The following is a 72,089-nucleotide window of genomic DNA, read 5'->3' as shown; positions in this document are numbered from 1 at the left end:
TTTGACATAATCACCTACTAAATGTTCCGCCTTCTAATACCATCACAGCAGGGGTTAGGATTTCAACACAGGAATTTGCTATGTGTGGTGGGGAGACACAAAACATTCAGTCTTTAATAAGAAAGGAAAGGAAGAGTGCCTGAGTGGCTCAGTCAGTTAAGTGTCCGACTTACGGTTTCTGCTCAGGGCATGACTTCACATTCATGGGTTTGAGCCCCACATCGGGCTCTATGCTGACAGCACAGAGGCCTGCCTGGGATTCTTTGTCTCCTCTCTCTGCCCTTCCCCTGCTCATATGTGGTCTCTCTCAAAATAAAAAAATAAACATTTTTTTTTAAACAAAAGAAACGTAAGGAAAATTGGTGTCTGGGAGGATGGTGTTTCCATCAACCAAGATGGAGACTCTTTGCCAGTAGATGCCTGGAACACTATTCAATGTCTGCACCTCATTTTAAGAGAGACAATGACGCAACTGGGCCTCAGTTAGACAAACGATCAGGCTGATGAAGGCAGCCTGATGAAGGATGATTTCAGGCTGATGAAATTATCTGCCCTGTGCATCTACTAAGGGAAATGGAGCCATTAAACAAGGAGCTGCAAACCCATGAACGGCTGCTACAGGAAAGGAGGGGTGGAGCTGTGTGAATATGGGAAAGACTACCTGATTTTTCTTCTTTAGGTCAAAATGAACAGTAGGTTGGCAGTAGCATGGAAGAGAGTGTTGTAAGACGGTGAGCTGCTTGTTCCATGGGTGGTACAAGAAGAGGCTGGGGTACCTGTCACAACTTTTCTAGAGGAAATTCTGGTCAGGATGGAGGTGAGAGGGGCTCGTGGACTCACATGCCATGAGGGCCCCGTTCAGAGCTGCAACTGAACGGATCTGTGAATCCCTGATTGCACTAATTAATCAATCATTTGGACCTCTCTTGCAAGGAATGGCTCCCTTGCTCTGTGTGTGCACGTGTGAGGTGAAGGAAGAAAACCCACATTATAAATACTGTGGAAAATGGTGCTTGGCTAATGTCACAAACCCAACTGAGTAAAACCACTTTCCTTTAAAAAAAGCTGCTTTGCAATTGACATTGGAAAGACATTCTCAAAGACAGGGGCTTGTCTAAAAAGCAGAAAGGCTGACGAATGACAATTACCAATACCAGTGTCCCCAGTAAGTGTCAGTGAGGTGGATGTTGCCCTTTCTTTGCATTCTGCTCACTCAAACAATGCATGTGCAATGCCTACTGTGTGACAGGGAGAGGAAGAACAGAGAATTGACCCTTTTGCATGCAGAATAAGAGGCTCCCCAACACAAACACACCACACAATGCAGAGAAGTCCCCATATGGGGGACAGACACAGAAAGACAAGAGGTCTCATTTCATTGACAGCAGGAAAAGACAGGGTTTTCAGAATGTCTATGGGGCTGGATTTATTCATTCTGTATATTTCATTAAATGATGCATTCATTCATTCATTCATTCACTCATTCAAAACATGACTTTCTGTTTCCCAGCTTCATCTTGAAGCCCTCTCCTCTCCATAACCTCACTTCCACCATCCTCTCTTGCTGAGCACCTGTCATAGCTCCTGTTTTACCCACATCTACTTTTGTCACACCATGATTATTTCTCCATACTTCTCTCAAAGCAGTGACTATAAAAGCAAATCAGCCCTGGGACTCTTTGTTTATCACCCTTCCATAGATCTTTCACAGTTAGATGGAAAGAGCCAACCCAACTGGCCTTCATCAAGTTGTGGGCTGAACAGTGTCCCCCAAAATTCCTATGTTAAAGTCCTTAACCCCAGGATCTTAGAATGTGACTGTATTTGGAAATGTGGTCTGTATTTGGAAATGAGGTGATTCAGCTAGAACGAGGTCATTCATTTGAGTAGGTCCTAATCCAACACGACTGGTGTCTTTCTAAAAAGAGGAAATTTGGACACAGATGGGTCTAGAGGAAAGACCATGTGAAGACACAGGGGAAAGACATAGCCATCTGGAAGCCAAAGAGGGAGGTGTTGGAAGAAACTAACCATGCTGACACCCTGATCTCAGACTTGCAGCCTCCAGAACTGCGAGAAAACAAATTTCTGTTGTTTGAGCTGTCCAGTTTGTGGTACTTTGTTATGGTGGCCCTAACGGACTAACACATGGGTTTCCCAAACATGCCAAGTTTTGACACAGCAGGGCCTCTCTGATGTCAGGAGTTTTCTCTCCCCTCTCTCCCTGTATGCCTGGGTCCTTCTCACTCCTCCAGTGTCAACAGAAATGTCACCTTTCTACAAACGCTTTCCCTGACCCCAAAGTGAATGAAGCTCCCTTCTCTCATTAGTGTCTCACAGCGTCTGTCCATTTCCTTCCTCACTCTCCACAGTTATCTGCTAATTCAAGCCTCCTCCATATAGTGTGAGCTCTGTGAGTCCAAAAGCCATGCCTGTTTTGTTTATTGTTGTAATCCAAGGGCTTAACACAGTGCCTGCTCATTCAGAGAAGGTCCCCACTTGGTTTGTTGAATGAATGAATGAATGAATGAAGCATTGATTGGGTAGCTCTCAATTCCTGTCATTAACCTGGCATGGGGAAGAGAGGGATGAACAAGTTTGACTTGGACTCTGTCAGTGTGTGATTTATAATCCTACAGGTGAGGCTGATATCAAAAAGGTAAATATGATAAAGTATAATAATGTTGTCTTTGGGAAAGAAACCCAGACCTCACAATCTATGTCATCTTTGGCTGTCCTTAAATGCCAGAGACTTTCTGCAGCTGTTGGTGAATAGGATACCTTTATTGAATAATTTCTGATGAGCTGCAATTGAATGAAATACTATAGCTCTTAATCAGCTGCTTTTTCACTGAGAAATAATCCAGTTGAAGATTGGTGAGATTGTATTTGGGCACCCCACACTCTCCTAGTGGCAAATTTGTGAATTCTAATTCCCAGAAGTGTCACAGATGGAGGCGGCAAAAGGCAGAGGATCTATCATGCTCTAGCTGGAGCAGAGCTCAGTTAAGAGAAGGCCAGGGAGAATTTACTACCTCTGGAGGCAGATTGATTAGAAAGAACTGCCAGGCAATTTCCATTTGCATTTTTGCCGGGGTAGGACTGGGGAAAGGGAGATGGTTCTAAATGAGAACAGCCCAATCATTTTCTCCTAAAACTTGCTCCAATTTGTCTCCTGCTCCCAGAAGTTACTACCTTGCATAATCCAGGGAGCAAGGTAATCAGCACTTTGAGTTACATCGGTTTTGCCTGTTCCCTTGATAAAATGGCAAAATTCGCCTATGAAATCCTGGAGTTCATTATGGTGTGGTTTTCTCTCCCCTTAAATCAAAGCCATTTTATCTCCGTTAGTCGAACCAGGCTCCAGAAACAGCATCCTTGCTTCTTCTTGCTTTCAATTATTCATATTCCTTTGCTGACAAAAACCCAGGCAGTGCGATCCTTGGGTGAGTTTTAGCTCAGACTCTGCCAACCGCTCACCAGAGCTGGGCTGGAGTTGCCATCATTCACCACCAAATGGAAAAACAGTCACCCAAGGGAGAGCCATGGCACCGTGAAAACACAATTGTGCTGGGAATGCATATGGACACAAACTCTCGCAAATGCAGGTCTTAATTGAAAAATAAAACAATTACCTTTTAATACTTTTGAAGTAACAGAGGGAAGCACATTTATAGGATGACTGGGAAGAAACAGCCATACGCTGTTTCTTTTTTAATAACATTGAGTTGTGTTCACTGTTAAGCTTATTAAAACACGAAAGCAGAACATAGCAGGAGACTGGGACACCATTCAATTGATTATTTGTGAACGGTCCTTGCTCCTTATTCTTACAAACAAAATGAAAAACACAAACTGGAGAAAAAACTCCTGTACATAGGGGCTTGTATGTGTTTTTATCTGTCCCAAGGGCTAGTTACACAAGATTGTGCACTAAGGGGCTTTTGCGGTCCACAGAGGAGTACAAGGGCTCTAGACATTGTGTGTTAGTTGATCTGTCTGTGAGGTGGTTTATTGATGTGAGCACAGCATGTCACCTGAGGAGGAGGTACCCCCAAGGGGCTCTAAACTGGAGACCTAAGCCTCCAGCCAGCCAGCCTATTTCCACTGTGGCTCTTTATTTTGAGTTTTCCTCCACATCCATAGGTGGTAGCACGAGGGGATGGGAGCCATTATAATTTTATGAACAGGAAGGTCTATACTCTGTTCTGGCACTTGTCTACTCAAAATGAATCTAGGGATCCTCCAGACTCTCAGCACGTCTCAGGAAACCCTCTAAGAAATGGTCCCCAGTGCCTACCTACCTTCATTCCTGGCCACCCCGCTTGCGATTCACATCCAACCACACCCATGTGCTTATGTTGGTTTTACAACTCCATGCCTTTGCACAAACAGTCCCCCCTACCCTCAGTTATTGCCTTCCTCTTCTGGCAAACTCTTAATCATCCTTACAGGCTCCCCTCAGATAAAACCTGTTTTGTGAAGCCCTGAACTCAGGTAATGTGTCCCCTTCTCCTGCTCTGTTATGGTCTCTGTGTGGGGGTCATTTCACCTTCCCTAGAATATTTTGAGAGCAGAGCAAGTCTTGGCTTGGACAGCTGCCATGTAGTGGTTGCCCCACAATATCTGCTGAATGCGATATAAACCGAGGCAGGTGGCTGCACTCTGCTGCAGAGAGGATGTGCTGGGGCCAGAATGGGGAATTCTGTGGGTCATTTCATCAATATTATCATCCAACCTTTAGGGCGCCTTAGAGAATGTACCAAAGGACAACATGGAGAAGTCCACATTATTACCATTTGATTTTTAAAAATTGATATTTATAAAAATAGTAATCAGCTGACGGATATTTTAAATAGAAAAATAAACTGCTCCAAGTCTCACTACCCAGAAAGTAATGATTTTATCTTTCCAGTGCCTGTCTGCACAGACGTACATTCTTTCATAACTATGGTGGCAAGTCTCACACAATCAGACATTTTGCTTTTCTCACTTTTTAAATCATTTATTGATTTTTCACTTCACCTAGCTCTTTTAAGTTTTAAGATAAATGCTTGTGTTACCCTCTCCACTGTATGAGTAAGTGTCTTGTTGCTATATCTTTTTCACACTTGCCTTCCCAAAGAATGGGGCCATATGTCCAAATGTAGGTTTTTGGTATTCAACCATCTGTGTTAAAACCCCAGATCCATCACTTTCCAGATCTGTGGCGTTAGCGAAGTTACTTAACCTCCTGAAACCTCAGTTTCCTCTATAAAATGGGTATGATACTAGTATTTGATAAATATTAGTGTTATTACAATTTTTTAAAATATGATTGTGGAAGACTGTAAGAGTAATGCTCAGAACATACTAATGTATCAGTAAATGTTAACTATCTTATTATTGCCATTATTACTAGTAGAGGAAAATGGCAATTTACAACAAAATCTCATGTTCATTCCCTGTAAAATCAGGTCAGCCCCTCCATAATGTGTTTTTTTAGTTGTCCTTTTGTTTGCAGGAGGATAAAAGGAGAAGATGGCACAGTTAAAAGACCCGTGTTTCTAAAAATAATTGAACAAATGTCTGGTCATTCGACTAGAGGACAGTGTGTGTGTGTGTGTGTGTGTGTGTGAAATCAGAGAGAAACACACACAATTTTTTAACCACTGTAAGACACTGCCTAAATAGGTGTCTGATGATGAGGGCAATGGAATGGTCGTGACATCAAGCCAGAGACTATTGTTGGTTTGGTAGAACAGAAGTGGCTCTCCAATGGTGGGTCATGGTTCTATATGGGCTTTGTTTTTCTCATCTGTACATCAGGATGGTGGGCCAGGTGACCTGCAGACATAATTCCAGTCCTAAGAATTCCTTCTCTTTCCCCAAATCTTCCCTTGGCACATGTATGGATTTTCAATGAAGATGTTTTTTGTTTTTTTAAAATTGTCCCTCCTGTCTCCTATACCCCAGTGAATATAAGTTATTAAAGGGGACTACTGTCCCGTATTTGATGTTCCACTGAGTTGCCATATTGAAGTAACGTGTATTTATATATGAAAAAGTAGGTTACTTTGGGAAATAATTAGTTTGCATTCCCCCCCCAAATATTCCACTAGGCATTATAATACCTTTGAGTTCTTATACAGATGTCTAAAGTATCCCTTCAGGGATTGGACTTGATAACCCTAGAGGACTTTTTATAACCTCAGAGTGCATGAAAATGCTCCTTCCATACTCTGGAAAGATATTTTACATGAGGGATTGCAACAATTAACTTTTAATTGCACTTAGTAATTTCCATTTTTAAGCTAAAGGGGAGGTAGGTCGTCATTGCTTCTCCCATGAAGCTGAGGCAGAGACTGGGGAACACAGACACAGCTGGTTTCTTTCTCTGCAAAAATGCAGGGTATGCAATATTCATAGATCGAATCCATACATTGGCCCCTCAGTCTGCCACTTGTGGGGATTTATGTACCAGCCACCTGCCATGTAGACAACAGTGGGCCATTATGGTGCTAAAGTTCAGCCCCTCTCAGAGCCAAAGTAAAGAAAGGCAACTGTGTTTACTTTAAATACATAATCAATCATAACCCTGTGAATAGCCACTTTTCTATTAATGCCTTCATATATCATCTAAAGCCCTCTTGATTCTACATAATTCTCTTTTGTCTGCTTCCTTGTCTCTCACTTCACAGTTTCATTCAGAGGGTTATATAGAACGGCTGCTCCTAACAAATCTTGCCTCTGTATTCTCTCTTTAGGTCCGTGTTAGCAAGAGAATATTTTCTGTAAATAATGTAGATGAGAATGACTCATAAACTGATTCCAGTTATAATGGATCTGTGGAACAAGGGGAAAAGATCACATGACTTGGGGAGTGAGCCCCCAGGCTTTGAGCATTGACTTTGCCCTTTAGTGTCTTGTAAGACCACAGGCCAATCATTACCCTAAAACTGAAACCTTGTAGGGCTGCTTGTGAAGACCCAAGTAGTTGAATACAGAGTGGTCCGTGAGCACTGGGCCCATAGGAAATTCTGCTGATGTTACTTCTCATTTACTTTGAGTTAAAACTATATAAATATTTTATTTTAAGAGGGTCACTGACTGACGGACATCTAGAGGTAAGTGAACAATAGGGAGAAGAGGCTAAAATCTACATCAACAACTTAAACGTTAGAAAAAAAATGGGTGATCAGCTTTGAAAGAAGGCTTAGGAGTTAAAAAAAAAACAACTATCTTCAAATATAGAAAATTGAGATGACTTACTTTTTCTACCTCTGAGAGAAGCCCAAGAATGGGTGGGCCACTATTTGAGGCATATTTTAAGATCTAGTTGCTCAAACTGTCTACTCATAGAATGGGCTGCCTTAGTGGCTCCGAGGTTACTTTTGCTGAAATTATGTAAACATGAACAGTGCAGTGGGGGGTGGGGGAATCCCAGCATGAGTTAGGGAGAGAGCTTTTTGGTATCAGAGAGTGTTTCTAATTCTCAAAATCTAAGTCTTTCCCATGACAGATGACAATTCTTTGGTCAAAATGACTATGATACAAATCTCTCATTATTATTCCTATTACCTAGACTCTTGTAGAAAGGGGAGAAGGCCCTGCCCTCAGCCACTGCATATTCACATTATTTCAAGCACACAATCCCTAGTGTAGGACCAGTTATCTGGTAGACAATCAGCAAATATCTGTCAAAAAATGAAGAAATGAATGAATGACCCTCCAAAATGCCTTACTGTGTACATTTTACAAACGAGAGAAGACAGCTTATGAATAAGAAGTCACCATTTCAGGTGGTCTTAAAAAACATGCCTATAATTTCAGAACATCTTTGAGGAGGAGTTTTTACCAGTGAGATTCAGAAGTCAAATTTCATTTTGTCTTAGCGGAGAGTTCTGAGTTGCGACATCAGCAGTTTAGAGACTCTTGCTGTTTATCAAAAGTTAGAATGTCAGCCATCAGCAGACAGGACAACTGCACTAATGAAAATGTATGGCTTTTCATTATTAGGCCAATTTGCACAATGCAATTGGAATTGAATAAGCTGCACTGGCTACAAGATTTGTATAAACCACTAGGATAATTTTAATGTGACAATTACCATCAATCTGCAACGTTTTCTGTTTACAAATAGGCCTCTGAAAAAGGAAGCTTCCAGCAGGTGTAATGTTAATATCCTTGTATAAGTAACTTTTTTTAAAGTCAATATAACCAGATACTCAACTGAATGAAATCGTGAGTTCATTTTCTATTTCCCGTAACTAGGAGAAAGCTTACTGCTGTCCTGCTGGCCTTCTCCACTGTGTAGAGGAACAGGGTTTCCCAGATTGAGCTTTTAAGCTTTTACCTTCAGAGAGGCCTCTATTCTTAGGCGTCTACTCCAGTGATGATTTCAGGAATTACTCTCAAACAAGCTTCAGATTAGAACTCCCAAGACCCATGGCCAGATTAGAAACAGATGCAGAGTCTGTGGAACCCACCCCAAATTCAGCAAACATGGGAGGGAGTGCATGCGGTCTCAGATGTCACAGGGTTGCTGAAGCAGGAGCTCGCTGGTTGACTTATGTGGAAACCATTTTCTTTCTTCAGGGCAGTTAATTTTGCATACACCTTGGGGTTAAAAAAAATGAAGACAGCAGACGGTAGCTGATGATGAAAAATGGACTTTCATTGTTTTTCTAGGGAAGGTGTATGCAGCAATTTGGGTACTAGATTGAAAAATTCACAGTGAACTGAAGGAAAGTTTCTTTAATCTTTCTTTTTTCTTTTTTGATTTTGGTCATCTGTTAATTTACTGAGTTGTGCAAATGTACAGTTTCTAATTGGTATGTTGAGTGCCTTTCAAAGGTCAGTGATAAAGTCAAGAGTAAAACCCCAGTGACTCTCTGTCTTGTTGAATTCCAGTAGGCTGAATAATCCACCACAGAAAGTTTAAATTTTTCTTGGATATCCCAAAAAAGGCATTTTGGGCACTTAACTGCTGTCCTCAGTCACTGACCCAGAAATTCTTAGCAAAGAATTAAAGAGGATTAAGGTTTTTTTGAGTGTGTATTGGGGGTGGGGAGTGGGGAGCAGGGAGGATAGAGGGAGTCCATTGCTTGTATTATTTTTCCCATTTCTTTACTCAACAAATATTTACGAGTGCACTTAATATGTCCCATGTGCTGGAATTAAACACTGGGAATATAGAAACAAGAAAAATATGTTTCCTTTTTTGAAAGAGCTTATAGTCTAGTTGGAGATGCAGAACTATACAAATAAGCCAACATGAATATACATAAAATAATTATAGACTGTAACTATGAATTGTCCTTTACAGTTTATTAAATGACTACTCGTGCTATTTCTTATATTAAAAAAGTACTTTGCACTATTTATCTAGGCACGTGCGAGAAGACCTTATGTAAGGAAATCAACAGCTTGTGATAGAGTCTTAGGAACAAAGGTCTAGAGAAGAAAGCTGATTGCGCTGCAAAGTGTTAATAAAGGCATGGCTAATGATCTCTGAGGGGATTTCCTGGAGGTGGCATTGAAAGATTGGGCACCTGGAGGTGGACCTTAAAAGATTGGGCAGAGATGTCTAAGCAGAAAGTAAGTGCAAGGGGGCCATTCTGGGAAGAGGGGGTGCCATGGGCAGACACACGGTGTTAGGAAGAGTATGGAGTGTCATGAAATGAGGGGAAATTTGGGATGGTGGTATCAAGTTGTATGGGAAAATGATAATGGAGAGTTGGAATGAGTGGGTTAGAGACATTTAACAAAAGTCTTAGGAAGGTAGACTTTATTGTCTGGGTAATGGGGAGCCCAGAACATCCAGAAGTAGCCAAGCACCACATTGCCCAGAAAGAGAGGAGATGTTGTGGCTGTGGCTTCCAGATTCAAGGCTGGAGTGGACTAGGAAGCCTTTAGAAGCTGATATCAATAGTCTTCATGGTTTGGTCCTGGTAACCTCTATAGCTTTATTCCTCACCATTGTCTCTCTGGAGTCCAAGCAAAAACAATACCAGATTTCTTTCACTGCACCATTTTTGGACCCTGGGCCTTTGCACATTCTGTAGCGTGTGGTTGTAATACCCTCTGTTCCCTCTATATCTGGCTCTTCACTCATCTTTCAGGTTTCAGTTTAGACACTACTTCCTCCAGAAGGTACTATCAGATTCAGCAAACTTGAGTTAGGACCCTGGCACTGGACTCCTCCAGCTTTTGGTTCTTCATCAATGAGGATATGTGTCACCCTGTAAGTCACTGATGGGTTACTTATCTGCAGTCTACCTCACCCTTCCCCTCATCATATACCCATAAATGAGCTGTGAACTCATGAGGACAGGACTCATGTAAATAAATGAGGCATTCTAGTTGGCTTATTTCAAGTCATGGAGCTTGGTTAAAAAAGAATGAAGTGAATTTTAAAAATTTTACTTATACATTTATTAAGGTAAAAGCCATGGAAGGCCTTGTGAAGACAGACAGTTAAAATGTGTGAAAGACAGACATGGTATGATATATAGCAGTGTGGCTGCCTTTTAAAAAAATGTCACCAGCTTTCTGATCCCAAAATGGTAACAGCTGTAGGACCATGCACTGCCCATTCCCTACCCACACTTGCACTTTCTTGCATTCCTGCCATTATGATGGGATTTAGAAGGGTCCTTTTCAAAGGAGGGGGATCAGGGAGAGCTTTGATGGAGATGTAAAAATAGTGTCGGAGCTGAGTGAACAGAAAACATAACTGAGCTGCTGCTGAGACATAAGACAGAGAAGCGAATGGAGCCGGCAGGGGCCACAGGTGCTGGAGGGATGTGTCTGTCACCTCTGTCCCTAGGGCTGCCTACAAATTCACTAGTACAGACTCACTTCAGCTTGATTTTAGCTGTTGTAGGCTTAAAAGCAAATAGAGATTAGTTGGAGCCTTTGGACACTTTGGGGGCAGAAGTCGATTTTTCAGTTGGAATATCTGCCCAAATTCCAGATGACCAGGAGAAGAGGACAGAGAAGTGTCCAAATCCGAAGAGGCTAAAGGAAGGAACTGAAGCTGAGGTATGGAGCTAAGATGTTGGGGCCAGGATGCAGGTGAGTGGTTAGGTCTAACTTCAGGAAGAGGCTGTCCTCTGGAGCTACCCCATAGGAAACCCATTCAGTTTGCTTTTCTGGCCCCATCTTTCCTTGGTAGTATGCGCCAGCCAAGACCAAATGGCCCCAGTTATTGTGTTTTTGAGTCTCACCTTACATCACCACCACCACCACCTCCCCCCCCACCCCCCCCCCCCCCCCCCCCCCCCACGCACCACACACACACACATACACTCCTCTTCTCTACCTATACTGCCTGGGTCGTAGTGAGGTCAAGGTTGATCACCATCAAGCCAGATCCGGATGGAACAGAAAGCTCTCCTAAGTCACATTTTACTGCAACCATTAGTCAGGTTCCCAGGAAAAGCAATCAATAGGCACAGAGCAATCACAGAAAGGCTGCAGGGGTCCAGAGCAGCTAAGAGTAAACAAGAAGCCTTGCCCATGGTTTGACTTAGACTGACTGCTCTTGTCTTATGCCCTTTCCAGACTGAATTTAAGAAGACAGGGTCACTGCATATTACACAACCCCCAAATAGATTCTTCATGGACAAGGCATTGGGAACATCTTGAAAAGCACCTTCCTGTTCTAAAAGAAACCCTCAGCATCTAAACAGCCTTGATATAATTACAAACTCACCTACTCTACTTAGCTTTATTTAGAATTCAATTCAATTGTATTTCATGGTGATATATACTTAAAATAAAATATTTGCCTATATATGAAGAACGCCTAAGTCATAACTCAGTATTACATGAGGCATTTAATATGTTGCTGTGTGTCCCTTAGATGACTCTTCTGTCTCCTTTTCTGAGGTCACTGAAGACGAACTGAGAAAGGACAACGTGAACCCTCTCACAAGATATTGGAGCTTTGCAGGTTTATGAAAATAAGTAAGTTTTGTTTTGGAAATGCCTTATTAACACTAATGCCTGGTATAAAAGCACAAGGCAAAAGATTTTACCAATTAGAGGCTTGTCTTGAATGCTTGGTATATTCTCCTACCCTAGACGCATCAAATCTTTCTTCTGGGCTAAATGAACTCCTTCCTCTCATGCATGGGGAGATGGAGTTCATGATCAAGTATCAGTCAAGGGCCAGAGCTGGCGGTACAGAAGTGGGAGGCAGGGTTGTAAAATGCATGATGCTGGGAATGAGAACAAGGAACGTTCCTACAAGAAATGAGAGACCCTGGGGGCAGAGGGTAAACCAAGCCAAAATCATACAGTAAAATAGTGACAAGCACCAAAGGAAACAAAATGTATGAAAAACGCCCAGTCCGGTGTTGGGTATAAATAGAGGCAAGGCAAGGTGCCTGGGTGGCTCAGTCAGTCCAGCATCCACTGTCCCCCTTTTTTAAAGTGTTTATTTAGAGAGAGAGGGTGCAAGTGCACGAGCAGGGTAGGGGCAGAGAGAAAATCTCAAGCAGGCTCCACATTGTCAGCCCAACATGGGGCTCGATCTCAGAAACCATGAAAACATGGCCTGAGCTGAACTCAGAGTCAAAAGCTTAATCAGCTGAGCCACCCAGGTGCCCCCTATCTGAGTCTTGATTTTGGCTCAAGTCATGATCTCATAGTTGGTGAGATGGGGCTGCTCATAGAGCTCTGCCCTGACAGTGCAGAACCTGCTTGGGATTGTCTCTTTCTCCTTCTCTCTCTGCCCCTTCCCAACTTCCATTTTCTCTCCCAAAATAAATAAATAAACACTTAAAAAAAATAAATGGAGGCAAGGAGACGTGGGGTTGAAGGATGCCAATCTTCTCAACATCAGCTGTCCTTGACAGTAGCCCCTCATTGGATATTTATTGAACACTATTTACTGAACACAGGCTTTGAACCAGGTCCAGTGCTGGATGAGGTTATAGGAATGAATAGAGAAGACTTCTCATTCCCTGAATGGCATTTATGTAAGTTTTGTCGTGCATATGGAGGCAGAACAAAGTTGGGATTTAGTTAGGTTCGAGCCTTGGTTTTGCCACTCACTGGCTGTGTGCCTTTAGGCAAAATACTCAATCTGTCTAAATCTGTGTTTTCATCTGTAAGGTGTGAGAAGAACGTTGTGAGGCCTGAACTATGCATGCAGTACACACAGAGCTGGCTGATGCTATGCTTCCAGTACATGGTAGCTCACAGATGTGTCTTTGGGCCCCCAAGGGTGTGACGCCCAGGTCTGGGGCAAGCATTTGTGGTTGAGAGCTGATGGACCATTCTTGGTGGTATATTAGCACATGATGCTTTAATTTAAGACCTTCCTATCCCCCACCTGCCATAATAAGAGGAAAGTCAACTTTAGGTCACCAAGGTACATTTGGAATCCCAAGGCATCCAAATAACCCTTCACTGCTTCCGCTTCAAAACTGATAAAATTTATTGGACAAGGACATTAACTGAGTCATTTTTAGTAGCTGCTGTTAATTTACTAGTAACAGCCAAGTATGATAAGTGGGTTCCCACCCTGTGGCACTCAAGGGGAGATGACCTCTATAGGCAATGTGTGCTAGAACCATATAAAGCAAATCTTTGGGGTCTGTAAATACCAGATCAATGAAAATGAATTGTCCTTGAGGAGTTTCTTAAGAAAACACGAAGTTACCCATCTTTACCTAGCTGCTTGTTTTTCCAGTATTAATTATTCCATTCCTTGGGATGAAAATATTAAGGGATTTATAAGCACTGGGATGCCTATAGTGTTTAGCTGTTTATTGACCTAAGACGATTTCTTAGATGATTTTTTCTTTGTTGTCTTTATCTGGAGAAGAACATGTCACAAGCTAAGAATATCTAGTGTAGTAGCATTAGGGTAAGATATTGAAAGGCCCATTGTTGGCTTCTGGCACTGTTCTTTCACTGGCTTCCTGTCCCTTTGGCATTTTGTCACCTTAATGACATGACAACAAGAATTGGAAAAGTGACTCCTGCTTTTGATCCCGGCAGACCTGTTCTGACTTGAGGGTACCAGTTGGAGAATGAGTCAGCACTATAAGGTGTCCCATCTGACTTGGTATTGAACTTTCAACTGTATTGTTATGTACGCCACATGTCTTCATCTGCATGTGTCTTTATTATAAATGTCTGTCTTGAATTTCCAAATTGAAAGAAGTAACTATTCACCTGAAATTAGACCATACCCTATACATTAAAAATTTTTTTTCTATCAATTGAACTAGCAGCTATTGTTTTGACAACCAACTATATGTTTAGTAGATATTAAAATATGTGGCCTGGAAACCTCACAGCAAACCTACCGAGGCAGGTGATACGATGGCCAATTTCCAATGAGAAAAAGAAGACTTACACATTGCTCAATAACTATTCAATCTGTAGTGAACAGATTCACACTGGGCAAACCGGGAAAGCCTTTTAATCCAAGCCAACACTGGTGCCTCTTATCTTTATGTTTCAAGTTTCTGTATGCAGATGACTCAGAGCCGGCAAAGGGGTCTCATCAATCTCTTCTTTTGCCTTGGGTTTCTAGTCTGCTCTAAGTCAACACTGTGATCCTGTTGATCTGTATTGGAAGCTAAGAGCTTGAGCAAGCTGGAGTCCCCATCGCAGTGAATGATGGGACCAACCACCGAACTTGCCATTAATAAACTGAGCTGTTCACATTTCTCTGTGGCATAGCTTGACATTTAGGCTGAGGGTTTGTAATTCCAATAAACAGCTCAGGATGTGATGTGTATGTGTGTCTTTGACTGTCACACAATTAAAAGCTAAACCAAGGAGGCTAAGGCTTTCATTAAAAGCCATTCGCTTTTATTTATTTAGTGTTTCAGGGACCTGGAGAGAGTACAAATCAGGAATAGGCCTCCAGGGGATAGCTTTTTACACACTAGCTGGTGATACCATTCTAACTATTAAACGGCAGACAGCCTGATCGTTAGGTTAAAAAAAAATGAACCAAAGAATGTGGTCATTTGAAGAAATAAGACATATTATTATTTTTCCCTTGCTACAGAAGTACCCGAGAGATCTACCAGCCCCTTCTTTGATTAATAATGCTTGCGGTGGTTGCACACTGCTCAACTTGGCATTGCATTTATCAAAATTTGCCAGAGCAGACAGGCATTGCCATGCTAGAAGAATGATTGTAATGGGCCCTTGTGCCTTGAAGGGAATATCTGGGCCCCCTGAACGCAAGAAGTGGACACGCCACGGTAGACTCATGGTCTGGGCTCCTGTTCTTTCTTCCCCAAACCACCACGGTCTCTAAGCAGTTTTAAGATGCAGGCTTCGCCTTTAATCTTCCACATGATGTGGCCCCCTCGGCAGAAGCTCTTCAGAGGTCCCAGTCTCCTGTCCTTTGCCTCCTGGCTCCTCTTTGGCTCCTGCCAAAGGCCAGAAGGCAGAAGAAGCCTTCGGGAAGAGCCATTTCAAAACCATTTGTTTTCAAATTTGACCCAAACTGTCTTATGTTGACTCCTCCGGAGAATGAATTAAGAAAAAACAAAAACAGAAAAATAAAAACGCATGCACATTCCTGAATGCTATCCCCACTGCCTATGATTCAATGTACAGAAAAGGCAAAAAAAAACCCAAAAACCCACAAGCGATTCTGATGTTTAATCAGTTTTGTGAAACCCTGATTTCTTAAATGTCAAGCTGACCTTGTCTGTTGACACCTGACCTTTGTCTGGATAGACCCTGAGCTACAGGGTCATTCTCTGGAAACCCAAATGTGATCTAGGTCTTTGTGGTACTTCTATTACAAACCTGAAATATATCATCCTTGTCCTCACACAATTGCCATCTCTGACTTGGATGGCAGCCAGCTCCTCTAACTTTAATTGAAGGTTGTGCTAAAAGCTCAAAAAATGAATTCAACTTCTGCATTTGCAGTAAAATTTTGGCAGATAATATTGACCTTCACATTACCCTCTGCCCCTTGCATAAATGGCCCAGAGAAGAAGTTTCACTCAGAAACCAAGTTTCTTTCTGACTCAGTTAGAGAACTGGGAGGATGTCTTATGCCATTAGAAAGAGACCATGTTTCCTTCTTTATCTTGGACACCAGGGAGCTCAGAGCCCTACTTTATACTTAATCATAGAAACATTGGAACCCTTACAACTGCTCTCTCCCCCCCCTTTTACTCTTAATTGTTTTCCTTTTAAATTCCAATTTTTCAATGTCATTTTAAGAAACCATTTGAAAACTTTTGGGGGAACCAAACATGAAAATCTGAGGGTTAGAGGGCGCAGTATGATGTCTGTGGGAAGAAGAGTACAGGTCTGAAGCACTGTACTAGAGGTAAATAGGGACAATTAGATGATTGTATCCTTTCTTCCTCTCTTTTTTTCTGCTGCAGTATGTTCCCTGCCTTAAACTCCTTGTGCCCTTCAAAAAAAAATGGTTGTGCTATTGGACAAATCCTTCCCCAGCACCCAGACCACATCATAGATCTTCTTAGATTGCGAATATTATTCACCAGCCTGAGATACGTTTCTAATATTTTCCAGGTTCACACACATAAAACTTTAAAATTATATAGGTCTATAGATTTCTCTTATTACTTTTTATATCTAAATCCATTAATATGAAAAATTTCAAAGCCACTTTAGATTGGAAGTAATTCAGCCAGATAGGATTTGAATATGAAGTCTGATTTCAGTTGGTTTAGAAATATTGAGAGGATCCTGCATGTGGCTGTTCTCATTTCAAGAGCCTGGCTAAGCTCAAAACCATAAAGTTTTCCTTCCATAGAACTGCTTCTCTCTGTGAATCTTAAGTGCTCAGTTACGCCATAGTTGGACATGAGGGCCAGAGTCGTCTGACCTCTTCCCAAATAATCTTGCAATACAAATACAAAATAAACAAACAAATAAAACAATAAACTGAGGAAGTAAAATTTACAATTTTTATAAGAAAAAGCTTGGGAAGTATTTGTCATAGGCCTTAAACATGCCCAAGTCTATAGACCTAGTAATGCTATTTATAGCATGAATTCCAATAACTTATTGGAGATATTCCAAACAGAGAGGGAAAAACAAACTAGGCACAAACATTTCTTTGTAGTGATATTTATAACATCAAAGTTTGGGGAAAATATCCATATTCAGTGAAGTAGGAGTGGTTACAAAATTTAACATCTGCCCATTGATTGATGTTTAAAGACAATAGTTTATTCATTGGCACAGTGGTGCATGAGTGAATAATTTTTCATTGTCATTAATATTATATTAATATTGTTGGAGCAGGGGAGGACATTTTAACTTGCATAATTTTCACAGAAGCAAAAGTGTCCATAGTTCAGAAATTTAGATGTTTATTTAATTATATTAAATTTGAGGAATTATTTTATTGTTTTTCAATGACTTCAATTTGCATAATATAGAAAGGGGATGGGGTACCTGGGTGGCTCAGTTGGTTAAGCATCAGATTTCAGCTTAGGTCACGATCTCATGGTTGGTGGGTTTGAGCCCCACGTCGGGCTCCGTGCTGACAGTGCAGTCTGCTTGAGATTCTCTCTCTCCCTCTCTCTCTGCCCCTCCACTACTCCCCCCCCCAAATAAATAAATAAACTTTAAAAAATATTTGGAAAGGGGAAGGAACATTGACTGCATTTTTTTCCCCAAGAGTTCCTTCCATCCATTTGGTGATGAAGTCTTCACAAAACATTTCAAAATATGTTTCTTAGTTGTCACCTGCTTGAGGGTGAAAGCAGGGTCATAGCAACTTTCTAAAATGCTATTTTTTTTTTCTATATGTACTAACCCCCTGTGTAGGAAAGTCAGGATGTTCCAAGCCCTCCCTAGATATTTCCTGAGAATCTTTAAATGAAGGATGTCTACATATGTGGACTCCAACAAGTGATGTATTCAGTGCATGTAATAGCTTCCAGTGTCCTGGTTTCTGTGACCTAGGTTGCTGCTGTTGCCCTGCTCTGCAAAGGTGGGTGGTGCTGAGGGTGTTGATCCTGGTCCTGAGGCACCTTTGCTCATGTATGCTGAAGCCATGGGTTCTGAACTGACCCAATGCCTCCTGGAGACTTCGGGAAGCCAGTGCTTTCTACTTAAGTGAACTTTATTTTCTTAGTGGAATCACATATATACAGAAAAGCGCATGAATCATACATTTAGAGCTCAAAGAAGTTTGCAAAATGAAAGCACCTGTGTAACCAACCCTTGCATCAAGACATAGAATGTTCTAGCATCCTTTTATTGTCACTCCCCTCACAAAGCAACCACTATTCTCCTATTGAAACCCATCAACTCATTTGGCTTATTTTTGAACTTTGAAAAAATGAAACCTAGAACACATTAATCATTCTACTGTTGATGGACATTCAGATATTTCATTATGAATCAGGTTGGTATAAACATTCTTTCACTTCTTCCAGCCTTTAGGTTTTACTAACTGTGAACACTTTCCTTAAAGCCCCTCACCTTAGTAAAGTGGTCTTCAAACTCTTGCTAGCCCTGCACCCACCCACAGGTTATCACCCCAGTGGCAGTCATCGGAGTTTCTAGAGCAAAGAGTTCCAAAGAGAGGGAGAACATCTCACTAGGCACATCCTTGGGGAGAGTTCTGGGAAAGCACCTTCCCCCTTTGGTGGAGACATATGTAATGGATCAAAAACTCCAGGGAGTCATACTAGAGGGCACCCAGACTGATGGGCAGTGAGCTTCCCTCCAAATTATCACCCCTGTCTGCTCCCACAGTGCTCCATAGGTGGACCTCCCTTCTCTCTCCCCTGGGTGGTGTTTTTCTCCAGGGCTCAGGGAGATACTTTCCCCCTAGCTTGGGGTAAATATAGTGTAGATTCAAACCAGGACTCCTGATCAGTATTGAAAACAGCTTCTGGTGAGGAGAAGGTTAAGAAAAAGTAAGTTAGTCATTTATAGTTGTGGACATTTGCTGTCCTCATCCTAAGTGAGGTCAGGATAGCAAAGGAATTTTCTGCTTTTGCATAAAATGGTGATTCCAGTAATAGTGACACTGAAAAGTCCTGAACATTTGCTTTACGTAGATTATGTGTCATCATGAGTCCTTCACCAGCACCCAAGCCACGTCATAGATCTTAACATGCATTTATCATGCCCTATACTCCCCAGTAGCTTTGTGAAGTTAATACTATTATCTCCATTTTATGTCCATTTTGCAGAGAAGGAGCCTGAGGCTTTAAGACTCTAAGTAATCTTCCCACCAAGGTCATTCAGCTTGCAAGTGGTACAGCCAACAGTTAAACTTGGGTTTGTGTGACTTCAGAGGACGTTGTCTTAACCTCCTTGTTACTCTGCTTTCTACCGAGGGATGCCTATAAAATTATTATTTTTTTCAACAATGAAATGTAATGATGCCCAGCACTAGGCTCCATTATAATTGATACACAGGATTGTTTTATAGGAGAAGAGAGTATAGTTAACAATGTTCGCATAAGTCTGTTGTGTTTACTTTTCAAAGCTCTGAGCATTCTTCCTTGTACCTGATCTTTGTGCACAGTGGATGGCAGCATGCTTATTCGTGTTAGGGTCGAAGGAGGCAGAGTCCATATTAATGGGATCAGAGCACCTTCTCCGCAAAGTCACGCCAACAGGCCTGGCCCATGCTGACCCCGCAGCATATAAAGTCAGACTGCTAACAGGAAACCGGGTGATTTCCGACTTGCTTTCAAGTCTACTGTCATCCAGTGTCGGAAGGATCCTCATTACTATCTCAGAAACAGAGCTACCAGGTTGCAACTCTTTCTCCCTCCTGCTGATACAGGAGGTAGGATGCAAGTCTTTCTTCCCTGGGATTGATGACTGCAATTTGTCTTTCTGGGGCTTCCACCACTGCTTGGGCAGGCGGCAGCCAGGCCTGAGAAGCCCTCCCGATGCTTTGACTCAGCAGATTGCTTCTGGGCTGGCCACGCTTCAGCGCCTTCCCGTTAAATACTGTATTGATTTCAGGGTCTTTTTCCTTCCATGCAACCCAGGACCCCAGGTTGGCTGGGGTAGGAAGATGGGGAGGAAGGTGTAATGAGGAGAGCCACTCAGCAGGTTTGCACACACAACCTCAAGCTATCTGATGTTACTGATTTATTTTATTTATTTAACAAATGTAATAAGACACGGATGCCTCTGGTACAACAGAGGATTCAATGGGAGGAGAGACATAGGGATGAATCAGTGGGTACAAGGAGTAAATTGATGGGAAACAGAAAAAGAGGTTGCATTAAGAAGGAATAACAAGGCATCAAGTGAAAGGAATTCCGTTTGTCTTTGCAGGTCCCACGGCCTCCCTCCTACTCAGAGCCTCTGTTGTCCCTTATGCAGACTACTGAAGCCATCTCGACACAGCCTTGCTCATGTCCTCTTCCTAATTAATGCTCCATGCAATTGGTAGGCAGCCATTTTTTTTAATTGCAGTAAAATACATACAGTATAAAATGTACCATTTTCACCATTTTGAAGTGCACAATTTAATGGCATTAGATGCATCCACAGTATTGTGCAACCACTATCACCTCTGTCTAATTCTAGAACTTGGAAGTTCATCACTCCAAAAGGAAACGTTGCACCGACCACCAGTCACTCCCCATTTCTTCTCTCCTCCACCCCTGGCAAGTATTAATTTGCCTTCTGACTCCATGGATTTGCCTGTCACAGACATTTCACATCAACTGAGCTGTACAACACATGGCATTTTGTGTCCGACTTTTTTTCACTCTGCATAGTGTGTTCAAGGTTCGTCCATTTTGTAACATGGAGAAGGTGTGGAAAATTTTGAACCCACTCACATAGTTGTGGGAATGTAAAACGCTGTAGGCGCTGTGTCAGTTCTTCAAGAAGCTAAGTATTTAGTTAACCCAGCAATGCCACTCTTGGGTGTATACCCAAAATAACTGAAAATAGGTATTCAAACAAAAGCTTGTCTACAAACGTTCATAGTAGCACTATTTCACAATGGCCAACAGATAGATACAACCAAATACATACTAATACATACATAAAAAAATGTGTTATAGCTACACAATAGGCATCCTTATTAACAAATCATGTCACTTCTTGCTTAAACCCTTAAATGGCTTTCCATTTCATTTCATATTCTACTGAAGGTGCCATCTGTGGCTACAAGGTGCTTGGACATCCAGCCCATCTTGCCTTTCCAACTTAGTCTTATATTATTTCTCTTCTTTCTCACCACCTCACCTTGATGAAGATGCCAAGCCCTTTCTTGACTCAGCCTTTTGAAGCTGTTATGTCCTGAATTTTCTAGTTCTTCAGACTCATGTACACTATCACCTCTGTTGTTTCCCTATTTTCATGACCTGCAAGTTTCTTCTTAAAACACTCAATAGGGTTAAGCATTTGCTTATTTTTTTTTTAATGATGGACTTCCCAAGATCCTCTGAGCAGGAGATTTACGTCTGCCTTTCCGTTGCAGGGCACATGGTGCTTGGAACAGAGCTAGGTGCCTAGTATGTGCTCAAGAAATGCCCGCCGCATGCATGAATAATTAATTTAGGTAAGTTTTTGTTGGATGATGAGTGAGTAGTTAGGCAATAGCTACTATGTGATGTGTAGACATCTAGGATATCAAAAATCAAGAGATTTGAGGCTGGTTAGTTAGCTGGGAAGGCAAAGCCAGCATCTGTGTTGAGGGGCAATGAAAGCTCAAACTGTGGCACGTTAAGACTTAGTGTGGACTGAATTCTAGTGAAGCATCAGAGGTATAAAGGTAGAGGTGGGCACTGGCCTTGCCACTGGGAGGGAAATGAAGCTCTGTGGGGCAGAGGAAGGGACTGGCTCTATCGACTGAGTCTGAGTGAAGACTATGACTTCACATTCTCTGACAGTGAACATTTATTGTGGTGGTGTTGTTCATTAAGCTTTGTGCTATGATTCTGACCTAAGTGTGTTTATCCTTCATTTCAGCTATTCCAGGACTTCCAGAAAAGTGGACTCACTCATCCAATGACACTCTGTGCAATAACTACATTGTGGAGGAAGAGGGGAAGTGTTATGAAATGTTGTCCACGAGGAGCACCTAATAAACATGTATTTGTCTATTTCAGTGGCATACATGTATGTGTGTTTGTATGTATTCATTAGCAAGTACTAATTGACTGCCTGCTGTAGCTCAGACCACCTGAAATGAAATCACTTGTTAACAACTTAGGTTCCTGACACCACCCAGATGGCTATATAAGACTCTGTGGCTCATGAGGTTATGAGGCCCATGTTCTGTTTTCCCTACCAGTCCTCTGGCGATTTTCATACACTAGAGTTGGAGTGTCACGGGCCTCCTGTGCACACCATCCTAGGCAAGGCTGAACAGCTCCTCCCTCCAGCGTCACTTCTAGGGAACCTACTGTCCTCACCTGGGTGGGCTTTGGGGCTCCTTCTGTGCATTTTCTCAGACCCTGCACATAGCCCAGTGGCACCCCCTCCACTGTCAGCTGGGGGTACATTTGCCTAACATTGTCTTCACTGCACCGTGCACTCCCTGAGGAGTTTTCCTGCACCCCACTTCACACCCTTATCTCTCTATGTGCTCAGCACCTCAGACAGAGCTTGGCACTGAAGTACACACCTTGGAGATATTTGAAGACTCATGAATCAACCAATATTCAATCAATAAGTGATCAGTAACCAAATAAAGAAGTTTTAAGTACAGTGGAAGAAATGAATGTCATACATAATGAGGAGAGAGAACAATGACTTAGCGGGCTGAGGGGGGAGTGTGGAGATTAAGCAACTGACAACAGCAGCACATTGCATGGGGCTGAGAAAAGAAGCCGAGAGCCCTGGTGGAAACTTGGCCGCTGGGATTGAACACATTGTCTTATCCCTTGAATGAAGAGGGTTTCCCTAGTCAGCAATAGAGCCAGTGACGGGAGCTGCTCTTAAACTCTGCCCCAAACCAGTCTATCACACTGGTTAAGAGCAAATCTCAGGATGAGGACATCTTGATTCTGAATCCTGGCGGTATCACTAACTGGCTGTATGTTTTGGACAAGATTTTAGCATTGGAGTCCATTTGCCCGTCTGTGAGATTGGGAGTAGTGATGACACCTGTCTCGTGGGACTGTGTGAACACTCAGTGAGATGAAGCTGAACACAGGGCCTGATGCCTCTATTGCTATGACAATGATATCTCTTTGGAGCCCTGTGAGGAAGGCAAAACCCCTGGATTCCACCTCTGTGCTACCTCCCACATTTTCTTTCTTTCAACTTGTACTTTAATAGCAAGAGGATCTCTCTCATTTTTTTTTTTAACTTGCTGCCACAAGGGATTTGCCAATTTTCATCCATTTGTATTTATGCCTAAGGCTTACTGCTTTAATTTGGTTTTTACCTCATTTTCAAGTTCATGTAATTATGTTCTCAGCTCCAGATTGTGTGTGTATGGTTTTTTTCTTTTTTTCCCAAAGCTCCTGTGAAGAGTGCATGAGGTGAGGCCATGAGGCACTTGCTCCTTTTCCTGGAGCGACAGCAAAAGGACATGGGAGTGTCTCCTGCCCATCCTCTACCAGCAGCCCCTGCTCCTCTGTCTTCCTGAGACTCGTGTCCAGAGAGGAAAGTTTCTTTTACCATTAATGTTTAAACCTGGTGATTTTGCATCTGAAAGTGTCCAACCGGAATGCTTACCAGATGGTGGCTTTGTGTGTTCTATCCTCGTCTTTACATTACGGGAATGAACATGGGAAGAGGCAACAAATGCAACAGATGCTGGCCAGCCCTGCGGTCCACTGGAGAGGAGAGAGGACTCATCCAAAGTTCGCACCATGACTTAGAGGCCAAAGCAGGTTTCATACCTCTGGGTTCATTATTGTTGCTGTGAGAAGCCTGGTGATATCTGGTGTGGTCCGCATGGGGTACCAGGGAAGAGCAAAAAGAGGTTCAAAGATGTGTGTTTGAATTACATCTCTGCCACCTTTAGACTATTCTAGGCAAGCCATTAAACTTTCTGAGCCTTGGTATTTTTATCTATAAAGAGAAAGTAATAGGTCTCACTTGATAAGGTTGTGATAAGAATTAAATAACATTGTGTATGAAATTTAAATAAAATTAGATGCCTAATACACTCACAGTGTTGGCATGTACTTAACATTTATTAGGTGCTAATATTAATAATAAATGTTAGTGTTAATATTAATCATATTAGTATATTTATTATTATTAGCACCCACAGAGGCCCCTCAAGTCTGTAGTGTGTTACAAAATGTGTTCTGTCTGGGTTTGAATCCCAGCTCTGTGGCTCAGTAACTAAAGGATTGCAAGCAAGTTGCATGGCCTTCCTTTCAGGTTCCTCTTCTCCCAAATGGGAACAAGAACTCTTGCTTTGTTCTTGGAACAATAACAAGGCTCAAAGAAAATGACAGTTCTTGAAAATGAATTATTGAAATCTCTGTACCCTTTCCCTCAATCATCCTTTAAGAACAAATGCTAGTTAGGTAAATATTGATAGCCAACTCTCAGCCATAGCTGCCCAGACTTAGCCTTCTCTGATACTGAATGAGGTTGTTTTATTGTGGTGGCAAAGGAGCGAAAGCTGACTCTATTGTGCATGTTAAGCCAACAAAATATTATCCGCAGGTGCATTTCCATTGTCAGAAACAATGGAGAGGGAGAAAAATATTAAGATCACCTCCCTACACAACACACACACACACACACACACACACACACACACACACACACAGCTATCCCCCGAAGAATTGACAAAGGTGAGACTTGTTATTAACACTGGTGTTATTGCTTCTCCTGGTGGAGGGCTGATCTGGACCTCTGTGTCTCTGCCAGGGCACACTGTGGGCTGGAGTTCATTCCAGCTTGTGGCCCTCCATTATTGATAATGGTGAGAACTGACTGGGGTAGGCGAACTGCCGTTTGATTATTCCATTTTGTAAGAAAGTGTCGCCCATCATCATATCAGGTGCCATGTTCTCCCAAAGGAGCCCCTTCCATTCCGTTTTTAATGAAATACCTGGGCAGAGAAATTACTTCTCTGAACACTCCTTCTTCTTTCTCCAGCATGGTGAAATAAATGGTTTAAGGTCTGGAAGCATAATTTACTGACTTCATTTAAATTGGACTGGAGGTGACGCTATTTACACAGCTGGTTTTGTGCCATACCCGGTCGCCTACTCCTTGCTGCGTCACAGAAGGTGAACTCCAAGTCACCACGTCCCAGGTTCCTTATTAGCTACAGTATGTCTTTCTAACCTTGTTGGTTTAAATATGTGTGAATAGAGTGAAAGCAGAAATGGTTAGATTGTGTTGGAAAAAAATCAATGAACCTGGACTCAGAACATTGGAGTCCAAATACTGAATACAATTATAGGGCTGAAGATTAATCACTTAAATGCTCTGAATTCATTCATTCTCCTTCATTTGTTTATTCAAGCAATATTTATTGAAGCAGACACCCTTCCAGCCACTGGGAATATGGTAGTGAAGAAGAAGAGAATGGTCTCTGGGCTCTCTAGATCCTCTATTAAAGTGGGTAAGACCAACAACACACAAGTCGATAATATATAACCAAGACTTTGTAAAACATGTTTCCAAAGAAATGAACCAGGAGGTAGGCAACACTGAGCATGACTTTAGATGAAGTGGCCAAAGTAGTGCTCTAAGAAGAGGAGACATTTGTGCTGAGACCTGAAGAATGCTAGTGAGTCAAACACATGAAGAGCTTCTAAAACAAACATCCTGGCAGAAGGAAGAACAGATGCAAAACCCTGAGAAGCCACTGAAATACAGCTGAGGCACAGAAAAAGCCAGGATGCTGAGCTCTGGGGAGAAGAGATAAGATGCAATTTAAATAGGTAGCTAGGAGCCTGAGCATCTTGGCATTTGTAGACCACACTGAAGAGACTGAGGTTTCTAGATCTGTGATTCTCAAGCTGTGCTATGCACTGGAACCCTCTGGAAGACTTTGAAAAATACCAGGTCCTTCTCTCAGGGGTTCTAATTTAATCGGTCTGGAATAAAGGCTGGATATCAAGACTTTAAATTCCCCAGGTGTTCTAGTCTGCAACCACAGTTGAGAGCCACTGCCGTAGGTGGATGGAAATTAACTGAAAGGTTTGGAGCAGGAAGAGTGATAGTGATCACAATTACATTAGAAACTTAATTTTTCTCTTAATAAAATGAGCAAGAAGAGACCAACTCTGCACGCTTGTTATAAGGACTGAAAAAGATGACATGTGGAAAGTAACGTCGCTTAGTAGATGCTCATCAAAAGGGTGGTGACTCTTAAAATTTTTATAGCACTTTGTTTTTAAAAACTTGGCTATTTCAGATGTCTGTAGAATTTTTTTATGGGGAAACATATATCTCTTATGGATCAAAAGTCTTGGACATCCAAATTATTTTCCTAGAAAATAAGTCAAGTGGATTGGTCTGAATATATCTTCCAACACCAGTTAGGGTCCTACAAGGCATACAAATTGGATATTTGTCCACCGGCTTGTCATGAAGCACATGAATACTCAGGAGAAAGGTGGCAAAGCTGCCTTCTTAACTTCTGGTGAGCTGTGAGTCTCACAGGGATACCTTGGGAATGTGGTGGGAGATACACTATACTCAAAGAAGTGGGCTATCCTACAAAGCCAACAAACTGGATTTATGATCAGGAAACCACATCCCTTTTTATCCTCAGTGTCTTCAAATGTACAGTGCAACTAAGAAAAATGTATTCAACATTTCCAGGAAGAACCACTGAGATCACAAATCTGAGAGGGCTTTGCACACCTTACATCAGGGGTCCCCAGACTTAGACGTGCATTTGAATCAACTGGCAGCCTTGTTAAAAACAGATTGCTGGGCCCCACCCCCAGTGCTTCTGATCAGGTAGGTTGAAGTGGAGCCTAAGAACTTGTATTTTTAACAAGTTCTCACATGATGCTGATGTTGCCAGTCCCGAGACCATGCTTTGAGAAACACAGATTTAAAGTGTAGATAATTATAAAGAACACATGTTAAATTAAAGGAGGCTACAGGGTCATGAGAGAACAGATGGCTTTTTAATTTTCTATCTCTCTTTCCTCATATTTTCTGGCTTTTGATTATTAGGGACTTTTTTTTTCCAAATGAAGTTGTCAAGGCAAGCTCTGGCCCCAGTGAGCACAGTTCCCAAGCAATCTCAGTTTTATAAGCTAACAGGCCAGAGAAGCATATAATAGAACAATACCAGCCAGCCTCTGCCTGCAACTTGCCCTGTCCTAGCCCCATGATGTCACACAAAAGCCTTCCTTCTGGAGATACCTCTACTTGATCTCTCTTGTCCAGAAGCCAGTAGAACAGAGAGCATAATCCTGCATGTCCTAAAATTGGGTTGGCATCTTGGCTCTGACATGGACAGGCTGTGTCCTTGGAGATCTTTTGCCCTTCTGAACCTCAGCTCTACCACCTGCAAAATGGGAACAATGGTAGCTATAGACCTCATTATGTTGTTATGGAGAGTAGGAGCCTGAGTGGAGTTCTGACATGTAGAATGTTCAAAAATTCCTGTTCCCTTCTCTCTTTCTCTTTTCTCTCTCTCTCCATCCCTCTCTTTCTCCTCCCTTCCTGTCTCTTAGTAGAGATATGAGATGAAAACTACAATCTCTCTCTCCAGAAACAAATGGAAATATGCCAACATTATATAAAGTTGAGGGTGTTTTCCCATCCCGTAGCATTCATCCATGAATTCCAGATTGGAAACTACTGTGACTCCCAGTCACTCTTTGCCCCTGTCCACTACTGTCCACTCTTTGCCCCTGCCTTTCTAGCTGCCCCCAGCACTGGTCTTTACTCAGTTCTTCCAGCATATGATGCTCCAGCCCATCCTTCCTTTTCCAGTCCACCATGAGGTCTTTCCTCTGCTGTTTCTCTGCCTAAAACACATTCACATCGTCTCCTTCCAGTAAGTTAGTCCCAGATGTCCTTCAGATTTCACTCTGGTATGGTATGTCAGATCACAGACATGGGTAAAATGTCTCAGGGGAACCTATGGGAAGTTGCAGAAGTAGCTTTCCCAGAGGAAGAGACATTTGATGAGCACCTTGATGAATAGAATTTTGTGAGACGAACCTAAAGCAGGGGAGAGTCTTTCATTCAGACCAAGAATCATGTGTAAAGGAACACAGTTGAGCAAGTGTCTGCATGGCTGGGGGATACAAAGGCATTCAGTGGTGGCAGCAAATCAGGATGCCTGGGGCAGGGAGGTGGAGATGAAGCCAGACAGTATAATACAGTCAGACTGTCAAGGACTTTAAACCACTCTACCTTGGTCAAAACCCATAGGTCAGGGGTTAAAAACTCAAATGCCTTCACAGTCTGGGCAAAGAAGATCAGTAAACAATAGGACTGAAATAAAATAGAAGGCAAGAAGTAAACTCGGTTAGTAAATGAAGTTTAAAAATACTCAGCTTGAAAATTAAATATGACAATGTTTTAAAATCTAAATTTGGCCCATGAGGAGTGGAGTGTCTTTAGGCCGGTCTCTAGAGGTGGATTCTGAGGTGAGGATTCGTATGCAAGTGGGTTATTTAGAAGGTGTTCCCAGGAGAAGCCAGTCTGGGAATGGGGGACGATGTGGGACAGGCCAGGGTGGGAAAGGCAGGAGTGTGTTTGCGGGGAAGGCCTGTGAACAGGAGTTTCAGGCTGTTCCTGCAGAGGAGCTCTGAGTGGAAGTGGTACTTCAGAGTTGTCCTGACCTGAGGCAAGGGCTTTCATACTCCATGCCCATTAGTTACTGGCTTAGAGCTGTCCCACAGGATGGAAACCTCTAGGTGCTCCCTGTGCTACTAGGTGAAGGGGCTCCAGTCCCAACTGTAGGGGCAAAAGCACAGGGAAGACAAGATAGGGTCAAGCAGAAACTGCAAAAAGACATGCAAAAACCTGGGGAGAGTACCATCAGCTCCCCTGTAGGCACCCTGCTTGTAAACTCTGCTTCAGATAATGGAGACTACTAAAGATTTTACAAATAGGTATGTCAAGCTCAACTCCATTTTGGAGCTTTGATTGTGGACAGTGCAAAGAACAGCCCAGAAATGGATTAGAATGAAGGCAGTGTGACCCCAAGGAAGGCTGCTTTGCACATCCAGGGTAGAGATGTCTAGGGATAGAATTAAGGCAGGCCAGCGAGTGTTGGCAGAAGAGTGCATTCTGAGCCAGAATTAGCAGCACTTTGTCAGTAGAGCTGAGGGGATGAGGAGATGAATCGTGCCTTGCTCCCTGATTTTTTTTTCTTATTAAAACATTTGTTTCTGAGAAGTAGAAAGACACAAAAATGGAATTGATAAACGAAAGACAAGTGGAAATTCCAAATTAGAAAGTCCCATTGAAGTTTCATTAGGGTTGGGGATCAGGCGTAAGACATCTCCTCAATGGATGGAACATTTCTTAACTGCTGACCCCACCCTGGGCCCCTGTCTGGCTTATAGCCTTGAGTTCCAGCTTCCACATTTGTGAGGAAAAAAAAAAAGTGTGGCTCTAACCCTACTAGGCAGTGAAAAAATTTTCTTCTAGGTTTTTGGTCTCCCTTGCAAATAGGCAGGAAATACAACCTAGGAAGAGTTCCCATTAGTGTAACAGAAGCCACTGTCCTTCTGCAATGAAGACCAGAGACCCAGCCATGGACCCCTGGACTGTACTGAGGCTGCTGTGTCATATTTTTGTCACACTGTAACTCTTTAACACACCATTTCTTATCAGAAGTTATATAATTCTCTCAGGCCTTACATTAAAACTAATATTTACAGAGCAATGCCCCAGCGCTAAGCACTCTCTGAGACCATTTCACAAAATGCTGATTGCTTTTCTTTCTGATAACATCATTAACTGAGGCGTGTCTTCTTCTTAAGAGTTAGATAAATTCAGTGGTGGCTGGGTGTCTCAGTTGGTTAAGTGTCTGACTCCTGATTTTGGCTCAGGTCAGGATCTCATGGTTCCTGAGTTTGAGCCCCGCATTGGGCTCTGTGCTGACAGCATGGAGCCTGATGGGGATTCTCTCTCTCTGCCCCTCCCCCACTCACACTCTATCTGTCGCTGTCAAAATAAATAAGTAAATAAATCATTTAAAAAGAGTTAGATAAATTCGGGTGTGACCCCAATCCATGATTCTAGGACAGCCCAATTGCCTCTTCACGATTTTCTTAGATTCCTTGAGAGCTATGTTTTCATTGCCAACTTTGACTCAGAGCACTGATATTGGGTCTATTCTTTGTTACACACTGTGTCATTGCATACTTTGATTTTCGCAAAACAAAACCTAAATTCAAGAAAATGGTACATGTGTGTTTCTGTAGCACGTTTTGATGAGGAATATATAAAACCAACCAAAGCCAACAAGTTATAATTGAATGTTAGAGATTCCTGTTACAAAAGCCTTTTGGATAGCCATTACAAGAGAATTCCCATGGGCTACAGCATCTTGGTATTTCTAAGACCTTTCCCTAGATTATTAATGTCTCTTTTCCAGCTCCTCATCCTCATCTTGCTGCAGTAGTCATTCATGCTGCCGGACATGTATTTCTAACTCTGCTTTCTGAGCAAATAAAAGGACTATGCTTCTTAGCTTCCTTTGAGCAAGTTCCTACCAATGAGTTTTAATGGCCAGGTATCTTGTGACATTTCCAGATCTGAGTATGTATGTATGTATGTATGTATGCATGCATGTATTTTTTAAGTAAGTTCTACGCCCAATGTGGGGCTTGAACTCATGACCCTGGGATCAGGAGTCGCATGCTCTTCCAACTGAGCCAGCCAGGTGCCCTCAGACTTGAACATTTAAATGCCAGTACAAGATCCTCCTAATTCTCCTGCTTGATAGTGGCTGTTCCTACAGCCTGACTATAAGCAAAACCCTCCTGTTAACTCATGATGGACACACGATATGAGCAAGAAATAAATTCTTGTCTAAGCCACCGAGATTATGAGGTTATTAATTACCACAACACAGCATAGCCTATCCTAATGGACTGACTCATTCCTACCCTATTAGACTTCCCCTTCCCTTATCTGGGCACAAATAGAATCATACAGTATTTACTGGCCTGTTGGGTTTATTTCACTTAACATAACATTTTAAAGATTTGCCCATCTTGTTAAGCATATTAGAGAGCTTGTTCTTTGTCATGACTAACTAGTATTCCAGGATTTCCACTGTATGAATATACCAAAATTCATTTATTCATCTTTCTACTGATGGGAACACTTGGTTGTTTATAGTTTTGGGCTAATATGAATAAAGATTCCATAGAGCATGCTTGTACACGTCTCTTTAAGGGCGTATGTACTCTTTTCTCTTAACTACCTAGAAGTGGAATGACTGACTCATAGGTTATTTTGCCAGAAACTGCCAGTTTCCAAAGTGGTACATCCATTAGCAATGTATGAGAGTTCTAGTTGGTTTGCATCCTCACCAACACCTGGTATTATCAGACTTCAAAATTTTAGCCATGCTGTGGGGTACCGTGTATTAATGCCCCATGGTGGGTTTAATGCTGAATATTTTCTTTTGTCTTTTGGTTTTATTTCTGAATATTAATTTAACTTAATTTAATTGTTTAATTTTATGTTTCCCTGATGATTAATGGCATTGAACCACTTTTCCTATCCTTATTGATTCTTTTTCTCTCTCAATCTCTCTCTCTCTTTTTTTCCTTTTACATTTAGGCCTCTTGTCTATCTCAAAAAAAAAAATATGTATGGTGTTAAGTAAGGGTTAAGACATTTTTTTCCTGTGTGAATACCCAGTTACTCCAGCATCATTTACTGAAAAGATCTCCTTTCTATATTGAATCAGGTTGGTATATTTGTATATGTAAACCTACATACATGTGGGTTTATTTCTAAAGTTCCTTCCCAGCTTAATTCATTTGTCTTTTCTCACACTTAGTGAGCACTGTCTTAATTATTGTAGTGTCAACAGTACATTTTAAATTTAAAAGAGTAATTTGTTCCTTTTCTTTTTTAAGAGAGAAAGAAAAAGAGAGCAGGGAAGAGGGGCAGAGGGAGACAGAGAGAGAATCTTAGGCAGGCTCCACACTCAGCATGGAGCCTGATGTGGGACTCAATCTCACGATCCTGGGATGATGACCTGGACCTGAGCTGAAACCAAGAGTCAGATGTTCAACTGACTGAACCACCCAGGCATCCTTAATTGTGTTCACTTTAAATATTGTATTGGCTATTCCAGGTTCTTTGCATTTCTTTGCATTTGTATATAGTTAATTTCTATAAAAAATGTACTGGATTTTGAGTGAAACAATTAATTATAGAGCAATTTGGGGAAAATGATATTTTCAATATCAGGTTATTCTATCCTTGAACATGATATATCTCTGTTCATTTAATTATGTCTCCTTTAATGTGTCTCAATAAATTTAGATTTTAATTTCCCAATTTGTTGTTCCTGTTACATAGGAACACAATTTGTTTTTATATTTTGACCTTCCATGCAGTGACCTTACTAATTTCACTTATTATAGTCTAGTAGTTTATTTGTTGCCTTTTGATTTTTCTATGTACCTAATCATGTCATCTGTAAATAAAAAGATCAACCTCTTATTTTTATAATGGTATGTTTTATATCTTTTTCTTACCTTATTTTCACTGACTGGAGCCTCCAGTACAATGTTGAGTTAAGAGTGAACATATTTGTCTTATTTCTTGTGTAGAGGAGAAAGCATTCAATATTTACTATTAAGTATTATGTTAGCTGTAGTTTGTCTAATGCCTTTTATCAGATTAAGTGATTTACCTCATTCCTAGTCTTCTGAGAGATTTTTTCCCTTATAATGAATGAGTATTGACTTTAACAGAAGTATTTTATGCATTTATTGAAATGTTCGTATATTTTTTCTTCTTTTATTCTGTTAAAATGGTGAATTTAATTGACTGAATACATGGTGACTGACCTATTATAATGGCTTATTTTTCCTTCTAAATTATAGGGTATTTGAACATAGATACAAATATTTAAAAAAGCAATCAGATATTACTATGCCTATTGACCACACTTTAAAAAATTTTTTTGCAGTATTTATTTTTATTTATTTTTTTTGAGAGAGAGAGAGAGAGAGAGAGAGAGAGAGAGAGAGCGCACACAGAGGAAGAGAATCTTAAGCAGGCTCCATGCTCAGTGCAGAGCCTGACACGGGGTTTGATCTCACAACCATGAGATCAAGACCTGAGCCAAATCAAGAGTCGGGCACTTAACCAACTGAGCCACCCAGGCGCTGGGCCACATTTTAAACTGTTAATATTCTGCCATGTTTACCTTACCTTTTCTAAAAAGAGATAAAATATTAGAGATACAGCTAAAGACCTACCCACTCTCATTTCATTCTCCTTCCACAGCCCTAAAATTGATGAGAAATCCTCCCATGAATGCTCTCACACTTCAACTTCATATATATGTCCTTACAACTATATTTAGGATTGTTTTAACATGGAGAGTAGTGGCATCAGTCTTTGACGTTGTGTACCTCTGGAAGTTATTTTTGCGTGTTCAGTGTGAGGCAAGTATCTAAATGTATTTGATTTTGTATATGGATGACAATCTGGAACTCCCCTCCCTAACTCAATGCCATTTATTAGACTGTATATCCATGCTCACTCATTATAAAGCCAAATATGAAATATAGCACCTACCCATTTATACATGGCCATGCTTTGGGACTCTGTAATTACAACAGTATATTATTCGTACATAGGTAGACTGATCTATTTGTCCATTGCTGCACCAGCCACTATGAAATAATTATTACAGATTCATACTAAATGTTGTTAATTTTTAATCCTCTTTTTGTTTCTCTGTCCTCTATATATATACATATGTGTGTGTGTGTGTGTTTGTGTATGTATATGTGTACATGTATATATATATATATATATATATATATATATATATATATATATATATGTAGGTTATTTTGGGTTAAGCTTATCCAGTTTCTCAAGAGAAACCCTTTGGTAGTATTTGATGGGGGTAAAGAATGTTTTAGCATAAGACTCACATCAGGTTAATTTAAGAAAAATTGGTATATTTAAAATATCAAATCTTTTCATATATTACCATGGTATGTTTCACCTTTTACTTAGGTCTTACTTCACCTCCTTCTATAAGTTTTTACAAATTTCACATAGTGTTTTATATTTTTGCTTCTACTGTGAATCTTTAAAAATTAAATTTTCTAATTTGTTTCTATTAGTTATAAGAAACTAGTTTTTTAATGTGCATTTTTACATTGATTACTTAACAGTACTGATAAACACTCTCATTAGTTCCAGTAAATTGCCTGTAAATATTCATATTTTCAACAAAGGCAATATCATTTGTGAACACTTTTGATTCTTCCCTTTCAGTGACTTCCATTCCTCCCTTTCTTTCCTTCCTTCCTTCCTTCTTTTGCTGGCTAAGATATGCAGAACAAGGTTGATGTAAAAATGGGAATTCACATCTTGGCCTTGAGTGTAATGGAAAAGTTTCTAAATTTTCATTTACTTTTTATTGGGTTAAAGGAGTCCCCTTCCACTGCTAATTTCCTAAAAGTATTTTTTATTGTTTAAATCATGAATAGGTGTTAAATTTTATTTAATTTTTTTCTGTATCTCTTGGAAAGATTATATAATTTTTCTCCATGAATCATGTAATATGGAGAATTACATTAACTTGTCTAACATTTAACCATTGTTTCATCCTTCAATACATCCTGTTTGGTCATAACAATCTTGTATTCCTTCTGTTAACGTGTTATGTAGTATCTTTACACCTATATTATTGAGTAAGATCAGCCTATCATTTCTCCTTTAATTGAATTACTGGAAACAGAAATGTATGTATCTTTAATGTTATTACAAATATGAAATAAAGGGTGTATCATGTAACTAGGTGCCCTGTGACTAAATTGCTGATGTATTTCTAAAATTTTTATGGCTAAAAATGGGGTCAGACTTGAAGTTAAAAATCAGTACCATAATTTTTAATTTTTTCTCTATTGCTCTGGAGAAGTAAGTCTGACAAGATTTCCCTTTGTAAGGGCTTCAGGAAAATGTGGGTACAGATTCTGAGAGGGATAAGGAAATAATTAAATAGTTTCTTCCAGTGGTGTTGGCGGGGTGGGGGGGTGGTTCCCTAATCTGGCCTCTGCAATATGGCATCAGGCCAGAGGCTGGGTGGAAAGATGGGGAGGAGGTATTCCCCTGTAGAAGCATGGGACCAGTAATTCAATTAAAGGAGTCCAGAGTACACAATCTAGCTTTGAGTTTTATATGCCTTTATGATATTGTCTGCATTATGACCTGAGGTCACAGGCTTATTTTCTGGTTTCAACTGTGCTTTAGCAGATTAAGAGAGAGTCAACATCTACTCCTTAGGCTCACAGGAATGGGCAGAGCAGCACCATGAAGGAACAATGAGAAGTGGGTAACAGGTGATCTCTCAGGACAGGAACAGATGTCCAGGAGTGCTGAGGCAAACAGCAAAACAAGAGACTGAAAAGTGTCAGCTGACGCAGGATTGAGCAGAAAACACTGGAGTGTCCATTAGGTCTCTGATAGAAAATCTAATTCTGCTCTCCTCCATGATGGATTATTCTCATATAACACCTGGTGGCAGAATGGCTGCCAGCACTTTAAGGCTCACATCTTTTCAAGTTCTTTTTTTTGTTTTGAAATTGATTGTCAGATTGGTTTCCATACAACACCCAGTGCTCATCCCAACAGATGCCCTCCTCAATACCCATCACCCACCCTCCCCACCCTCCCACCTCCCATCAACCCTCAGTTTGTTCTCAGTTTTTAACAGTCTCTTCTTATGCTTTGGCTCTCTCACACTCTAACCTCTTTTTTTTTTCCTTCCCCTCCCCCATGGGTTTCTGTTAAGTTTCTCAGGATCCACATAAGAGTGAAACCATATGGTATCTGTCTTTCTCTGTATGGCTGATTTCACTTAGCATAACACTCTCCAGTTCCATCCATGTTGCTACAAAGGGCCATATTTCATTCTTTCTCATTGACACGTAGTACTCCATTGTGTATATCAACCACAATTTTTTTTATCCATTCATCAGTTGATGGACATTTAGGCTCTTTCCATAATTTGGCTATTGTTGAGAGTGCTGTTATAAACATTGGGGTACAAGTGCCCCTATGCATCAGTACTCCTGTATCCCTTGGGTAAATTCCTAGCAGTGCTACTGCTGGGTCATAGGGTAGGTCTATTTTTAATTTTCTGAGGACCCTCCACACTATTTTCCAGAGCGGCTGCACCAATTTGCATTCCCACCAAAAGTGCAAGAGGGTTCCCGTTTCTCCGCATCCTCTCCAGCATCTATAGTCTCCTGATTTGTTCATTTTGGCCATTCTGACTGGCACTTTTCAAGTTTTTAAAGAGGACATCTCACCCTAGAAATCCTGGGATTGAAAAGAAGGTTACATGCTGACTTTTGAATCCATGACTGTGGCCTAGGAGTCCACCTGGATTGATCCTGGAGACCTGGGTTCACACCTGACACTGGAGATGAGATGTAGATAATGTCAACCAAAGCATGTAGACTTCGGCGTTTAACACAATGGGGATGTAGCGTGGTTTCAAAGGAAAGTTGTCGACTTTTTAAAGCTGGGAATTCAGTCTTTTGGATGTTATAAAGAGTTTTACTGCTAAAAACATGCCATAGAGTCAACAAATTATAAAAGTTTAGAAGACCCATTGCAAGGAGATAGGTGGGATCAAATGGTTAAAAAAATCATGAAATAACTGAAGGCTGAGAAGAAACCATTACGTTTGGAAGAGACAGTGACTTGCAATCCTTGAGATAAAGAATTTAAAGATTACAGAGAGAGCACACACTAGATTGAAAAGGTTGTTGAGTGATAACGTGCTATCACTACCCCACATTTTGCTGAATTCCTGGGGGTAATTCTAGTCTGAAAATAATTCCATTAGTGGCATGGGCTTCCTCCACCAAGGTCAGTGGTGTTCGTAGGTCTATTCATAGATGCAAACTGAAAACAACATTGTACCACTGGGACTCAGAGGAGAAAAATAAGGTCCAGCCAAACCAGACTGAATAATAGGCTGAAGAATAGAAATAAGACCATTCTTTTGAGAATAAAGTTCTAGAAGACATGTAAACAAATTGTGCTCTTCACGTGTACAAATGCACTGCCTCTGCTCTGAGGTTTAACTTTTCCTCTGAGCCTTTAATTCAAGGTCTTAACATTACAATGTGCTTCAAAATGGGTTATTAGGGAGAACATAGTGTTAGGGTCATGGGAATTTTTTTTTTTGGAACCAACTCAATTGTTTGAGTTCCATAGGAAACTTTATGTACCGTTCTTAAAAAAAACAAACAACCCCCCCCCCCAAAAAAAAACCCCACTTTTTAAAAATTATTTCTCTCTCTGCCTCTGTCTGTCCCTTCCTGCCTTTCTCCCTGTCTTTGTTTATAGTATATTTTTCCTTTCTTCTGGGTAGGATAAATTTAAAATGGAACATATAGGCTGGAGAAAGCCTGTTTATATTTGAATTTTAGCTAGCTACCTGGTGCTGTTTGACCTTGAACAGTTGGTTTAATGGCTGATAAAAATCTCTGTTTTCTCACTTGTAAAGTGGAGGTCAGATATTCCTTGCCTCCAATGTTTTGAGGATTAAATAAGATTCATATGTGAAATTCTTAGTGCACTGCCTCTCATGTAAGAACGGAATTTGTATATGTTACTGTCTACAGACTCACTCTTACTCTCTTTTTTGATAATTGTTTTGACCATTATCTTTCTGGATAAAGATTGTCTTTTACTCTCAGCTTTGACTTGTCAAAGTATCTCACTTTATGGGTATAAAAGAATTTGTGTAAGGTTGGAGAGAGAGAGAGAGAGATTTTTAAGTAGGCACTGTGGAGTTAACAATAATTTATGGGTAATAATATCCAAATGACTCCAGGGATAATGCTGTTTTGGGTGGGGAAAAAACAACTTGGACGACCTTTGCTCGTCTGTCTGTAATGCCACCTTTCTCTCCTCCAAACTCTGCAAAAGTTACTCAACTGGCTTTGGGATCATGAAAATATATGTGAGAACTATCATGTATTAGAAGCCAAATATGCATTAGAAGATATGTTTTTTTTTTTTTAATTTTATAACATACTCACTTTCCCCCAACCCTGTGAGTTGTATATAAACCTACTGGTTATGTATAATTAGCTTCCTTTTCTGAATAAGAAATTGTCACTTAAAGGGTTTCTTACCCAAAGTTACTGAGTTAGAAACTGGAGTCTTGAGATATTTGACTGCCAAGTCTCTGCTTTATCTACTTCAAATATTGTACTGTCAGTGTTGTTGGTTTGTACTATTATTATCATTATTGTAATAATTATTATTGCTGTTGTTGAAGGTGGTGATGATTCATATTGGTTGTACCAGTATTACTTTTGTCACCATAAGGTTGACAGGTACTTCTTCAAGAAATTAAATATTTCCATATCAACTGGTTCAACTGACAGGAAAAATAGGTGGTCATATCACTGTAAACAGTATTTAAAAATCCACAAAGAGGGCACCTGGGTGGCTCAGTTGGTCTGAGCGTCTGACTTTTAATTTCAGCTCAGGTCATGATCTCACACTTCCTGAGATGGAGAACAGTGTCGTGGTCTAAACTGATAGTATGGATTCTGTCTCTGCTTGGGATTCTCTCTCTCTCTCTCTCTCTCCCCCCCCTTCCTCTCTCTCTCCCTCTCTCTCTGTCCCTCCCATGCTCACACATGCACACGAATGAATGTGCATGCTCTCACTCTCTCTCTTCCTCTCTCTCTCTCTCCCTCTCAAAGTAAATGGACGTAAAAAATCCACAAAGAAAACAGGGGTAGGAGAAATAGTTTTTAGTTTATCAAGACATTACATAAAATATTTGTAATAATGTCTCCTCTTAAAAAAGTATAAAAAGAAAAAAAATATTTGTGTAGAACTTATCCTCTCCTACGCAAAGAAATGGTCCTAACAACCTTCCAATGACATTTCAGTCTTTCATTCAATATTTTTTGAGAAATATGTATGTGTTATTGCCCTGCTGGCTCCTGTCCTTGCCAACACTGTGCTTTGAAACAAGACCAACCCACCCACGTCCCACTCAGTCAGCATCAGTGCAATGGCACATGGGCCCTTAAGGACATCTAAGTGCACATCCAAGACACATGTGTTTTATTTATTCCCTGTCCCCAACTTCTCTAGCCCTTACTGATTTCTACAACCAGGCAACTCCTGAGTCCTTGCCTTGTTTTCATTACTCACTACTCACTGATTCTCCTTGCAACCAAAGTCTACATTTGAATTATCTGATTTTACAACTGATGTTCCTTTTGACAGGGAAAACACCTTAGGCCTTTCTGGCCAAGACTGGTCAAAAAAAAATTAGCCCAGTGCTGGACCCTTGAACACCTCCCTTAGAATACCACGTGTAGCTGTATAACAGATGCCCAGGTTAAGCTTAGACTTGGTGCCCCATGCTGCCCTCACCTCCTAAATGCCTAAGGGAGAATTAGAAAGCTGTCTCAGTTGACAAAATATTTGTGAATAGCTCAAAAGTGAATGAAGATATTTCTAATAGTGTTTTCATGTCAGTTCAACCAAAATCACAGCAGGTGGTTTGTTGTGCTGAAGCAGTACAAATATTAATTGTGTGTACGTGTGTGTGCTCTGCTTCAATTTTTACTCCTTGAAAACCCAAAGACTAAATGGACCTCTCTAAAAACATAATTTTTGTTCCTTTACTCTTTTCTACAATTATATATTAATTATAGGTGTTTGTTTGTTTCCAGTTGTAAACATCCAGTCCTCTCTATTGTTTAGTAGACAGGGTCTGAAAGAATGCTTACTTCTTATAAGTTAAAGAGGGCTCACATGTTATTTCCATTTCTCACTTACTGTCTGTCATATTTCTCAGGCCCCAAAGTCTGGGGTTGTGATGAATTGTGGTTTGTCATACTCAACAGGTAGAAGCCAAATAAATCACAAGTACAAGAGTCTGATGATTAGAAATGAAGTTGTCCTACACCTACATAAAACTCAGTTTATGCTCCTTTTCTATGTAGAGCTATTTCAACATGAATTTTGGACACTGGCTCTGGCAGTTGATAATCTTAAAATAGGAGTTCTCAAATGGATGGCCAAAATCTATGGGATGACGGTAAAATGTTGTTTTCCCATTATATCACAGGAACAGGCTTCGAGCCAATTTTTATTTGAGATATCAATAGAAAAGCTGACCCTGAAGGCTAGATAATGTGGTGATCTCTGCAAGTTATAAAGTGAAAGTATAAATAAATGGTGAAATTAAAAGGTGCCCAGTATTCAAAGACAAAGAAGTTCAAGGCAGTAACAAGCTTCACAGAGAGAGTGATGACGGATATCAAATGGTTCAGCAAGTTCCAGGAACATGATGGCTGAGAAGAGGCCATTGATTTTGGTGAGCAAAGGGTCATTTGTGATCTTTGAGAAAGGTATTTCAAGGTTGTGGTAGGAAAAGATAAACAATTCCAAGTGATTGCAGAAAGATTGCATACCATCTGTACTCATAGCTTTGCTGAACTCCTGGTAGGGTAAGAAATAATTGCATTAGTAGGGCTACTTTGAATGCCAAGGCCTGTGGTATATATGGATCTATTCATAAACCTGAACAGAAAACATCCCATAGAGATGAAAGAGACATAATGGTCAGCCATGCCATCATGGCTATGCAATTAATAATATCATTTTGAACCTAAAAGCACACACACACAAAACCCCACAAATTATACATAATTTGTCATTGAGGAGAAGTTCAGCCTTTTCTCAGGGGAATTTTAATCAAGTGCTTAGCATTTCAAGGCACTTTGAATAGATATTATTGAAAACAATGAGCTTGAAAGAAAAGTATGGATAGAACAGCTTAAGTATACTGTTCAGGAAATGATGTCCCTGTCTTGTTTTCTCTGTACTGGTCTTTTTCTCTTCCCATTTATCACTTTATATCTCTCTGTGTGCCTCTTAGCAAAGACACACAGTTGAAGTCTGAAGGCCCTGGAGATAGCTTGCATGGCTCTGAACACCAAGTTCACTACTTCCTAGCCAGGTAACATTGGGTAAGCTTCTAATATCTCTAAGCCTTGGTTTTTCTGCACCTGTGAAATAAAATAACAAGTGTTCTTACCTCATAGGGTGTTGTAAGCTCCTAAATGACTAAATCTATGTACAATGTATATAAAAGTTTGGGGCACCTGGATGGCTCATTGGTTGAGCGTCTGATTTTGGCTCAAGTAATAATCTCACGATTCGTGAGTTCAAGCCCCGTGTCAGACTCTGTGCTGACGGCTTGGAGCCTGCTTCAGATTCTGTGTCTCCCCCTCTCTCTCTGCCCCACTCATGCTCTTTCTCTCTCTCTCTCAAAAATACATAAACATTAAAAAAATTAAAAAATGTGTATTGGTTTGCCTGACATAAATTCAGGACCCAGTGACGGTCCCTTGAACTGCACCAAAATTCACAGTAAAACCACACATGCGTGACAAGTGCAGGTGGCCAAGTAGGAACCACTATAACATTTTGTGCTTTTTTTTTGTGGTTATTATTATAATTGGTCCAATCTTTTAAGAAGGTGAGATTAGACGTGGAATTTCTGAATTATACTTACTCTTTTATTCCCTGGTTCATCCAATCATTTTTTGAGTATCTCTTTTGTTCCTCTGTGATAGGCATTAACTCATCTTTTTGGTACAGTGTCCCTCATATTTCCCAAGCAGAGCTCACTGCCAAGTTATAATGACCCATAAATGACTTGTCTGTGCCTCAGTTTCTTCCAAAGTAAGGGTCATAATAGTAGATTCTTTCTGAAATTATTGTGAAGACTAAATATGTAATACATGTGAGGTGCCTGGCAGAGGTGCCCAGTCATAGTGAGTATTTGTTAGATCAAATCTATTTATTAGTGCTATTATTCTTTGCTATCATTATCCTAAATGACTGAAACAAAATGTGACAAGAGCTAGTGAATACATATGCATAAAGAATCAAGCAAATTAACAGGCAGAAACAATTAATTCAGGCTCAAACATTTGAGAAATATTTCTCAGGTAATGGTATCTTTGGACTGGGATTTTAACAACGAGAAGCAATTTTCCTGATGGGAAAGGGTATTTCGGGGTTGGTAATAAGCAAGAACAAAAAAATGAAGGATAGATCATGAAAGATCTGGAAGATAGAGAGACACTTGATGATTTGAAATAATTTTATAATCTTACTAATCCATGGTGCGTAGCCCAGTGTCTGACATATAGTTGTTGGATGGATGAATGGATGGATGGAGGGAGGGACAGATGGAGGGAAGGGAAGGGCAGGTGGAGGGATGGAGGAAGAGATGAATGGGGGATGGATGGATGGATGGATGGATGAACTTTACACTGGCCTCAGCCTCCTTTTCATTGATGGTTACTGGAGGCAAATCTGAGATGACTTTTTTGTACCTCAGACTGGGTTAAACATCCCTTCCTAAGGCTTCCTGCACTTTGCTCAAAAGGGCCACATATAATCGATGAGCAAACTTGATCCTACAACCCTCAAGAGGCAACTGTGTGAAGAGTGCCTTTGAATTTGTGGTAATACTACAGACCTCAAGATTCCCATAATGAATCTGGCTGTCAAATTTTAGAGGTTGCCAGAACTAATGGGAGAAGAGAATCCTCACTTGCAAGGAGCCTCACCTAAGTGTTTTCTACCTTCTGGGAGTCAGCCAAACACTGACAGTATAAAACTATGGATTCAGATCCCTGTCCTTTGGTGTTGCGTCTAGCCTTAAACTGCCTCCTCCATTTACGAAGGCCGTCAAGGGAAGAGCCCTGGCTTTGATACATTTTGGAGCATAAGCCCTTAAATGCCTTGCACGATGGACAATGCTAAATGCTTCAGTTGGGTACATTTTTTTCCCTTCTTGTTTCTCTCCCCTTTTGATTTTTTTTTAAACTGCCTGTTGGATGTTTGGTGCCAAGTTAAAAAAAAATCAATAAGCCCAAACATTACAGCAGCAAGTTTAATATAGCTTACCTTCCTGGAACAGGCCTCAGGGAAAGCGAGAAGCATCACGTTAAAACGGTGCTGAGCTCACATCTCAAAAGATGCCTGGGATGGAAGGGACTAGCTCAGCAAGATTTTGATACCTTCAGATGCAAATGAGACAGCCCCTGCAGGACCAGGCTTGGTGTAAGAGCATACTGAGATATTGTGGGGAAATGATTCTCCAATAAGCTCCAATGGCCATCCTGGGAGAAGAAAGATGGCACAGAATGCAGGCAGCTCATAACGTCAGAGTCACTGGAGGCCAGCTGGAAGGTTAAAGACAGATCCTGTGGCTGGAGTCCTGTGAAGACCTGTCCTGCCACAGAGAACAAACTGCCACAGGTTTTACAACACCACAGTTCACTTTACGAGTAACACACCATCATCTGAGTTTCTGCTTTTCTTTCCTTCTTTTGAAGAACGTAGAATTAGAGGGCCAAATATGTTGGCCATTTTGAATAAGGAAGAACAATAACGACTCCGTTCATCCATTCATTGCTTAAACAAATATTGACCGAAAGCCAATATTGTGGTCGCTTTTACTACCATGTGCTGGAGACCCGATGGTGAGCAAACCCAGCTCTGGTGCTGCCTTCACAGGCCTTGTGGTCCGGTTTGGAAGAAAGTGAGTGATCAGGTGATCATCCAACTCAGTGCGACATTACAACTGTGATAAAGAGATAAGGAGGATTGCGGTCAACATTTGTTTAGTATTTACTCCATCACGCTCTTAATAGGCATCATCTTACTTAAATCTCACAAAGACACTTGCACTTGATGTGTTCATACACACCGTAAGTCCGTAAGTCCGTACAAAATGCAGAATTCATTGCAGCCAACCTTTCAACCTAGGTGTTGAAAGGTGCAGACATCATTGACATTGTTGCCTTTCATTCCTGTGCTCCTCACAGTTGCTCTGTATCTCAGCAGCAAATCTGACTATGTGCAAATCATGATTCGCTGATTCTGACTATGTGTTGCTGGGGATGCAACCTCCCACTTCTTGACTGGTCCCGGCCCTTTTGGCCCTCACAAGCTAACAGAGACAGTGTCTAGCGTCTGGGGAAGGAGGTGAACAAAAATCAAGCAAAGAAACCATTGCTCTTGGTTATTCCATCTGAGTCTCTGGGTCTCCGCTGAATAGAAATTAAATAGGTGTGACTTAAACACTATGACCATCATGTTTTCAAAATCCTATCACTTTAGCCCACGAGTGATTATTAATTTTTATTAAAAGGGTATGTAGATATCTGATTTATTCTGCAACAGGATATTTACACAGTTTGAAAAGAGAAAACACTTTGTAAATAGGAAGCTCCATCACTGCACTGATTAGCTTGTCCAGCACTCTGTGCAATGGGTGTTTAACAAGTCATATTATAAATCATCTTCTGAAATGTTAATTAAGTGGTAAAACATTTGCTGACAGTTAAAAGTTACCAAGAATTTAATTATAACCTTGCGGACGCCATTTCCAGTTAATTATATACCCTTCTTATATTCTTGATAAACCACGAAATGCATGCTGTTAATGATCAATTGGTATTAAATTAGCTGGAATTAGTTTTTATTAAATCTAAATTAGATTTTTATTTGCGATACAATAAAATAGTGCACCCAGCCCTTGCCACTATGATTTGGGATATTTCTGTAGAGAGCGATTACCAGATGTCTAATTGGGCAATTAATAGATACAGTTTCCAAATTAACATAATTGGGGGACCTAAAAAGAAAACAAAATGACTATTCAGCCAGCAGACCATCTTTTTTGCATCCTGCCATTCAGTCAGGGATGTCAACCAACCCCTCGTTCTTTCGGAAAATTGTGCTTCCCAGAGCTGGCTTCCCACCAAAAAGGGTCATTGTGACCCTAAAGTGAACAGCGTCAAAGTGTTCCAACATAGAGACAGCAACTGCCAAGGCCACCCGGACAGGCACCTTTACCATAACAGGCATTTTTGTTTTGTTTTGCTTTCAGGGTGGGGGGCTGCATCCGTGGGCAGGTACAGGGAGCCTGCACGGGGCTTTCAGGACCGCGGAGATAACCAGCTAGATAATGGGGTGTTTACACAGCTGACAGGAGTCCAAATGCACAAGCTCATCTCTTTCCCAAAACAATTTGCCAGATGAGTTTAGTTTGATGTTCCAAAGCTTTTTCATTTTACCATTTAATATACCACAGAAGAGATCAAGACTTAACCTCTCAATTTTTGCCATCTACTTAAATCCCTTTATAATTGCTTTCCCAACATGTTCGGCGCATAGTTTCAAACTGTGTCCTCCACCATCTGTGTTCTTTTAAGGGATGGTTCTGCCCCGTACATGTAAGTAGGCTCTCTTCAGATCCAATCTGTAATAAGGAACGTCGGCTGCTCTGATCACTCTGGGTACCCAGGCTTCACTTTGATTTTGTTGGTCCAACAGTTTTCTTAAACTCAGGATATTATGTTAATAACAATAACATGAAGATCAATAAATAAACAAAGATTGGTGAGAATTACTGAAAACAAAAAGTATAAACTCTATATATTTTATTTTATATATATTTTAAAAAGAAAGAGAATTCACACTAATGAGTTGCATACAGTTTATAAAGAGGTACTGAGGAGTACGTCATTGTCCATTAGTACTCAGACCTCATAAGGACACCCTGCCATTCACTTCTTCCAGGGGCACTGGTGAAATCCTGGGCAGGATGGACTATTACACATCAGTGCTGCTTTTATTGTTAGTACTTTGCTCTTACCTGCTTCCCAACTATATATTGGTCTACCCCCTCCTGCACTCATTCAACGGATCTGTGTTTTCAATCACTTCTCCCTTTCAGAGCTCATTCATTCATTTAGCAAACAGACATGAAGTCACTACCCTGCTCAGCTGTTCATCTAGACACTGGAATACAGAAGTAGATAAGGCTGATCACCATTCCTGTACTCATGCGGTGCCATCCGAGCGGGAGAAACAGACTGAAAGGATAAATATATGTAATTATAAATTGTCATAAGTGTTACACAAGGCCAGAAGTGAGAGCTATATGAAAAATAACAAGGAAGTCTTCTTTAATTACGTGGATAAGAAAGGGGTGTTTGAAGACAGGTGATTTAAGTTGAAGAAAGTGTGCCGGGGGCAGGAGGAACACGGTTCAGAGGCCTCGGGGTAGAAAGGAGCTTGGTTTTTGAAGAAGCCTAAGTTAACTGGAAGAACAAGGTGATGGTGGCATGGTGAGAAAGGGTAAGGTGGACCAGTCGAGAATTGGGAGGAAACAGAAAGTGGCAGACAACACAGGTGACTGGGGAGCATGAAAGGAGGTGGATCGCTGGAGAAATTCGAAGTTAAGCAACAGAATGACTTGATATGTCAGTGGAGAATGCACAGGAAGAGGGCCAGAGATGGTGAAGCAGACAGGAGGTTGTTTGAATTCTCCAGACAAGAGAGATGCTGGCCTGGAGTGAGGGATGGGTGGTGGAAGTGGGGGGAGGGGGGGAGGGGACAACTGGAGACACATTAAGGTGGAACTAAAAGGATGGACTAGATATGGGGCTGAGGCTAGAGAAGAATCAAGAAGGCTCCTAGGATCTGGCTTGAGCAACTGACTTGATTTGTTCACTTAACACGTATTCCTTGAGCACTTAGGATAAGCCACATGTTGGCTATTAGGAAGGTGGACCTGACAGCAAATGTGTCATGTTCTTGCAGAGCTAACGTCCCTTGAGTGGGGAGTTGATAGGCTAATTGCAAAGAATTCCTTCTCTTTCCAGTCATTCAGGAACTGGTTTTTGGAGTGTAGAACTTTCATCAGCTACAATTCTGACACAATTGGCTTTGGCAACGATTGTGACTTGCTCTCATCCAATATGAATTTAGTTTCCTCCAAAATGACTGCTTCTCTCCTGCAGGTAGAGGGAGGATTTCAGAGGCTTATGTGGCACTGTCATATTACAAATGATTACTAGGTTAGGGTCACCTCTATGAGTGTGATTGGGGTGGTACCATCAAATAACTTCCACTCCCCCCCCCCCCAAACTGCTAAAGCCACACATAAGACTCTTCATTTGGGGCCTCGCTGATGATCTATCATATAAGGACTTCACAATGGATTCTACATTTTTGTTTTAAATAGTTTCTTCCTAATTAATTCAGTGATATGGACTGCCTATATAAAATCTAGAAAATTAAAAAAAAAAAAAAAACCTGAAAAGAAGCGTGATCACTTATGATCCCAATCAAGGTTTTGTAAAATAGTTTTAGAATTCTGATGCATTCTTTATATGCATATTTCAAGGAAGTTTTGATTCTAAAAAAAATCAGTTTGAATCTAACAATAACAAAATTTGTTTTTAAGATATCTTTCATAGATACAACTTTAATTCTCTGGATGTGTAAGATCTTTTCAGTGGATCACTATCATAAGTATAATTTCCATAAAGGTCTTTATTCATGAACTTCTTATGTTCATTTTTACGTGTATCCTGGAAGTAGAATTAATGGGTCAAAAGGTAGGAGTGTTTTAAAGGCACATGATACATATTGCTAAAATGTTCCTAAAAGGGTTGTGCTAATTAACACTCCCTAGTGAAACGGAGAAAGGAAGTTAAGCCAAACACTTTCAAGCATCATTTTCTCTTCTGTCCTGTCTTTTAAATTTCTCATGTGTGTTAATTAGATGGGTGAAAAACCGCCTCTCATTTTTGCAATTGCCTCCTTTTTTAATTTTTATTAGAGAGTTTGAAAATCCTCCCCTCACCCCGCAATTGCCTGTTAATGATTTCAAATTCCTCTTTTGTGGATTGTTTTCTTTATGTCCTTTACTTCTCTATTAGGGGCTTAGTTTTAGTTTTTCTTTCCTTATTTATTTATATGAAAGCTTTATATATGTGGCATCACAGAGTTCTTTTCTCATTTACTGGCTTTTTCCTTCCTAGCCTCACCCCTGGTGAAGAGGAGTATGTTTAAATGTCCTGGCACATTGATATCTATAACAATGATCAATGTAAGCAAGAGAAAGTTTTCTTTTTTTCAATAAATTAATCTACTCTTTAAAAAACTCTGAAAGTTAAAAGTCTATCCCGCCAAGAACAGGAGGGAAGCACATGCAGTAATATGACGTGGATCCCAGGATGGGATTCAGGACGACACTGCACTGCTCTGGGGCACACCCTCTCCGTCACTGACGATGGAGGGAGGCAGGTGGAATACACAAGCACTGGATATTTGCAGGAGGAACAAAACCAGGCAACTGAGTTTGACACCTGACACAGAGTTTCTGGAGATTAAATGATCTTGTGATATACCTGTGGTTCCTAAGCATCCTGATGCTGTTGCTTAATTTTGGCATGTATGTGCACAATGACCCAGTTAGCTTGCAAATGACCGAGAATGACCCCTCCACTGGGGGTGCTAGAGGACTCTTAGCAGATCTGGATTGTATATGGAGTATCCGCAAGAGGAAAATCAGACTGCGCCTGTGCACAGTAGCTAACGTCAAGCATGCATAATATCATGCAGAGTTCACAGGAAACACCACTTATTCCCAGAACCCCACATGAATATTTTGTGCCCAAATTATAACCACCCTTAAGAACTGGAGCCCCCATATCTGCCCTGGGTGACTCAGAACCTCTGAGTGCACTTCCTCTTCTGGAGTGTGTGCTTTCCACTTGGCAATAAAGCTCCCTCTGCTGTACTTTACTCTGACTCATCTTTGAATGCTTCCTTGGGCAAAGTCAAGAACCTGGTACCTGCTGGTGGTTAATGACTCAAACACCAAGAACTCCCCCCACTCTCCGGTATCAGGAGGGCACTATTAGGGTTGAGGCCAGGGCTTGCAAGGATCCAGAGAATATGGCCTCAGGAACTGTACCTCTCCGAAACCAATGAAAAGCAGTAAGAATTCAAATAAGCAAACACAGTCAACAAAATGCACACACACACATAAACTAAGAGCTATTAACATGTCTTTTAAAGACTAAGTCATTTAATGACTAGCCACCAGCAGTCAGTGTTTTTTCCAGGAATAGGCAAAGCTATTCCTTGGTGCCCATACAGGTTCCTTTTTGTCCAAAATCAAGCGAACAACATTGAGTGTAGATTGCTTTTTTTCTTTCTATCTCCAGAAATGTTGCCTTTAGCTGAGTCTAACTAATAGGTAAAGTCAGTTGTCAGGATTCCTCTGGTTTCCTTTATATACCTATCTGTCTGTCTGTCTGTCTTTCTGTCAACTTATCGATATATCTGTTGGTTTATCTTTGATAGCTAATTTTATATGCTAACTTGACTGGGCCATGTGGTCCAGATATCTGGTTAAACATCGTTCTGGATATGTCTCTGAGGGGGTTTCTAGAAGGGATTACCATTTGATTAAGTAGACAGAGTAAACCAAGTTGATCTCCCTAATATGGATGGGCCTCATCCAATCCTTGAAGGCCTAAATAGAACAAAAAGTCTGAGTAAGGGAGAACTTGCTCTCTCAGCCTATCTTTAAGCTGGGACATTGGCCTTCTTCAACCCTTCAGTTATAATTTACACCATCAGGTCTCCTAGATCTCAGGCCTTCAGACCCAGACTGCTATGGACATGTCATTCTGTTTTGTTGATGATCTATTTATGAAGGTATGTGCTTTGAGTGTTTATGCTCCAGGTGTGGTATCATTTAGATGCAACAAAATACCATTTTTGCAATATTTCCACGGAGTGAATCCTGACCCTTGTGAGGGTAATTGGCCATTGCAGTGTGGCAGGCTGGGGCCACTGAACACAGCCACCTAAACTCATGTTACCCTGAGTCACATGATTCCTACTACGCCCACCATACAACTTAAATGTAGAGTTCTTCCTGTAAGGTGTAACAGTTTTCTATTATTGCTGTAATACACTATGACAAACATGATGGCTTCAAACAACACAAATTTATTATTCTACAGTTTTGTAGGGTAGACGTCTGACATAGATCTAGCTGGTATAAAAGTAAGGTGTCAGCAAGGCAGTGTCCTTCTGGAGGCTGTAAGAAAGAATCTGTTTCCTTTGACTTTTCCAGCTTCTAGAAGCTTCTCACATTCTTTGGCTCATGGCTCTCTTCCTGCATCTTCAAAGACAGCTATGTTACATCCCTCTGACAATTCCATAGTCTCATCTCCCCCTGAGCACAGCCAGCAAAGGCTTTCCACTTATAAGAGCTCTGTGATAGTTTGGACCCACATGCATGCCGTTGGATGATCTCGCTCTCTCGAAGTCCTTAACCACATCTGCAGAGTCCCTTTTGCTATGTAAGGTAACATATTCACGGTTTCCTGGAATTGGGATGTGGACATCTTGTGGGGCAGGAATGTTTTGTTCTGCCTACTGGTCTTAGTTCAGGCAAAATGCCACAGACTGGGTGGCTTATAAACAATGGAAATTTACTTCTCACAGTTCTGGAGGCTGAAAGTCCGAGATCAGGGTGCCAGTATGGTCAGGTTTTGTTGAGGGTCCTCTTCTGGGTTGCAGATTGCTGACTTCTCCTTAGACCCTCACATGACAGAGAGCAGAGAGAGAGGAGCAGCAAGCTCTCAAGTGATCCTTTAGAGGGCACTAATCCCATTCATGAGGGTTCCACCCCCATTACTTCATCCAATCCTAAGTACCTCCCCAAAGCCCTAGCTCCCAATACCATCACATTGTGGGGTGTGGTTTCAATGTGTGAATTTTGGAGAGACACAAACATTCAGTCTGTAACACTACCACAGGAGGTGAAGTCCATTAAGAAGGAAAAAAGAGGCATTCTATATTTAAGGTAGATTCGTGGTGTAAGGTCATCAAGTTTTGGACCTGAGCAAGACTTATGATCTCCTAAGATCTCATGTACTGGAGTACTAAATTATATAGAAGAAAAATCATGGACTTGATTTAAATCTGAAACTCCTTTCTGTGTGGCTTTAGAAGAATGGCCCCAACTCCATGAGTGACACCTCAAAGAATGGCACCACTCCAGTCCTCCTTAGAGTGGGGTAATAAGCCTGCTTATGGAAAACTCCTAGTATAGTAGGAGTCTAGAAAATATGAAGCAGTTCCTCACTCAGTCAAGAGACTTCCATTCTCCTCTGAACTTCCCTGGACTATAGGCCAGTCTGACGCTACATTTCTGCATATACCCTTATGCCCTCCCTAATTTCCTGGAGAAGGGATAACATTGAGGATTTAGATTACCCTGACCCAATGACTCAAATCTGCACATACCCTGAAATCAAGGTTTATTTAGGTTTCTGCCTATCCAAAATCTCAAAATTGCCATGTCCAAAATCAAACTCATGATTCTTCCCAAACTACCTGCCCAACCTGGTCTCCTTCTGGGACCTACTAAGACTCCTATCACAGTTAATGGCACTGGCAGTTACGTTTGTCTCTCATAGGCCATCTGCCTCCTACATAATTGTGGAATTCTTCCACTTATTCAGCACCCTCCTGGTCTGAGCAGCAATCCTCACCTGTTACCTTTGGTGGCCACCTAAATGGTGTCTCCACACTACCTCTCACTCTTGTCAACCCATTTTCCAGAAAAAATCCAGAATGATTTTTTTTTCAAAATAACGACCTAGTTGTGTCATCTCCTCTGATTAAAAACAAAATTCAATACCTCTTCATGTTGGCTGGCCATGCTTGATCTGGGCATGCCCTGGAGTCACCTTCAGTGAGCATCCCTTCATTCAGTGCCTTCAGCCATACAGAATGTGGTGTGTAGCTCACAGAATGCCCCGTGTCCCTGCTAAGAGAAGCTGTTTGCGCACCTCTGTCTAACGTCCTCCTCCACTACCCTCATCCTCTGCCAACCGTCTTTATCTAAGGGGCACAACTTTGTCTTCAGGTTTTGATATCTGGAAAGTCTCCTTATTGAAGTCTTTCTTCAAACCCCTAAGCAGGATCAGATTTTGTTGTCCTTCATGCAGTCTGTGATTGTGTTCCCATGCGGGTGAGGCAATCTGTCTGCTTAGGATTGTATCTTCTGTACATAATACAGGTGTGGCAGGCAGAGGCCCTCACATCTGTGTTACTATGTATTGTTTGCGTAATAGATGCATGAAATCTATAGTTTCAACTAAAGTTGCCCTATTTCACCTTCACATATATTATTGCATATATATAGTACTGCAGAAGCTTAGTAATTTGCTTCCTTTTGCACAGGCTTCTCTCTCTCTCTCTCTCTCTCTCTCTCTCTCTCTCTCTCTCTCTCTTTCTCTCTCTCCCCACAGTGCCACTAGAATGCACTCTCAAATGCAAAAATCTGATGATGCTACTATGCATATATTGGGTATGGTTTCCCATCACCTATCGAGAGTATCCTAATATCCCTTGGCTTCATTGATAGCATTGCCTACCTGACTGTCCTCCTTTCTCCTCCATATACCCATAATTGTGGCCAATCTGAGCTGGTCACTGTTGCTGGGATTTGATGCTGTACCTCTCAATCTCACCTTTCCCTTTGCTGCCTTAGTTGCCTTTCTTTCCCGCTCTGCATGCCCCTGGCGTACCCACAGGCTGAGCCCACAAACCGACTCTGCTAGTAGGCTGTTTTCATCTTCCCCAGTTGGTCATCCTCTTTCCAGCCCACAAATTCTCACATCTCTCTCCACCACTCACACAGGGCAGCAGGATTAGAGCTGTAACATTCACACGTCTCATTCATGCAGATCTTCCAGCCAGTTAATACATGTTCACCGAGCTTCTAGAGCTTCTATTATATAGCAGGCACTATGGATATAAGGAAAGATGCACATAATTCCTGCCCTCAAGGAGCCTACACTTTAGCAAGCAATAGATAGGCAAGTAGTAACTGAACATAGTCTTCAAAGTATTACGATCAGCCCAAATTTTCTATAAACCCTAGAAGAAAAAACTCACTCATATCTTTGACATCTCTCTCACTTATGTATACCTTAGTGAAGAAGTGTTGTCCAAATAATAATCAAACCCTCAGGGGCTTGTGGTAAGAAATGTGACTCTCTCTGTGTCTAAATGCAACAAGATGTAGCAAAGACCATAGCATTTTATAAGGTCCTGCATTTTAGAAGTATTTCTGCATCAAGAATGGAGCCAGACTCAGTCCCTGCAGGCCCATTCCATATCTGTCATTAATAGCCAAATAACTACACTCTTTACTCAGAATAATGAGCAGCGATGTTGACTGCCATCCTAACACGACAGCCAAAACCATTCTGAGAGGCATTTTGAAAATATTGCCTTAATGCAGTGTTGTCTTAATCAGATACTTCTTTATCGATTACTTATGGTTAAAAAAAAATGATGTTTGTATAACTGCCCCTAAGGAGAGGTGTTAGCCGTGGCAGCTTGATTATGCTTTTGTCCAAGTCAACCGTGATGACCCAGATCCTGCTGGAATCATATTTAGAGAAAGAATGCAAAAATATGATTGACAAATTTGATCATATATATGCACTTCAAAATATTAAATAAGTTTTTGCAAGGCAAAAATGAGAAAAACTATTTACAGCAAATGTGAGAGATGAGACAGTATATTTATTTCTTATATTTTCTAAATATTTGCCTCCCTAACTTTGATTCTCCTGTTTCATCTACCGAGACTGCTCTCTCCACACTGTTTCTGAGGCAGGCACATGGCATCCTCAGCTCATCCCCCACCATGTCCACACCAGTCTTCTCAAGCTCATTATAGCCTGCACTGTAATATCTTGTGAATTCAAAACAGGCAATAGTCAGGTCCTTCCCTGCTCTCTGTCCCACAACATGCTTGCTGTAGGTGTGTGTCTAATGAAGAAAGATTTCATGCCGCTTGGTTAGAAAACTAATAACTAAGTTGTAAAAGAAGAGAAGATATCAATACTCCCCACAATATATAACACAATATCATGGTAAACATTGGAAATACAATATTTAAAGTTATTAATAAAAATTGTAATGGAAACACACTTATCACTACTAAATAAACATGGTCTAAAATGAAAATGCCAAATGCTGTAGAACTCATGGTAAAACTGGGGTGGATCACCACTGCAGTAGCATGATGATGTGTATAGAGTTTTATTTATGCTAGGGAAGCAGTTGGAAATGAATTAGTGAATTGTGGTGTATCAATTCAATAGAAAACTCCACAACAATTACAAATGATCGTTATGAAGACTATTCTCACATGAAACTGTTTATGAAACTGTATATTTCATAATACACAAGAGTTGTAAAGAAGACAGAAACAGTTTGATTTTGGATATCACACTATGGGTGAATTTTTAATATGTTTTATGTTTATTATTGTGTTGTACTGCTTTAAGAGCATAAAAATTGATCATCTCTTTTAGGGCTATGTTCTAAAGTTCCATATTAAACTACAAATGATCTCTAACAATTTCATTTTTGCATGGTACTGTGACTCAACACAGTTTTTTAATTTTGAAAATATCCCTTTCACCTCCTCACATAAATACTGTATGTATGTGGTTATGAATCTGTGTGACTACGACTAGTTTATTGTATTTACATAAAGAATAAGAAGTTACAGGTGGATTCCAATAAAGATGGGAGATTGAAGATTTACATATATTTTCTTTCCTTCTCCAAATCCAATTAAAATGACAATAAAGGGTTTCTTTAAAAGGCATAAATAAGAAACAGAGAAAGAAATATGTGACAACCTCCACAAAATTTTGGAAGGTGGAAAGCAGGTGGATAAATATTAATAGGCTTGGTAGTACTGAGAAAAGTATCAAGCTGGTAACAGGGAAAATTGAGAGGTAACCCAAGTTCGACCAAGTAGACCAAGCTAATGGATCAGGATTAGACAACATGTTTGAAAGTAAAGGTGAAGACAGTGCTTTTAAGGAGTAGGACCACTGTTAAACGTGTGCTTGAGAAACAGTTGGATTTCCAGATTGCTTCCCCCACCCTGCTGGGCAACTTTCTCTCCCACATGACAGCATAAGATTTGAGTTTTATTCTCTATAGAATACAAAGCAAAGGGTCTTCTGTGTAAAATAAGGAACCTTATAAAATATAAGAACTTATAAAGTAAATGAGTATGTTTGCCTTTTAGAGCCAGCACCCAGCGCCTGGGGTGAAATGTTGGAAGGTGAGGTGGACCCAGAAGGAAGGGAAAACAGCCAACTCGTGAAAACTGGGTAAGAGGTCCTTTGGATAGGGAAGCACTGGGGAGGTATTTTTTGGGAGACATAGATCACAGGCCTTTGTAAGTGATTGGTTGCAGAGGAGGAATAGAGAGGAGTAAGTCAAGGACAATCCCCAGAGCACTGGATGACTTCTGTATGGTCTCTCCCTTTTTCTCTCTCCTTCCCCCTAATTATTTTAATTGTCTCAACATTTTTGTGATAAGCCCTGGTAGCTCAACTCTTTGGAAAGGAAGTAGAAAAAGCCTGCCTCTGCAATCATTTCCCCATCCTGCCTCTACTCCAAGCTCCATAGCAGGGGTGGGTTTTAAGGAGAGAGTAGGGAGAGAGAGAGTAGACTATCATTTTGGATGAAGTGCTCTTAAACCAGGTGGTAGGAGCTTTACTGCACACGTAAATGCAAAATTATGGCTTTATCTGTGCAAAGTAGCCATTCCTACTATGTGCTATCTGGAGCAATGATTCCCTTTGTCTTTGCTCTTCAAGTCATTTGGAGAATAACAACTCACCCTAGCATCAAATCTGCCCCCAGTATACTTCTCCATCCGTGTTGTGGATAGTTCCTCTTGGATAATATTGTTGAAGGGCACAGGGAGAGAGAAAGATCAAGTGAATTCTTGCTTGCCTTAATCTGGGCAACACTTCTTTTAAGTGGCATTTACTGGTATTTGACAGTAGAATGAGACACATTTTAATGTCATGTAACCTTTTAAAAACACCATTTTCTATATTTTTATACGTCTTTCAGTAATTGCAGATGGAATCAAGAAATGAAGACACTGACCTTAACGATGGCTGAGTATGGCACCTGGACTCAGTTTAGCCATCACAAAGATAACAGATCTTTACTGTGACCAGTTTCTGGAAGCCACATGCAATTGAGCCTTAAACAAAGAGAAAAGATCCCTTTTCATTGTGGCCAGGGAACAACTGCAGAATATCTGCATGGCTAATGCTGCCACATCTGTTTTTAGGAGAACAGCTGGTAGCTCGATGGCTTTCTTTCTTTAAAACGAAAAAAGTGCCTCTTGCTCTGAAGTTTTAGCAGGAAGTTGCTGCTTCGAGTCATGTCACATATTTTACGGTGCTAAACTTTGCCGTAGGAGTTGAGAAACAAAAATGAAAGAAAATTGATGCACTATATGAACTGGTGGCAGTGAACGGAAAGTAATGGGTGGGCATAAAACTCAGCATCTACTGAGAGTGAAGGGTGCGCAGTACCCATTGACATTCGGAACTTGAACATTAGAACCATTTCAGATGCCTGGAGGAACAATAACGCTCAGCACAGGGTTTATCGGTGGTGGTATGATGTGATCATGGGTTTCTGGTGCAGTTTCAGGGGAATGGAGTGTGGAAGAGAATGAACTCAGATGAAAAGGTTTTGACTCTGAAAGAAGATCAGAAATGATGTGACAGATTCCTCAGAAATGAGAAACAAAAGTCAGCTACGATACTTTCCACATGGTCACAGGCATGAATGTGACAACATGTATCTGCCTTTAATAGTAAGAGGAGAAATAACTGTTCCATGGTTTCAAAGGGAGACAGTACACCTGAGGAATTAATTAAAAAGTATCAATATAATTTACATGTAAAGAGTGTTTACAAATAATTAAGAAAACATCCTAATGATACATAAAGAACTGACAGAAATACTGAACACTATACAAGAGGAAATCCACCACTAAATAAACATTTAAAAGGTTTGGCCTGAGTAATAAACAAAGACTGCTAAGTAGAACAACCATGAGTTATCACTTTGCATCTGTTATTTTGATAGAAAATGATAACACAAAACGTGTGTTGGAATGGCCATGCTTTTGTATTGCTGATGGCAATTAATTTTTATAAATCTCTTTTTGGGAGGAATTTGTCAAGAGCTATAAATACATTCCTATGTGGTAATCAACATCTGGGAGTCCTTCCTGGATTTAATAATCCAAAATGCAGGAGGAGGTGCATGAATGAAAATTGCTAATTTATGTGTGTGCTTATTGCTTTTAAAGTTTAAAGTTGGAGGCAGCCTTAATATCCAACACAGAACAGGTTAAATAAATGGTGACATATCCATTGCCTAGACAAATTACTGAACATTCTAATGCTGACAACTTTGTAGCAACATGAAAAGTATTCATAATATCTAATTAGGTAGAAAATAAATAAAAATATTTAATGGGAACTATACTGTGATTACAGACTTAAAAAATAATAGCTAAGATTTATACAGTATTCTTTATTGCCAGCCAATTTATTGAGCACTTTGCATTGACTATCCTACTGAATCTTCATAACAGCCCCATGAGGTTTGTTAGCATCCCATTTACAGAGGAGCCAACTTTGACTTGGAGGGATTAAGTAATTTGCCTAAGGTGACAGAGGGAGAAAGGAGACTTAGGTATTCTCGTCTTAGCTCTGGAGTTCTTAACCAATACTCCGTATCACCTTTCTGTGAGAAAAGAAGAAAGAACTGTACAAGAACATGAAAAAATTAAAATAACTATATTCAACCGGTGGAACTGTCACCCAAATTTCCTAGGTATTAGATCTTCATTCTAGCAACACACATCATTCTTTAAAATCCATATTTCTGATGAAAAGAAGATGGAACCAAATGATTGCACTAAATGGACATTAGGAAGGGAAATGGCATCTTGGTCTCATTCATTCTTCCCCAAGTGTTGGGGGAAAAGAAACTCTAGCTGTCAGTTTCAACCATATGTTACAGTGCAGAGGGATGTGCAGCTAGCTACCCTACTGCAGGGATCTCAATTTCAGCACTATGACCTTGTTTTAAAAACAGTTTATTCATTTTTGAGAGAGAGAGAGAGAGAGAGAGAGAGAGAGAGAGAAAGAAGGAAAGAAAGGGAGTGGGGGAAGGGCAGAGAGAGAGGGAGACACAGAATCCAAAGCAGGCTCCAGGCTCTGAGCTGTCAGCACAGAGCCCAATGTGGGGCTTGAACCCATGAATCGCAAGATCATTAATTGAACTGAAGTTGGATGCTTAACAAACTGAGCCACCCAGGCACCCCAACACTATGAAATTTTGAATTGGAAAATTCCAATTTGTGGGGGTGTCCTAGCCTGTGACTTGTAGGATGTCTAGTAGCACACAAGCCTCTGTCCATTAAATATCAGTAAATATCAGTAGCACACTCCCTCCAATTTGTAACAACCAAAAATACCTCCAGACTTTGCCAAATGTCTCCTTGGGGGCAAAACTGTCCCTGACTGAGAAGCACTGCCCTAGGGATTCATTACCTTTCACTTAGCCTCTATGGTCTCCACATGGACTTTTGATATTAGTATAGTTAACTAGAGTGGTTTTCCTATTGAAAAGAGGACATCCAATCAGTTAACACAAAGATAACCCTTAGAACAAGGATATTTCTGTTTCTTAATGAAAGTTGACCACCTGACATTCATATGGATCAAGTAGCCTAATGGGAATTTCTCACTTTTAGGTTCATTCTTCAGAGACAGTATGGCACACTACACAGCACTTGGAACCTGGCATCAGGTGAACCATGTTTTTGCATTTACTAGGTGGAAGTAGTCTTCTTTGAACCTCAATTTTATCATCTCAAAATGAGAATGAAAATAGCAACTTTGATGGATTATAGGATTAGAAAACAAAGTATGCAAAATCCTTAAGAAATTTTAGGGTAACCCCAATGAGTTTACAAGGTGGAATGGGAAGGACACAGAGATATATAAACATAAAGGCCATTCTGGGTGAGAGGGTCTGAGGATTTCCCTGCTTCAGATTAGGTCAGCTTTTCCCAGCAGATGTTTCCTTAGCTAGCTCCCAGTACCTCTCTCAGCATCACACTCATAATGGTTTAAGTGACTTTCCATCAAGACTCGAGGTTTCAAGGGCAAGGACTCTTGTTGCAACATCTCTAGTATCTGGCACTATGTCTGGCTTACATTAGGCACTGAAAAAAATTTTTTTAGAATAATCAAGTGATGGGGCACCTGGGTAGCTCAGTCAGTTGCATGTCTGACTTTTGATTTCAGCTCAGGTCATTCAGGTCATGATCTCACGGTCTGTGGGATCAAGCCCCGCGAAGGGCTCTGTGCTGGCAGTGCGGAGCCTGCTTGGGATTCTCTCTCTTTGTGTCTTTCTCTCTCTGTCTCTGTCTCTCTCTCTCTCTCTGTCCCCCTCCTTCTCTCTCTGTCTCAAAATAAATAAATAAACTTAAAAAAAAGAATTAGAATAATCAAGTGAAGACATAACTGTTGAATGTACAGGGTATGGTAAAAAGAAGAGAGGCGAGAGTAATTAATTCTACTAAATAAGGGGCAGAAAATGCAGTCAAGAAAAAGGTTACATTTGTGTTGTGTCTTGAAATATGAGCAGAATTTCTTCAGGCAGAACGAAATATGAAGAATGTTCCAGGCAACAGAGAGTACATGCAATGGCCTGAGTGTGGAAAGTCTGCATCCCATGTTAAATGGTTTGGAATTCAACCTGAAAACCACAGAGGAACTCGCTGAGAGGTTTAACGTAGAACTGTCACTCTCAAATTCATAAATGCTACCATGCGGTCTCTGATTATTTTTTTATAAAGAGTTTTTAAATATAGAAAATATCAAGCATATATAAGAGTAGGAGGAATAATATAATAAACCCCCACGTATCCATCACTTAGTTTCAAAATACATTAGCTCATAGCAATCTTTACCTCATTTATATCCCTACCCACCTTCCCTACCCTAATTAACTTTGAAGCAGGTTCCAGACAATTTATTTCATGTGTAAATATCTTATTATGTATCTCTAAAAGTAAAGAACTATGACTTCAGCACAACCATAATACCATTATCAAACTCTTCTCCCCTCCTCCCTCTCTCTCTCTCTCTCTCTCTCCCTCCATCATTCACTATCTTCTTTCTTCTTCTATTTCTGTCTCTTTCTCCAATTCTTCAATTTATTTGATGAAGAAACCAAATCCTTTTGTCATACAGAATTTGCCACATTCTAGATTTTGTTGATTTTATCACTATGATGTCGTTGAACATTTTCTACATTTCTCTAAGTTGGAAGTTAGATCCAGAAGCTTGATGAGATTCAGATTTGGTTTTTACTTATTTTATATATATAATATAAATATATATTTTTTACAAGACAACTTCACAGGGAATATTCTACAAAGAGAAATTGTTCCTTATAGATTACTGAGATACAGTTTATACAGGAAAGGCTTTATTCCTTTCCTTTATTTACCAATATGCAGAATAAATCGATAGGTTCCCTAACATCATCCAAAAGTAATCAAAGTGTTGTGTATCTTAAATATAATTACAACCTCAAGGACGAACCTAAGTTTATTTGGTATATTTCATTCCACTGCAGTTATTATCCTTATTGTCTTTGACTAGTGGAGTCAATTTGACTCCTGAGTTGTTTTGCCATGACAGGCTGACTAGAAGTCTTTGAGAGCTCCCTTGTTTTGTGGTATGATAAGGTGATTCAGACTTCATCTTTTACCAAGAATCTTTCTTGTTTTTTTTTAATGGAAAATAGTATTTAGAGACCACACTCAGTATACCTAACGACATCATTGTATGTAGCTGACCATTGTTTCAACTTCTTTGAAAATAACATAACTAAGATATGTGTTGCTTTATGGGTGAAATACACCATGAATTTTAATTTAGGACTGCAAAGTTTTTACTTAATTTCTTCAACAATACATCTTTATCTTTTTACTTTTATGTTGAAACTCCTGGTTCCCAGTATCATTATATCCTTAATTTCCCCACCATATGCAAGAGTCTCATAATATGGTTACCAACATTACCACAAAATAAGATTACCAAAAAGAACCAAAGATGTTTTGGAGTTAACCTCATATGTCTTATTAGAGATGTACAGTTAAATCACTGTGTTTTAAAGTTACTGAAATTACTCCTGTCTATGCTAATGTTAACAACTTAATACACCAATAGTATTAAGTTGTCTTACTTTAATTTGTTTCACTTTTCATATCACTTTTAGAAAGGCCTTTCTAAGAGTTAATTTTGTTTTATAATTATTAAGATAATGATATGCTTCAAGAGTCAGGCTATACAGCAAGACATGTTCAATCCAGACAGAGTTTAGATTTATTGCTGGGTCTTCTCTCCTCTTTATCCCCTTGTGTAGCTTTTTCAAAAAATCTGATCAAACTATGCGTGTATCTGTATTTGTATCTCTTCCTTTTCTTATATACTATGCACCCTTTGGTTACCTTGCTTTTTCACTTTAAAGTACATTTTATATATCATATATTTCTCATACTGGCATTACACCTGCATTATATGGATACATATTAGTGTTCAAAGTCCAACCTTTACTGTGATTTACCCCCATCCTTTTCTATTATAAATAATGCTGCAAAAATTGTTATTTTTTTAGGGCACCTGGGTGGCTTAGTCAGTTAAGTGTCCAACTCCTGATTTCAGCTCAGGTCATGATCTCACAGTTTGTGAGTTTGAGCCCCACATTGGGCTCTGTGCTGACATTGTGGAGCCTGCTTGAGATTCTCTCTCTCCCTCTCCCCCAGCCCCTCCCCTGTTTGTGCACTCTCTCTCCAAATAAATAAATAAACTTAAAAAAATCGGTCTTTTGCATATTTTTTGGCTTATGTTTTTGTCTGTGTATCTTGGAGACAGACACTCAGGAGCGGAGTTGCTGGGTTGATGTTAAATGGTTAGCAAGTCTGCCAGACATTGCCAAGCTCTCCTCCATACCAGTTACACACTGCTGCATTTCCTCCAACAATGCAGAAGAATGCCTATTTCTCCACAGAGATGCCAATAGACAATGTTATCATTCGGAACTCTGACAACAGATAGGTGAGAGATTGTATCTCATTGTAGTTTTATTTTGCATTTCTGTGATCAAGGTCAAGCATCTTTTCACATATTTATGGAACTTTCCATTTCTTTTTCTTTTTTTTTTCTTTGTGAACTGCCTCATTATATTTCTTGCCCATATTTCTAAAGAATTGTTATTTTTATTCTCTATTTTTAAAATATTGTTTCTCTATAAGGGATATCAATCCTGCTTGTGTGATTTCAGGTGCAAATATTTTTTTCTAATTGGTCATTTGATTTGTGACTATCTTTTAAAACAAATCTATACAGGCATTTGCAATTTCTAAGCCAAGTTTATGTTACAGATTTCATACTGATGTGTTGAAAGCCTACAACATAGTCGTCTTAAATCCTTGAAAAATAAGAGGTTCCTATAGAGGTTATTGCATCACCTGGAGCCAGATAAATTATTTCAAACATTATTTAAGTTTTCTACCATTTGCAAGGTATTTCTAAGACAAAGAGCATAGAGAAAGCAGAATTTTATGATTCCTCGACCACTATTTTGCTTGGATACCATCAAAAATATAGTGATTTACAATCCATACGTTATTTTCAGGTCTTTTAATCATTAACATTTAAAACACCTGGAAACTGACTTTTGGTAATTAACCTTTTAAAAATGAATAGTCTATTTGCCCATGTGTTTCAAAGGTCTTGGCACATCACAATACTTCAAAAATGTTTAAAGGTAGAGCATAAAAGAGAAAAATAAAGAGGAAAAAGAGAAAGACTAAATAAATGGGGAGTGAACAATAACTAGAGAGTCAGGCCCATTTTCTCATGTAACATGACATTTTCCACCAAGATGCCTGTAGCAAAGAGGAATTTTATTTTCTAACTCTCTGAATCTTTTCCCTAAGAAAAAAGCATCAAAGAAAGTCCACAGTGAAGATATTCCTAATAAGACACTATATCAAGGTAAATATTTATGCTGGTGGTGTCCAGAAGTACAGAACATAGGGAGGAATCACTGCTTTTTAAATTGGAGTGGATATGGATTTGAGACTGGACACAGCCATCTGTTCTTGAGAAAGTTTGTCTCCCTTTGTCTGTCAAGGATTCTGGCAGTGGATTAATTATGAGAAGGACCTTGCCGAGCCTGGGAAGGTGAAAGGGAGGACAACCAATGATTCATCGAATCTTTGCTCATGTGAGTTATAGAAGAATATTATACAGGTTGAACTGTTATAAGTGGACAGAAAGAGATGAATTTTAAAGAACATTAAATATGAAAGAGACAGACTTATAAATTCCATATAAAGTAGAAATCTTCATTTGTAAGACATATAGATAGATATGAATACACATTTAGTATGTGAATAAATACATAGATGTGGTGAATTACTCTTTAAAAATCTAGCAGAAAGTTGTAATATTCGAGCTCAGAAGATAAAGGAATAAATACTATGTATTGGATACTACCTTATGCAAAATATTTTACATGCTTGATCTTATTTCCGTCCTTCTAAAGATCCTATAAGGGTTAGCCCATTTTATAGCTGAAGAAACAAAGACTCCACGCAGTTAAATAACTTTCCAAAGTTTACTCACAAGAGGTCAGGAAGCTAGAACCCAAAGCTGAGTCTCCAGCCTTTCATTATTTTTTTTTCCACTATACCAGCTGACTTTAAAATATATTGATGGTTTCCCACACTACTGCAATGGATTTGTGTCTCAAATCCATTAGTTCTCAACAAAGAGCCACAAGACACTAAGAATCCAGACCAAGTTCTATTTTTCATTAAGTGGAGTTATGAGAATCAACAAGAAATATTGCTAACGTAAAACACAATGCACCCTTCTTCTCAGGAATGAGTTAGAAATCCAAGGAAAAACCTAACGGAGCCACAACTAATAACTAGATATTCTTTTGGCCGAAGCAAGAATACAAGGATTACTTACTATTGATGCTCTTATTTATGGTGTGGAGGCAGAGCCTGGAGAAGTCTTGGATCTTTTATTGGAATAGTACATAATTAGCCTGTAAGAGACAGATCTCTTGTTTGTAAGAAAAATTACTTGGATTACCTTATCATGACTCTATAGGGATCTTGGAAATATGATCTTAATATTATTGTAAAATGAAGATGTAAGTTGAGGATACTCCATTATGTTGTAAAGTCTCCTTCTACATTACTCAAAGTATTTTGTGAACAGTAACTGAATTATTTAAGAATTGAACGAAATCCCGTCTCCATCTATTCTCTAACAAATGATCTTATCCAATGTTTAAAAAAATCTTTGGATACAGATTAAACTAATAAAATATTTTGAACATTAAAACTGAGTAATCCTCCATGTTTCTAGATATTTTCAAGATCAAATCTGAGGTACAATTTTTGCAGGGATAAAAATAAAAATAAATCTCATTTTGACTGCAAGGTTTTTACTTGATCCCTTCAGTCTTACATCTTCATGTTCTTTCTTTCATACTGAAAATCCTGCTTCCTGACATAACTATCATTATTTCTCATTTATTTTTCCATAATACTTAACAGTCTGCATGAGAATCTCAACTCCATCTCTCTATTATTTGATTGTGTAAGAGACAGTGGCACAGTTCTGATCCTTAAAAGTAAGAGAATAATTCCCAGATATTTGGGCACAGTGTTTGGAGTTTGGACTCAGGGGACCCGCATGGGGTTCCCAGCTCTACCACTCAGGCACAGGATGAAGTCACTTAACCTCTCTGATCATCAGTGTTCTTACCTTCAGAGCTATACCAACCACATACAATTGTGTGGATTAAGTAACATCTTTGAAGTAAAAGCAGTTAGCTGGATGTTAAGTTAGTATGGATGCTCTTGGTGAAAGGATGCATTTGTCTAGAAGTCTTTCTACAAACTATATTTCTTTAAAAATTAAAGACTTAATCCTAGGCTTTACATAGGTACCTTGGTTCAAAGCTTCATGAGCATGGACACCATTTCTTTTATGCCCACCCAGAAACCGCAGTGCTTAGCACACTGCCTGGTGTAGCACAGGATCATAGCTTTTGAGTAAGGAAAAACATTAATTAATCAATCAATAATTCAGTCAATCATCAGGTATTTACTGCGTGCATATAATGCACATGTGTGTGGAACAGAAGGGAAATATATGGATGCTTTATTATTCTATTAAAAGTTCTATGGGAACAGTTACCAGTCTGGTTCTATGTCTATAGTTCTCAGGTATGGAAAGCAGTTTCTGCTCAATAAATATGGGCAGAGAGTGAATGTGTATGAGCATGAAGGATATGTGACAATAGTAGGGAGAAGGTAGATTCACAAAAACACTGTGAGAACCGCTCATCTCAATCTGGGGGCATCTCAATTTTGGAGATGCAGAGGTGGTCAAAGCTCTCATTGAAGGGCTTCACAGAGGAGGTGAGAATCAGATACATGATAAAATGAGAGGGCTTTTAGGAAGTAGAAAAGAATCAGGATAACTTTGTCCGGCAGGAATAAGCAGGAGCAGACACAGAGAAGTGGGTGCAAGCAGAGTGTGGATGGAAAGAGATGTACGACAATAGGACTACTCCACAGCATTGCTCAGAGGGGGCTTCACCACTGCTGAAGAGCTCGCTCTGTTCTGGCATGGATTGATGGATGGGTCAGCCATTTAGATTCTCTCAATCTCAGCAGTTCTGGGATGTCCTAGTTGTAGTACTTATCACAGACAGCTCTGGATATGACAGTGTCTAAGAGTTTTGAAACGTGAAAATTGCCATTTCAAACCTTTAAATTGTTTTCTGTCTCTCAGACTGAACTTTGCATTTATCATTGTAGCAGATTGTCTCTTTTTCCATGGAAATCACTTCAAGGGTCTCTTAGACACTACACTAGAATATTAAACAACGTCCCACCCAAAGACCCTAAAGAAAATGGAAACCTTGAGCCACTTGAGTGCAGGTGATTTAGGCAGAGAGTAAATCACACTGAGGTTGCACAATTCTTTTCTAATGTATTTTAATTGTAGGGAGGGACTGGGTTTCCCTGAAAGAACTGGACATGGACATTGTCAGCCATCCTGGAAGGAGGCTGAAGGTATGACCACAGCCAACGAATAAGGGCATTAGGCTGGAGTGAAGGAAAATCATTTTCATCTCTCTGGTCCTCACTGCATTTAGGGCCTGGATCCCTGAAGAGCAGACATGCTCAGGATGCTGTTTATGTAGGAGGCCAGCTGTCCCACTGTCCAACTGCACATGGTAGCCACAAACAAGGCAAGTTGTCACTCCTGCCCGGACCACTGACATTGGTTGTGGGGGTACACTGTGGTTGACAGCATGGACTCTGAAGTCAGATGGCCTGAATTCAAATTCTAACTTGATTCTTTGCTAGTTGGGCAAATTACTTCCCCTCTCTGTGCTTCAGTTTTTTCAGTTAAGAACACTATAGAATCTGTCTACTCAGTGATGGCTACTGAGGTAATACAAAACACCCTCCTTATGGTGCTCTATTTCCTTTTATGCTCTTTAGCACATATCATAATCTGTAGGTTTTTATGCTTTTTATTGTTTTTATTTTAAATTATTTTTTAGAGAGAGAATGGGCGGGAGAGGAGCAGAGGGAGAGACAGACAGAATCTTGAGCAGGCTCCAGCCTCAGCACAGAGCACAATGCAGGGCTCAATCCCAGAACCCTGGGATCATGACCTGAGCCTAAGTCAAGAGTCAGAAGCTCAACCAACTGAGCCACCTAGGCGCCCTGCTTATTATTGTTTTTATTTACTCTTTCTCCCTATGGGAATATAAACTACCTAAGTACAGGGATTTTTGACTAATCATTAGTATAACATTTTTTGTATCATGTATAGTAGATGCCTTCCCCACAGTAGGTGCTTAATAAATATTTCTTGACTGGATAAAGAGTGTAGAAGGCTGTTCAATCAATGTAAATGGTTATAATCATTGCTCTTTATTCTCCTTTCTCACCCAGAATGTCCATTAAAGTCTTTTACATTTGAGCCTGGTCTCTGGTATTCAGTGGTCAATACAGAGCAATCTTTTTCATGGTTGAGGCACAATGTGCTGATACCTCTCCTGTGGCTCTCTTCTGCCTGTACCATGAGAGAATCATCAGCAGTCACAGGAACCTCACATGGAATTGAGTTCTGGTTTACAGGCCAGCAAAGTCTGGACATTTATCTTATATAAAGTAAGAGGGAGAAAAGAAAAGTAATGCTACTTTATTTTTTTTCTACCAAGGATGTAGACCTTATCCAAAGAGCCTTACAAGGAGGTAAGGTCTATAGTGATCTAATGTCCCTTTGTGGCAGGCATTATGTTTCACCCTTGAGATAACAAGATAAGGGAATGATAATATTGATAACAACAAAAGTGTGACTAGTATTTATTGAGTACCCTTCTAAGCCCTTCACATGTATTATCACATTTAGTCCCAAAAAAGGAAAGTTGGGTAGTGATTAGTGATGTAGTCATTTTAGATAACAAAACCAAGGCCCAGGGAGATACATGGATATATCCATTGTCACTCAGTGAGAAAGCCACAGAGAAGAAGCATACTACATGAGCCCATGGCTCAAAAACCACAGTATTATACTGACTTTAAATCCACACATGGTTCCAACTTATGGTGGACTTATGGGGGTGACTTATGGGGGTTGGAGGAACAGCATGTAAATCAACATTCACAGAACAGTGCTTTAGGAGGTAAGGTAAGGCACCTTGAGTGGGGGAAACTGAACATGCCTATACGAAACGAAGTTTTCTAGAAGCAGTGACATCTCCTAGACAGCAAGAGGGAAGCAAAAGTATTTCATAGGGCAAGAGTGTGCCCATGGGGGAAATGAGGAGGTTCCATGGGAACAAGATGAGAAAGACGCTGCTGCTTCCAAGGGATGCTGACATGGACAACTGGCCCGTATTTAAGTTGTGGTTGCTTAAACTTTTGTGTGCATAGGGGTGCCTGGGCGGCTCAGCTGGCTGGGCGTCCGAATTAGGCTCAGGTCATGATCTCAAGGTTTGTGGGTCCAGGCCCCGCGTCACACTCTGTGTTGACAGCTAGGAGCCTGGAGCCTGCTTCAGATTCTGTGTCTCCCTCTCTCTCTGCCCCTCCCCCATTCATGCTCTGTCTCTCTGTCTCTCAAAATTAAATAAAGTTAAAAAAAAACCCTTTGGTGTGCACAGAAATCACCTTTGAAGCTATTGAAAAATGCTGTCTGCCAGGACTTATTGGGTCCAGGACAGAGCTCAGGAATCAGCGTTTTACCAAGCTCTCCAAGTGCTTCTGATAATTCTGTGGATCAAATTTTGGGAAATGTGGCTAATGATGGCTTTTAAGAAAGGATAAAATAAATAATGTGGTCACATCCCTGTTTTATAAAACCCCACTCAGGGGGCTTTGAAGGATGGCCAAGTAGAGAAGAGATGAGGCAGGGTTAGCTTAGAAGGCTGACCCCAGTAATCCAGGTATGAGAGCCAAGTGGTCCAACCTAGGCAGAGCTGAGGAGGGGGAAGTACCACAGAGCCAAGCTCAGAGCTATGGGCAGCTTACCTTGTCTGGGATTCTTCATTCAGTAGACTCGTGACCCACAGGCTGGGGCCAGAGCGGCATGACGGCCAACAACCTGCTGGAGAAAAACTCCAGGTCAACAACAGGAATGAAATATAACCTGGAATAAAATGAGGTTGACATGCAAGCACTGTATGATTCAATCAAAAATATTTTGAGAAAGGCCTGTTCACCTTTCATGACATTTTAGCTTTCAAATACCATTTGTTGGTATCTCACAGTCAGGTATCCTTGATTAACTCAGCAATGGCAATGCCAAAGTGGTGGCAACACATCATCATTTCAAGGGATGAAGTGAGTTGTAACCTATTCAACATTTACTGGGAACCTACCATGGTACATAGGGATAGAGGCAAGGGAAAAAAATGGCTCAGATTCAGCATGCCCGTTAGGGTGGGAGAAATGGAACAGAATAGCACAATTAATGCTGCAACCAGGTTCTGGGAAAGGCCCAGGTACAAGTCTACAAATGCTCAGAGGTAGGAGGGATGGCTCTTGGCTGAGATGATAATTCAGGAGGCCATGAGTCCTGGAAGAGGGACCTGGTTGAACATGCAGAAATGAGATGGCAAAGGGATTTTAGGCTGAGGAAATAGTTTTAAGGGCATGACTAGAGATAGATAAATGAGGAAGGAAAACACTGGGCAGAGAAGCTCATGTAAACTGAAGCTTAGGGTTCAGAAATGGGTGAAGGATTGGAAACAAGCAAACTCGATTAACTGAGCACTTACCATGTACTGGAAGTGCTCTAAGTCCTTGAGTGTACTGACTCCGAATCTTACGGCAACCCTATGGGGTGGCTCTTAAGCCCACTATACAGAAGGGCTGAAGGTCCGTGAATATTGTACTAATGACCTGGGATTTTTTCTCAGGCTAGTGATCTCAAACTGCAATGTGTTTGAGTGTTTACATGGAGGTGCCTTGGATGTGCTCGGGGCCTAAGGAAGGGGGAATCCAAAGGGCAAGGGCCCCCAATTCTCAGGTCTAAACTAAAGATGATCTGCTCTCACCTGTTTTGTTTCTAAGCTTCTAAGCAAGATTCTTTGTGTTGAGAAAATATTATTTACATTCTTTTTAAGTGTGTAAATCATTTGGAGACAGAGAGTGTCATGATAAAGGCTGAATTTATAAACACAAGATTAATCTGGGTGTACGTGTAGTATGAAACAAAGAAGGATGTCAGCTTCAAAGTTGTTTAAATAGTCCAGAAAAGAGATAATACAACCAAGTGCTGGGGTAATGGCAGTGGTTATGGTTACATGGGGCAGGGCTACATACGGATTTAGAGCTGAGGCACAGGTAGGCTCTAGGTGGCTTGGAAACTGAGGGGGAGGAGAACCAGAAGGTTCTGATGTTAGCAGAGCAAGCAGGGCTCAAGGGATGAGGGGAAGAGCTCAGGTCTGGCTGTAATCAGGTTCTGTCTCATCATACTCAACATCTCTCTCTGCAGAAGAGCCAACTTTCCCACTGGGAAGGACTCTGCAGTTATTTTACACCCAGCATAGCATTTCCAATGAAGTAAGACCTTGATCAATCTGTACTGATTTAATTTGACTACCCCATGACATCATCTCAAGTTCAAGTTTTAGACAAGGTGGAAACAGAAGGTGCCTTTGCTTTTGACTTGAAATAGATGGAAGGAATGAGACAAGCTTCCAGACAGCTGTTGGGGCACGGATTTATAAGGCAGAGTGATGCCACACAGAAAGCAATGGTTTTTGCAACTAGAAGGACCTAGTTTCCAATCCTGCCTTGTCCAGTTTCAGATGTACCACTTTGGGAAAGTTTCTTTAAGTGCTCAGCATCTGTTTTTGCATTTTTTTTAAATGAGGGGAATAATATATGTCTTCTTAAAATGTTGTGATAATACAGTGTGATAATTTATGTAATGCTCAGAATCTTGTGTGGGTATTCAGTAAGTGCTATGCAAATATTAGCACACCTGTTCCCTGCCACCCCCCCAGACCATGTTAAAGAATTCTTCCCTCTTATACTATCTGTGTCCAAGGTCCTACAGCTCAATCTCCTTAAAGAGTGTTTGTGCATATGGAAGACATTTAGGTAAATTAATGCTAATACCCATGATATGTTGGAAGTGAAGATGATAATCTACTAGGCCAAGCTGTGAAAAGGTAAAGGGAAAAGGTAAAACCTTCAATTAGAGTCAAAGGAACCACCCCCGCAAAGGCATGACATTTTATCATAGGTGCCATGCGGGAGGTCAGAAACCTCAGAGGACTGAGGTCATTTTGATAAAGTGCTTTTTTCCTATGAGCAGTTAAGGTTAATTAGTATACTTTAGATGTGATTTGTTTCCTCACTTTTGTTTTCTGAAGAAGGGTATACATACATATATAAACTGATTTTGTAAAAAGAAAATACAAAACAAAAAAAAAAACCCCAAAACACAAAAAAATCCAGCTTCTTGATTTAAACACAATAATTGTGAAGCACTTGGAGGTGAAGTCAAATACTAAGGGTTTAGTAATACCAATGCCATCTGTAATTTGCATAGACTACAAAAGTAATCAATCTTGTATTGTTTTGAGTTCAATGAGTACACAGCAGTTGATGACTTTGCCCCCGATAATCCTTTTCAAATGTTATTTTCAATTCAAAGGTGCCTGGTGAATAATACTGGATTTCCCAAGTATGACAACGGTGTGCTGCCCACGGAGGGTGGGTCTTCTGTGGAGATGAAAATGATGATGCGGAAGCCAGGAGCGCCTGGGCTACCACCAGGTGCTCCCCATGAGTGGTGGAGGAGGCAGGCATCTACTGAGACGCCTGTATTTTGGGTTTCTCCAGGCACAATCAAGGCCTGGCAGCAACCCAGAGGGAGGGCAGGTAGGACACGAACATGCTCCTCCTGTGGTTTTTCGAAGCTGGCTTGTATTGGCTTGCAATGTTTAATTGTTATACTTTGGGGAGCTAGCTGATGAACTGTCGTTGCTTGAATCAGAACATGGTGGGGGTACTTATACCAGGAAAATAGGCAAACTCTACAGTAAAGTGGCCAGGAAAGAACTGAAACTGAGTTCTGCCTAAACACATACCCTCAGGATCAGCGATACTCTTGAGAAACATTTCTTTTCAGGGAGATGTCTCTGAATGAGCAAAGGAGTCCAAGATCATTTTCTGCACGTCTCAACTTTCCATTTCTCTTGACTCTTGGAAACAGAGGAAAGAAACAGCCTCTCCTCCTCCTGCGTCTTCCTTAGGGGGAATGAAACCTGAATCATCAGACTCTGCTTCTCTTTGAAGCGCGGCTACGTTCTGCAATGGCCATTTTGATGAGTTATTTCTACATTTTGACAGATTTTCTCAGAATATGATCTACCTCTGAAGAGCAATAACATCCCAGATGGCATCTTCAATGAGGTATCTGAATGGCCGTTAATTCCGAATCAATACGATTACTCAGAGTGAGTTGTGTGTGTTTGTAGAGAGCGTCTGTGGGTGTTCCCAGCAGCAAGCTTTCACGATTTAAAGAGCAGAGATTCTGAGATTCTTTGAGAAG

At 40.5% G+C, this 72,089-nt stretch overlaps 1 long non-coding RNA gene across 1 annotated transcript; it reads right to left on the bottom strand.

Moving 5' to 3' along the window:
* Positions 1-43,236: 43,236 nt before the first annotated feature.
* LOC122209158 lies at positions 43,237-68,628 on the bottom strand. Its single transcript, XR_006197468.1, has 3 exons — positions 68,552-68,628; positions 63,954-64,032; positions 43,237-43,726 (listed from the first exon to the last, which is right to left on the bottom strand). It is a non-coding gene; the product is annotated as an uncharacterized LOC122209158 (long non-coding RNA).
* Between the last annotated feature and the right edge of the window lie 3,461 nt (positions 68,629-72,089).

This window comes from Panthera leo, chromosome E2, assembly GCF_018350215.1.
Source record: "Panthera leo isolate Ple1 chromosome E2, P.leo_Ple1_pat1.1, whole genome shotgun sequence".
Lineage (NCBI taxonomy): Eukaryota > Metazoa > Chordata > Mammalia > Carnivora > Felidae > Panthera > Panthera leo.
Note: the sequence above shows the minus strand (reverse complement) of the source record. Positions and strands in the feature narration are given on the sequence as shown.